The following is a 72089-nucleotide window of genomic DNA, read 5'->3' as shown; positions in this document are numbered from 1 at the left end:
TCCATTGTATCATTTGTAAACAATCAGACATTTCTTCAGTGTTTCCACCAATTCCGTTCTGTACTGCTCACCGCTCCGTACTTTACTTTAGTCACCTATGTAAAGTATGTGCGACCTTTCTCTTTCGTTTGTTTCTTATAGTGTGGATGATAGAAGTAGTTGTTTCAGTCCATACTGTTGTTTTCCTCTCGAGTTTTTTTCTCCTGGTTTTATGTATGCAGTTAATGTAAATATTGTGAGCATTACAGGTCAGACAGCCAATCAGCTTGTTTTCTGTGCAACCCGGGTTGAAAAACCCGGGTTGCACCATTCATAGTGCAGGCAACCCGGGTCCGACCCGGGAATTACCCCTCGATAAGTCCCGGGTTGAAGACCCGGGTTTTTAGACCCGTGATTGTTGACTTGTACCATTCATACTGCACCAAGACCTGGGTCGTTTGAGCTCGCCCCGGTAAAAAACCGGGATTTTGGTGCAGTATGAATGGGGTATTATTGTCTTGTGTGAACCGTGTTAAGGTTGGTAATAGGGTACCCTATGGCAGTTAAGATGTTGGTTGAGGAATATTATAAGCTTGCACCCATAAATTGTAAGCTTGCGAGCAGGGCCTTCTTACCTCTCGGTATGTATGTATTACCCAGTATTATTTTATTACTGTTTGTTCCCAATTTTAAAACGCTACTGAATCTGCTGGTGCTATATAAATAAATGATGATGATGATGGGTTTTCATAAAATGTTTGAAGGTTTGAAGAATAGAGGAAAGTCTTGTTGTGCAAGGGAGGGAATTCCACAAAGTCCTGTAATTGGGAATAGGAGCAGATAATGAGTGTGGATGAGAGACACAGATCGTGTGCAGAACGGAGGTGTCAAGTTGGAAGATATTTTGAGACAAGTGAGGAGATGTATATTGGTGCAGTTTTGTTGATGGCCTTGTATGTTAGTAGAAGGGTTTTATATTGGATTCAGTGAAAAACAGGCAACAAATGTAGAGACTGACAGAGCAGATCAGCAGTGGAAGAGCAATTTGCAAGGAATATCAAATTAGCCTCTGTGTGCAAAAGAGTGTACGGGTGAGAGTCTGTTTGGGGCAAACCAGTAAGGATGGAATTGCAATAGTCAATACGGGACATGATGAGTGCATGAAGTAAAGATTTTGCAGTATCTTGTATGAGATATGTACGGATTCTGGATTAGTTTTTCATGTAACAGGTTGTATATATAGATTGTATGTAAGAAACAAAGGATAGTTCTGAGTCAAGGATCACACCTAGGCAGCGAGCTTAAGGGGTAGGATTTATTGTCATGTCAACAGATATAGAAAAGTCAGGTAGGAATCTCTATTGACTGGTGAGAATATTATTAACTCTGTTTTTGAAAGATTGTGTTTGAGTTGGCCTGAAGACATCCAAGATGAAATGGCAGAGACACAGGCAGTAACGCAGGCCAGCACAGATGGTGAAAGATTTGGAGAGGATAGATAAAATTGGGTTTTGAGATTTGTAACATTATTAATCTCAACCGTGCGTTATATGACATACAGAAGAGATTTTGCTGATACTTGGCCTTAGTAGATCATGCTATGCTGTGTAATTATAACTCCACAATTACATGCTCCACTGTGTCTCACTGCATGCATATCATGTTTATCATTGCTTTCCCAGGCTTCATACTGCAAGACTGAATGTGAAATTAGTTGAAGAAATTCAACAGAGCACATATTGTCTCTGCTTATAGGGGAAAAGCTAAGAAGTTAAAATGAATAAGCAGGACCTAGATGATGTTTTTACTGTTCCCTCCTCACCCCTTTGTCCGCCAAGCTCCAAATCCGGCGCAAAAACTTTTATTTACACTTTTGAAGACCATGAAGTGGGATTACACATGGAGATTTTCTTGCTGAATAACCACTTGCACACCTTTGCAAGTCATATTTTTATTATTTTATGGACACAGCCATGTCCTGATGATGCGATACCACACCTCAATGATATAACACATACCTTGCTGCTAGACAGCACTCTCAAGTTACTGTATTGTGAGAGCATGTTCAGAACAGGAAACCTCTGGGAAAAGAAGAGAAACAATGACAACTGTACTGATTAGTGAGCTTTGGAAGAAGATTAACTAGCACCAACATGTCCTATAACAAAAACAATTGATATATAATATTTACATTGAACTAATACAAAGGGAAAATAAACAACATTTTACAATCCACATGAATATGCACATGTAAGACAACTTATTTAAAAAAGGAAATTGAAATATATGTCAATTGAAATAAAGGTTATGTTATAGTAAGTTATGACAAGTTTTATACTGTTTCAAGATATGTGTCTTTGAGTTCCACCTTCAAAACAGAAATGGCCACACATGTCAGTGCCTGTCTATTTCTATATAAATATCATTTCACAATAAAATATGTCATTGCTTCTATGCTAACATTTATAAAATCTCAGGTTAATTACTTTGCCCCATAAATGAAGCTCTCAATTTTCATATGGTGCTTCCTTCAAACATTGCCTCCTTGTTCCTGTTTCTGAATGACATTTACGATCAGTTATAGGAATTTTCGGATCATTAATTGAAAAACACATTCCCCAGGTAAGTCTAGGAGAGGCTGAATCTGATATTGTGACACATGCTGAAATGCACCGGTGATATTTAATGGAGCATTATTATGACATGTATAGGACAAGGTCTAATTCGTCAAGCTTTAGTTAAACATTTTTATGAAGATTTATGTATGTGTTTTCAGTAGATAATTCTAGAGTCTTTAATAGTTAATTTAAAAATGGAATAACTAAAGATATATGCTTTATGTACAGAAGAGTTTGTGTTTGCCTACATGACTGCTATAATATTTTATGCTATACCTCTTGCCAGGGCCGCCATCAGGGGGGTACATGGAGTACAGCAGTATGCTGACCTGCCCTGGACTTAAACATATTTATTAAGGGAGGGAGGCCTCCACAGTGAAATAAGAGGCTCAATTTCTAGGCAGCAGCTGCTCCTAAGATGTGAGAGTTTTGGATGGTCTCCATTCTGAATGTGGCAACAGGCCCACTTCTAGGCTGAGTACCCACCTCCACTGCCAAGGTGTGCAAGGTGGCACAGCTGCCCCAATTTGCTCTAGTCTAGGTGTGCATCTTCTTCTTCTCAAGAGAGAGGCACCTGGTTCCCGGGCAGAAAGCCGTAACATGGCAAAGACACGCTTGGCTCCCTGTAGTGTTGCTAACGTAAGTAATATTGTCACAATGCCGTCAATGGAGAGGAGACGTAAGGAGCCAGCAAGAAGAGGCAGAGATGAAGAAAGGCAGTGAGGTAAGTAAACTACTGCATGGGGTTAGATAGAATCTGGAGCAGGGGTTGGCTGGAGAGACCCATGGCAGCCCTGCCTTTTGTTATATAACACGATAATATATTTGTTGGTATAGAACAGTGATGGGCAAACTACGGCCTGTGGGCCAGATTTGGCACATTTAGAGGTTCTATTCGGCCCGCCAATATTTTTAAAAATTTCATTAAAATATGCATAAAATTATTAGGGCCGACCCTGTGTGTCAGAACCTTCATTTTTATGTCTTCCCAGCTATTTCCTCCATTACACGTCATCCTACTTCCTAAAAGGACACTTCGTATGTCAAACACCTGCCCGCCCCCTAACGGCTGAAAGTCATGTGAGAAGAGATGGGCTGGGCCATATACTAAGGCGGATTTAGATTGGCTGCTGTGTTTTCAGTTAGTGGCTCACCAGAAAGACGGATCTGCAACAACCTGCTGAAATAAGTGCAGTGTCTGTACGATCGCTGCACTTATAGAGGTAACACTGCTATATAACACCCTCCCGTCTCATTCAAAAAATTTGTATTATATATTTCAATATTTGAGTTTTTTAATAAATTATATTGGCCCGCCTAAAGTTTTTCTTTTTTATTTGGCCCTCTCCTGAAAAAGTTTGCCCATCACTGGTATAGAAGGTATTAAAGTAATTCTATCGTTTTAAAGTAAGCATTGCCCAATCAATTGTATGTGTTTCCAAAGCACTTTGTTATTTATTTTTAGCAGATGTAAATAGTCAACAATTCAATACATTATTATATTATGATAAAGTACAGTACAGCCAATACCAAAAGATAAGTACATACCAATGCTATCGCATGCGCTCGCTGCGTACCCACGGGACCCGGTGGACAGTATATCTGTTAGAATACTGTGTCAGAGTTGACTGAGGGCCAGGGTGTGTGCAGCTATGATTATATACAGTACAGTGTTACACTTGAACAATAGAGATGACGTAGATTGTTTCTATAGGTCCAGACGTTGGGTGGGTCCAGGGTAAACAGATCATAGGTTGATTCAATCTAAGGAATCCAAAGGTGGGGGTCGTCTCTTCATGGGGTCTGCTCCTTTCATAGCCAGCATCATACAAAGGATTATTCCCTAATATCAATAACTAAAGTATGCAATGTGCGATCTCTTCGCCGACTGCACCGGACAGCTGCTGATGAATAGGGCTTTAATATGACACCAGGCGTGGTACCTTTCCTATAACCTGAACCTTGAATATCACTGAAGTGTACATATAATCACTATATATATATATATATATATATATATATATATATACACAATATCAAACAGACAGGGGTGCTTCCATGGTGTATTAACCAAGTAAAATGTTTTATTCAAAACAGTAAAATGCACGTACCAGAATATAAAAGTTTTCAGGCATTGGACATTAAAACGGCAGGCATCAGCTCAGTATAGCTCTTAAATGTATCCACCATCACCTCTACGCGTTTCATCACAAGAGAGCCACCATTAAATTAATAGCCTACCTCCCACCCATGTACTAAGACACCCAACCTCCCTACCCCCATATCACACATTATATTAATACACCCCCCCTTCCCTCACACATTATGGCAGCATACCACCCCCCTTCCCTCATAAAGCATAGCAGCATGTAGCACACAACCCCCTCTATCATAGCAGCATGCAGCACATATCCCCCCCTCTATCATAGAAGCACACACCCCCCTTCTATAATAGCAGCACCCCCCCCCCTCTATCATAGCAGCACACATCCCCCCTCTCCCCCCTCCATCATAGAAGCACACATCCCCCCTCTTCACCCTCTATCATAGCAGCACACATCCCCCTCAATCATAGCAGCACACATCCCCCCCTCCCCACCTCGTTCATAGCAGCACACATCCCCCCCTCTCCCCCTCGATCATAGCAGCACACATCCCCCCTGATGATTTTGCTTGAAGTCCTACCTTCATTCTTGTTCCTTCTTGTCCAGCCATCGCTGCCTGGCTCTGCTCTGCTTCTCTGCTGCCTAGCAACGTCATGACATTGAGACGCTGAGTGGCAGAGGGCAAAGTTCAGAAGGGAGGAGGAGCCGTGTGCCGGCCGCCATTTTGGATTAGCCAGGCGTCCGGCAGTCTGATTCTGAGGTCTGTCAGCTGTCAGTAAAAGAGGCAGGTTGCGGGCAGTTGCTGCTCCCCGGGCCTAGTTACGGCTCTGTGCTGAGGGCGAACCTGTCATTCCCGACACATTTATAATCCCGAGTGGTTGAAAAACTGACAAGCAACAATTGCGACCAATCAACATCCCGGCAGCAGTAAATGATGTCACTGTCAAACGCGACACTATTAATCCTGTTGTTAAGGGGGTAATTGTTGTCGGCATTTTGCTCTTAGATATAATGTACACAACCTGTTGCAGGGTGGTGCAAACAACAAGTCCTTTTGAATATGTGAAGTGGTTGTAAACCAATCCTTACATCAAGGAACACCAAAAGAGTATAAAATACTACATCCGTGATGTGGCAAGTAAAAATAATCATGACATTTCACCATTCAAAGTATCAGACTTTTATTTGTTCTCCCCTCTGTCTTTTGAGTGACAAAAGGCCGGTACCTGCTAAATATCTATCGGTATTTGAGGTGTCATAACTGAGATCACAGACCTAATTTAACAACAAATTCTGTCAAATTCTGCAATTAGTTCTGTTTTGACAGCAGAGAAATGTGAAAGTGATTCTGCATGTGTGCACCATTAGACATGCATAAGGCAGCCCTGATGGGGTTAGGATCGCTGACGAAGCAATATAATTAATCTCACTTATTTCTTCAATTAACCACTCCATGTTCTGTTCCAAGAAACATTCTCCCGCTAAAGAGGAAAGTTACCTGTAAACAGGGATTTCTTTTAGTAACCAGGGGCCTGCTACATGAAAAAACAGTCAGTATTTAACTTATGTGCAAAACAGAATACTAATTTGCACCCCTTGCATTGTAACATGGTTTTTGTCCAGGAGACTGAAATAAGAAGTTTCTGAAGTTAAGATCCTTAATGAATCAGGCCCCAGGTTAGTAAAGGACAACAATTTTCTGTGCAGATATCATTTCAGACAGTCTGAAGTAAAAAAAACAGGGATTATAATTAATATCATACTCCTCTATAATGAGACACATTTCAATAGAAACGATTATAACCTGTTACATTTTTTTTTTTTAAATAAAATTTACTGATCCGTATACAAAGATATTACACATACATATAATCTGATTAGTACATTGCTTTCAAAAAGATAACATTTTATAATTGTAACAAATGATAAATAGAATAATAACATACTTGTGATTTTTAAGCAGCAGTTTCCATATGACAGTCTAAAAAGTTGCCAAATTTTATCTAAAATCTGTTTTGCCTTTTATGTTCTTATTTGAAAATGTAGCTCAATTCAATGCTTTTCTTTACTTCAGACTTGTCCTGGGCCAATTCCTGTCAAAAACTTTTCCCGCAAAGGAATTGTACAACCCATTTACACGCCTATAGCCCTACAGCTATAACTGTAAAACTGGTTCAGGAAACTGAAGTAATGTTAATGCGCTGTAATATGCATGTAAGGTTTACAAGCTCACAAGAGTTTCAATAGGTTTAACACCAGCTGCGGACAAAAAAGCTATCTTACAGGACAGCAACTATAAATGATTGTATCCTGTGAATTCAATGTGCAGCAAAATGGATTTTTTTCTGTGTGGATTGCTTAGAAGCTATATGGGGAAGCCGTACAAATCTGCAACACATAATAGGACAAGCAGTATTTTTATTTATTTTTATTTATTTTTCTACAAATTTTCACTAAAATGTGGATAATTGTTTTGTGAAAATGATTTACTTGTTTGCATTTCTTTAACAAATTTTAGACAATTATAATGATATATCATCCATAGCCTTAGTGCACCTAGTGGCCAATGTATTATGAAACATCACTAAGGGGTATATTTACTAAATTGCAGGTTTGAAAAAGTAGAGATGTTGCCTATAGCAACCAATCAGATTCTAGTTATCATTTATTTAGTACATTCTACAAAATGACAGCTAGAATCTAATTGGTTGCTATAGGCAACATCTACACTTTTTCAAACCCACAGTTTAGTAAATCTAGCCTAAAATGTTTGAGGCATTATGTTTCAATCATGGAGGTTTCCTAGTTTTAAATAGCAATAAAACCTACACAAACTGACAAGGTTCTACAAATAAGTATTCCTCTGTATAATTCACCTTCAACAATGTTTGAGCAATGATAGACCTCCACGGTTTTGTCCATTTTCACTAATAGTTATCCACTCTCCGCAATACAACTCTAGTCTCCACTCCTCTGAAATGGAATTCACAAAAGTTACCTAATTTTGGGCAAGTAAAATGTATTGTTTTCTGTTATTGTATATCTATCTTTAGATAACCCTCAAATATGAATAATGTTGTTGAGTAAACACTGACAATGCAAAATGTGTTGTTGTGTGTAATGAGATTAGATTTATAAAATTATAGGACTTGAAAAATACAAATTGACAAGAGGTTTGTGCTTTCTTTGTCACATGGCTGAAGGTCGTGACCTGGGTGGGCAGAATGGCAGAGTTTAACTGCAGCTTCTCTACTTTTCTTATCAAATGTTTTTCTTGTGGTATAATGACAAAACCAATGATAATAGTACATTTCTGTTAAAATGCTTGTATTTCTTCTCCACAGGTGGGAAGTGTTAGAAGTCGGTGTAAACGAGCTTTATGGCAAATGGCGGACGGAAGGTAGTCAGCAAAATCTTCCTAAAATGTCTTATACGAGCATATTTTTACAAATAATTTATTGCCATTTGTTTCCAAAAAAACACTGTTCATCCAGCGTATGTCAATATGTAGATATATTCGGGAAGTAGAGCATCGGAATGTAAAAGTGCTTGCATTGTGAAATTTCCGCTTTACACATACTTCAAAGTAGTAATAAAAACTCAGGAGGTTTTTTCTATTTTGCATTTTCATGGGTCAGGAAATCTGTCTGAGGGACCTGGCACCTCAGGGTTCAAACAACACAACTGGCCACTGTCAGAGGCTCCAGCTAATCAGGTCTGTCAGCACTCAAACATGTTTCTGCTGATGCCTGGGGTATCTCATTGGCAGTCTCCCCTGTATATCATGCCAGGAAACGGCTGTATGCTAGCTCTCCAGAGCAGTCCCCGTAGACCTGGTCTATGGCTATGCATGTTACAGGATGATGATTCTGTATTTCTGGTAATATTTTCTTTAATGCGCTGGCTTGACATAAGAGAACTAAGGATATCTTGTCACAGGATCTCTTGTCACATCGTTATTGTGCCCACACCATCATGTGATACTGAAGTTTCTAAGATGTAATTACTACTAATATTTAACTGGTGACAAAGGCACTGTCTACAGTTATTTTATTATAAGGCAAACATGAAAAAGATCTGTTCTGTACAAATAGATACACTGACCTATTAAGTGGAAAACATAGGTTTGTCTAAACTGCTTTTCTTTGTTTTGCAGCACTCTATAGTCACGTGACCACACTATGCTCACACAGATAAACATAAAACAGAACATTCTATATACAACCACCACAGCAGCATTGTGGTGTAACCCACGGCAACCAGACAAAGCTAACAAACATGATGCACCACAGCACATAAACTGCTTTTACGGGTGTGTGATGTCACAGGGTTTTGTGTGAAAAAGATATCCACATATCTTTGCCTTCAGTCAGAGGCTTCAGCATTGACACTGCTTCCAAGTAAATTAATACTTCCCGTTCTAATTAACATTGCTTCAGCCCACAAAACACAATCCTCTTTGTGTAATGGCAAACTGTGCATTTAAATTATAATTATGTACCATATAATTTGGGGTTTTAGTTGTATAAAATATTAATTCATTTTATAGGTGATAACAGCGTTACATTTAGCGACTCATAGGACTTGAATAGAAGCTGACAATGGGCATACCCTGCGCATGAATTGGTTGGACTGACGTTTCCCTACTACTTCATCCACAAAAGATTAATTAAAAAAATTAGAAAAGTTGCTGTCTAACACTATAACATATAATATATTTCTTTTTCGCCAAACAATTAATAATGAATTTCCCTATGAAAAAGGTGTAAATTACATCCCCAAATATCTCTTTTCTTCCATTTTCCAAATAAATAAAAAGTCTGAAACTGCAGCTCCATTACTGTACTTATTATCCTGCCGTGCTGGGCTGGTGAAGTTATCAAATACTGTTGCTCTGACTTTAATCAATGGCTAATAGGGAACAGCAAAGCGCAAACTGTGATTGATGACACAATGTGGAGAGAGGCACCAAGGTTACCCACATGATGTGTGGCAGATGTCAAACCAAGGAACATAAAATTAGATTATATATTTAGTTCTAAGCTTTCTTTCTTGTATTGGGAACTGTGTAAATATTACGAACAACTAATTATCTGGTCACAGCAGTTTCAGTCTAAACACTAATTGTAAATGACTTTGCTAAACCACTGGCAAGTGGTCCTAATAACAACCTGACAAAGTGACAGTTTAAATGTACTGTCCATTGATTTGCACACTACCCTAATTTGCAGAGGACTGTGATCAGTGTACAGTGAATTACTGACTGTTAACCTCAAAGACCATTCAAAGAAAAGTCTATAAATGAGCTCCTAGGGGTGCCCTGTTAAACTCGTAATTATCTGTTGATGAGCACCTTAAGATTTGTTGTTTTTGGAGATTTCCATTTGATGGTCTTTAGAGATTTTCTATTAACTACCTGTTATAACATTAGCACACCCCTGATTTACATGAAACTACCATTTAAACCAATATGCAAATACAACGGCTAAGTGTTAGGCTATGTGCACACCGGTGTTCAAATAAAGCAGAACAGAGCAGAAAACGTATTTGTACATGAAGTTCAACTTATTGCTACTGAAATACTCCATGTGAACAGCTGAGGAAAGAGCGGGCTGAATTCACAGAAATGTCCCACGCTGGGAACACAGCTGCAAATGCTAATGTATATGATCACATAGGGATCCTGCTGATCCTTCTCTTCATGCATTCCAGTCACATTTTAAATGTGTGTGGAAAACACCACAAATTGGATGTAAATATATGAGCCATTAAACCAGCCATACAGCATTATATGAACTGTGGCCATACAGTGCCAAGTGAAGCCATTTTGTATCACTATTTATGTATAACAGATCTTTTTCTGTGCTTTTGCCTTTCCTCCCACCACTTTCTGGTTGTGAATCAGTATTTCAGCCTTGCTTGTCATTTGAAAAATACTGATCTCTTGATCACTATGCAGCTCTGTATTTACCATATGTATTAACCTGGCTAAGTGGTTAGTACTTCTGTCTCACAGCATCGGGTTCATGAGTTTGATTCCCGACCATGGCCTCATCTGTCTAGAGTTTGTATGTTCTCCTCATGTTTCTCTATGTTTCCTTCAGGTGCTCCGGTTTCCCCCCACACTTCAAAAACATACTGGTAGGTTAATTGGCTATTGACAAAATTAACACTAGTGTGTGTGTCTGCGTGTGTGGGTGGTAAATTTTCACTGAACAGCCCTGTGGCGCTATTCAAAATAAATGGTGATGATGATAGGTGAAGCTCTGCTGTTTCTCCATGTCAGAGTTACACTGGGAGTGTGGCTATGATGTCACAAGAAGAAAGGATGCCACTCCACCTGCTAAGGTATAGGGTGGGAGCTATAATGCAATAACGGTGGGGACCATGGCCTATGTATGTAGCCCATTTTACACTGGGGCCATGGCCTATGTATGTAGCCCATTTTACACTGGGGCCATTGCCTATGTATGTAGCCCATTTTACACTGGGGCCATCGCCTATGTATGTAGCCCATTTTACACTGGGGCCATGGCCTATGTATGTAGCCCATTTTACACAGGGGCCATATCCCATTTATGTATGTAGCCCATTTTACACTGGGGCTATCGCTTATGTATGTAGCCCATTTTACATTAGGGCTATCGCTTATGTATGTAACCCATTTAACACTGGGGCCATTGCCTATGTATATAGCCCATTTTACACTGGGGCCATCGCCTATGTATGTAGCCCATTTTACACTGGGGCCATCGCCTATGTATGTAGCCCATTTTACACTGGGGCCATCTCCCATGTATGTATGTATGTAGCCCATTTAACACTGGGGCCATTGCCTATGTATATAGCCCATTTTACACTGGGGCCATCGCCTATGTATGTAGCCCATTTTACACTGGGGCTATCGCTTATGTATGTAGCCCATTTTACACTAGGGCTATCGCTTATGTATGTAACCCATTTTATACTGGAGCCATCGCCTATGTATGTAGCCCATTTTATACTGGAGCCATCTCCCATGTATGTATGTATGTAGCCCATTTTATACTGGAGCCATCGCCTATGTATGTAGCCCATTTTACACTGGGGTGATGTGGTGTAGATAGTTTTTCACTACCTCCCTTTGTCTAAGGGCTCTATGTGGTTCTTATGTACAAAAGCATTTGCACATACAAGTTGAATAACACTGGTGTGGTAGCACAGTACATATACAGGTTATTATTTAAACCCCAACATATTATGTATCTTTGTCCTTTGAGGAGATTATAATACAAAAACTTGCATACAATAACATCCAAATCGGTCTATAATTTCAGGGGTGTGTGGAACAAATGATACATAAGGCAGTAGAAAAATAGTTGTTGGTGTGGAGAGTGTTAATGTGTGTTAATAAATGTGGTGTTGAATAAATGGGCACCAGTCACCAGACCAACTGAAACTGGATTCAAACTCCTCCATTCAGTCTTCCAGCACATTAAATAGTTCTAGGAAGCAAGATAATAGAAAATGCTTTACAAGTAGCTGGGCTCTTGCCCATCTACTCTATGCCATCTCAGCAGTCAAATCGGAAGTTTTGGTCTTGACGTACTGTTGGTCCCAAAATGCCCAGCAATACTTGATTTCACAACCCCACACAGTGCTCAATGAAACCTGGAGCCTCCCTTCTGGGTCCCAAGCTGGTTTATCTGCTGAATACAACCCACTACCCCTAGCAGTCAGTGAAAGGAGCACTACACCTAAGTAGACAAGGCCCTACCCTAGGGATCATTGCTTAGGGAGCAGTGTAAGTATTAGTTGATGTAAATATATTTATTGTTTTTCCTCTTAAATGTCTTATTTTTCATCTTGATCTTTAAAGGATAACACCACTTTCTGAATGGAGCTTTAAAAGGCAACCCAAGCCCCTTTCACTCCCCCTTTCCTTAATTGTAGGGACCTCGTCTCTGGGAACTCTATCCTCTATGGGGGTCTACTTTTATGTACTGAGCAGTTTTAAATACAATGAAACCCATATTTACATTTTCCTAAGTTCCAAGAAAAAAATGGCTTGGAATCTGGGTGTAAAATAGGGAAAAATTGCAAAACTAGAAATAAAATGAGGAAAAATCAACACTCAGCAATTTGCAGCTGACCAAAGTGTGTTATTTTGTTAAACAGTTTGTTCCAGTATGAATAACGTCTACACAGTGGACTTTCCACTAAAAACTACATCTGTACTGTAGTTAAAAAACTAATTTATCTTAATTTGAGAAAGTCTATTCAGCCCTTTATACTATGGGTACAGATTTTGTGTGCTTTGCATTACTAAGTCATGAAGTACAGTACTGTACTGTAGGCTTGAAATAATACACAGCAAAAATAACTACCATACAATACTCTGACAATACAAAATTTATATCTATATTATAAAATGTAGCTAAAGTAGCAAAAAAACAGGGAAATTGGCTAAATCATCATCATCATCAACATCATCATCATCATAATTTATTTAGATGGGGCCACCAATTCTGCAGAGCTGTTTAAAGAATATTTGTCATTAATATCAGTCTCTGCCCCATTAGAGCTTACAGACTAACTTCCCTAAAACACACACACACACACACACACACACACACACGTGTTAATTTTGTCAGTAGCCAATTAACCTACTAGTATGTTTTTGGAATGGGGGAAGGAACCAAAGCACCCGGAGGAAACCCACGCAAACACGGGGAGAGCATACAAACTCCAGATAGATAAGGCCCTAGTCTAAATGGAATGTATTAGAGAATTAGGGGCCATGAAAACTGTGTAAATTTAGAAAAGTGTACAACCAGGGAATGTAGCGTTGGGTTTTGACTGTATATGAATATAATATGATTTAATATAGTTTGTAAGAGTTTAATTTCTTGTGTTTTGCAGAAACACATATTTGAATTATTGAATGGTTGGCAAACAGTCAGCCATGTTGTGTCTATCAGAAGATACAATAATTTCTCATTAACGTTGTGGGGCATTGGACAGAGAACATGGCTTATGTCATTAACGATCACATGAAATGTTTCTGGTTTATAACATTCTTAGTGGTAATATATATTCATTGTTTCTATGTTCAAAAGAGTAAGGTCAAGAAGAAAATGATCTTGCCTTTAAACTCATTTTAAAGAAGCAGAAGAAAATATTGGTGTCACAGCCTCACAACCCCTACAAGAAAACATTGTCTGAACTTGTGAATTCCTTGTGCAGCTTCTCCCAGAAGCCACTGCCCATGTTCTTAATAACAGCTGTTCCATGGGCCACACAAACCTCCTGAGGGTACAGCCATCTACAGGCATGCAGACTATGCAGAGCTGAAGTGATGTGATGGGTCTTGGTGTTGTTATATGAAACAAGGAATTTCAAGACTGCTGGAGACAGTGTGACCTAACTAATTCTGACAGGTCAACAGGGGACTCCAGTGTCACAACAAAAAGTGAAATGACAGACATAGGTTATCACTCAATGATTTCACTTCTCTTTAAGATACAGCATTTAGCTTATTTATGCAATTATTATCACAATTAACCTTATAGCATATTGGAATTACACAATACCTTGCAATGTAACTGAATAAATTAGCTGTAAACAACTTTGCCTGTACAGATTACGCTTTTGATATTTAGCATAGTGAGATAAGACCTAAACTGTTATAAATACATCCATCTAGTAGTCTACACACTCATTTAGTTGTGCACGACATGTGGTTGTCTAATCAGATACAGTAAGGACATTTCTAATCAAGGCAACTGACAGTCATGAACTGCGGTTCATGGGATTGGAGATCAGCAGTTACTGAGAGTAATTCAACATCTAAGGTCTAGTCATGTCAACAGGCATAATGAACAATTTTGTCCTCTAAATGTTGGTGACAATAAGCTGGTTGTCTGTAACTTATTTTGATCTGTTAATCAATGGCGTAACTACTGTGGTTGCAGGGGTTGTGGCCATGTAACGGACCTTGAGCTTTAAAGTCAGGTTCATTCCTTTAAACCAGTTTTTTTAACCTGCTCGAGCCTCCTCATGGAGAAGACAAATGGCCCTAATACTTTGGGTCGCAGTGGTACTGATAGAGTGGAACAGTAGGGCTGACCATCTAAGATAAAGTGGTACAGTAGGGCTGACCATCTAAGGGTTGAGTACCGCTGAAAGACTGCAGGGTGGATCACTTGAGTGAAAGTGCCATTGTCTCTCTGGTTGTGTCTGCAGTATATGGGATTACTGCTGCTGTTCGGCTGTAACTAACACTACTGGAAAGTTGCAGTATTAAGTAATTGCACAGAGATTACCAGACAATTAAAAGTGTTACTCTACCACTGAAATTCAAATAACAGTTAAAGGGAAAATGTTAGCTGGCCTACCAGATCAACTGGGTAACCTTAATTCGTGGGAAAACAGAAGGTCTTGGGCAGCATGTTGGTGGTTAGAATTTCTGCTTTTCAGTGCCAGGGTCATGAGTTCAATTCTCAACCAGGGTCTTATCTGTGTGGAGTTTGTATGTTCTTCCCATTCTTACATGGGTTTCCATCCACACTTCTTCCTCTGCCGGGGTCATATCACTCACCCCTCTTCTGTGGGGTAATATAATTCACCCCTCTTCTGCGGCAGTTATATCTACTTTAGACCTGATGCCTGTTGTGACCCTTGGCTTTGTTTCTGACTCTGCTTGTGCACTGATTGCCCCTGACCTCTGCCTGTTTTCTGGTTTACCCCTGCTCACTCTCAGCCCTGACCTTTCGGCCTGTCTCTTACTTCGCTGCCTACTACGGACCCCTGACCTCGGCCTGCCTTCTGACTACTGCTACCATCCGGATTTCCTCCTCCTACCTTTCTGTTGCGGTGTTGTTCATAAACTTGCACTACATTAGCGTTAAGACCTGGGGGCATCCAAGTACCTGCGAGCACGTCAAGCTCTATGGAAAAGGCAGCTGCTATAGGCGATGACTTCTACAGCTAGTTCTGCAAGTTCATGACAAGAGTTGTTAGCCTAACACAGGGGTAATATCACTCACTCCTCCTCTGCGAGGTAATATCACTCACCCATCCTCTGTGGGGGTAATATAACTCACCTCTCCTCTGTGGGGGTAGTATCACTCACCTCTCCTCTGCAGGGTAATATCACTCACCTCTCCTCTGTGGGGGTGACACATTACTTGTTTCCCTCTCCGCCCCTCAAAGTATGCTGCCTCTCCTTTTTATCATATTCAGTCCCTGGGAGGTGTGAATAACAACCATCCCCAACATTAAAAAATATATATTCACACTTAATAAATAGCCGTCCTTCTCTGCAAACTCAGCCCCACGTTCAGTTAACAGCCCCCATTCCTCCCCAGCATGAAATTAAAGGTCCACAATAATTAGATCATCCCACCCTAACTCCACTTCTCCTCCCCTCACATTCACTTCTTCTTCCCTCTGCACTGTATTGCAGATACAGACTTTTTTGTCTGCCTCTCTTGAAGTCTGTAGACCTGGGATGTCAACAGGGCCCGCCTGCAACGATGATCACAGACCCAAATTGCCTCCGAGTATTTAACAGACTTTCTGTGAATGAGAAACAGTTCCTGGACGGGATCATCAATGTGGATGGGCCCCCCAGACAGTCCGGGCCCCTTACAACAGTACCCCCTGTAACTCCCTGATGGCAGCCATGCCAGCCAGGCTTGTCTCTTGCTACTTACATAAATATTGGCCATGTAAAGGTTACAGAAAGCCTGTGTACTATATTAATCCTTTATTTACCCGCCCTGCATTTAAAATGCCAAAATCCAGCCCCTGGTGCCCTTGCACCTGGACGGGAAACACTGTTTCGGGAATCCCAATTTTTCACATTCTTTCTCCCTTCAAAACTATTTTTTAATGGAAACTGCAGGAAACGTATATCGGAAGTCTATGGAAATTATTCCAAAAAATGTTCATTTTCCTCTTTGCTTGTAGAAATGGTTATAAACATTGTCTTCTCTATTGTGAGTTTGGCATGACTGTCTACATTCTGAACTAAATGGCCTATAAATCATTTTTAGATCCGTGTTTTATGTCATTTTTACAAAGGGAATATAATGTGAGGATAAACATCATATAGTAAGAGCAGCCGTAATCAGATGTAGAATGATGGGGCCAAGCAGGAAATGTACCCTCAAAGTTAGGGGCAATCTGCAGCTTTTTCCTATATATTGAAACAATGGAATGACACATCTGTTTATAAGAAACATTAAAGTCCAAAAATAGAAGGACTTCCCATAGGCGGTCACAAGGGCACCATGTCAGATATGTAACCGACTTTATTCAACAACACTTAAAATCTTTAATAAATTAAATGAGATGTCCTCCTGAAGCAATCGTACAGCCAGACACCAACAGGTCATTTTCTGGAAAGATCACATAATCCCGAGGGTGACAAAACTGCAGAGGTAGCAGGCTGCCTTTTTCTTATTTATTTCATATGTATCTGTACTTCTGCTGGGACAGTGAGTGTTTTGGGGCACGCATGTCTGCTAGTAAACAAAATCCATGATAGTGATACTATTAAATTACTGAAAGTATCATCATCATCATTAGCTATTTATATAGCGCCGCTAATTCCGCAGCACTGTACAGAGAACTCACTCACATCCGTCCCTGCCCCAATGGAGCTTACAGTCTAAATTCCTTAACACACACACACATACAGACAGAAACACAGACTAGGGTCAATTTGATAGCAGGCAATTAACAAGGATGTTTTTATTATCTTGATGTTGATTTAATCTTTAGGATTTGAAAGACATAAGCCTAAGGAATCACAGTGAATGTTTGTACAACATAGCCACAGACAAGTTATTTCCCAAGGTAGCACTGTTCAAGGAGGCAGCAGAAAATTATTTATGGTAAACAATAAATCTACCAGTGTGGACTTCTTTTAGGGGTAAAATGTGAACATATAGCTCCTCTAATACATGTAATCATTAGCTAGCAGAGTGCACCCAGCACTTACCTTTCCTGTAGTCTCCATTGTTGTAGTAATAACAAGTAACTTATCAGGTTCCCCTTGAACTGTGATTCCTTAGGCTTATGTCTTTCAAATCCTAAAGATTAAATCAACATCAAGATAATAAAAACATACTTGTTAATTGGCTGCTATCAAATTGACCCTAGTCTGTGTTTCTGTCTGTCTGTGTGTGTGTGTGTGTTAAGGAATTTAGACTGTAAGCTCCAATGGGGCAGGGACGGATGTGAGTGAGTTCTCTGTACAGTGCTGTGGAATTAGTGGCGCTATATAAATAATTGATGATGATGTTAATGATGATGATGATTAAACCTTATTACATTTTTCTTCATGTTTATTTTTACTTTGGAGAACAACTATTTTCTTATATTTTAAAATGAATTTCATTTTATGCCTCTCCCTGTCACAATTTTGCACCCTCAAAACTTTTACACCTCACCCCATGTGAATGACATTTACTGCAAATATAAAATGTATGAAATGTTGATAGTAGGAAGAAAGCCAAACTCATTAAACTTGATCCTGGCATGATTTGACCGTCCAATATAATCATTTTTGTATTGATTATCTGTCACGGGCACTAGGAGTCTTTACCCAGGGATCACCAGATGATGGACTTACCAGAGCAGTATAGGTGGTAATAAGGTACTCTGGTAGCGGGGTGATCACGGAACAGGAGACAGCAGATGGTAGAGAATGCTCGTGGAAAGTCTATGACTAGCAGCACTGGTAATATGTAATAATAGTACACGAGGAACTGAATGGACAAGGGAAACGTGAGGGTAGTCAGTGGTCTGCGGATAGCAAGTTGTACCACTGCTATAGTGAGGAGGAATGCCCAGAAGTAACGAGGAGGTGATGAGAGTCAGCGGTCTGCGTTAGCAAGTTGTACCGCTGTCTAGGTGAAGGAATGGAATCCGGGTGGAGGTATCCGGGAAGTCAGTGGTCTGCGTTAGCAAGTTGTACCACAGCTATGTGAAAGGATACGGAAACAGGTGACTCAGGAAACAGGGAACAGTGGTCTGCCTCTAGCAAGTTGTACCACTGAATATATATGTGAGGAGGAGCACGGGGAGAGAAATGCAATGCAGAGTATACACGGGCACACTGAACTTGATCCCACGATGATATGCACAATATAGTAATGACTGAACAGCACTGCACAATAATACAAAGTCACAAGAACTATCCAGGCAAAAGGTAACACAGTCAAATGATGGCAATAGTCTCAGCGGATAGTAAACTCCAGAGGAGAACAACTCAGTCCAGCAAGATATGCAATACACCAGCACAGTCAATGAGAAGTATGCATACCGTGGTTCAGGAGAGCAGGCTGTCAGACAGAAGTGCAGAGATACCTGGACGGCGGGAGGCCGGCAGGATACGAAGTCCCAGGAGGGTAGAAGCGGTAATCTAGTAGGTGCAGCGCACAGGTAGGTGAACCAGCAGGGATAGAAACAAATACTCAGGAAGCAGTAGTATATAGAACTGGACACATGGAGAACACTGAAGAGTAGAGATGATCTAGACGAGATGAAAGCAGCGGGGCGTTGATCCAATGCAGACAGGCGAGTTGACACAAGCGGAGACACTGTAGAAGCACGGAGAGCGGATCAGCTGGCTGCAGACGCGCGGAGTACTGGAGGGTAGCGATGAGCAGGGAACTGCAGATACACGGAGGCAGCGGATAGGAATCAGCTGGAGCAGTCACGATGAAACACGGGAGAGTTGAGGTGAGCAGGATACTGCAGATACACGGAGGCAGCGGATAGGAATCAGCTGGTGCAGTCACGATGAAACACAGGAGAGTTGAAGTGAACAGGATACTGTAGATACACGAAGGCAGCGGATAAGAATCAGCTGGTGCAGTTACGATGAAACACGGGAGAGTTGAAGTAAGCAGGATACTGTAGATGCACGGAGGCAGCGGATAGGAATCAGCTGGTGCAGTCACGATGAAACACAGGGAAGATGAAGTGGTCTGGAAACCACAAACGAATAACAGGAATCAGCAGGAGCTGAACACACGAGGAAACACAGGAACACCTTCAGAGGCTCATGGGGAATGAGACTCCAAGATCAGGCAACGAGGTATTGACCTCAGATGCTTTAAATAGGGAGTGTTGCCTGATCAGCCAATTAACTAAAAGGAACATGAACTGAAGGTTGAAAAGGGCTGCACATGCGCAGACCCTCAGGATGGTGGACGGCCACGGTTCCTAAACACATGAGAAGTAGCACTCACAGTCCGGTGAGTGACATTATCTTTGCTTCTATGGGGGGTAAAATTATCCAAAATTATCATCAACATCATCAACATTTATTTATATAGTGCCAGCAAATTCTGTAGCGCTTTACAATCGGGAACAAACAGTAGTAAAACCATACTGGGTAATATATACAGACAGGTGAGAGGGCCCTGCTCGCAAGCTTGCAGTCTATAACTGGGTATGTACAGTAACTGTATCACTGAATGTTGGAGAGTGTGTCACCTTCTTCATGAGTACACAGGCACCTGATGAGTATAGGAGCAGGCAGTGGACAATACAGACGATAGTAATTAACACTTATAATATGCCTTTCAGATTGCCGCCCCTGCAAAATCCCACGTATATGAACCCGGGATATTGCCGGGGGACAGAGCCTCCCATCCTAGCAAATTCCCGGGTAGATCGTGTGCAAACTGAACACGGGTCTGCCCGGGTCTCCCTGGCAACATCACAAGAGGAGCTCTGATTGGCTCCTCTTGTGATGTTGATTTTTCTTTACTTTTCAATGGTGTTCGTGAGACCTAGCTTGAAACAACCCGGGTCTCACCATTCACATTGGAGGCTACCCAAGTCGAACCTATGAATAACCCTCCAAGAGATCAAATTTCCGGGTCAGCCTGCCCAGGTAGATGCCCCTGGACCCATTCACACTGAGCCTTGACTCAGGTCATCGGAGCTCACCCCAGCAAAAATCCGGGTCTTTTACACAGTGTGAATGGGGTATAAGATGACCAAAGGCTCTGACCCCCTGCACTGGTGTTATATAAAGCATTGCCCATCGTATTACCACCCAAATAAATAGATTCGGCTGGCCCAGGAAAAGGACTGTGCTGAGAGAACGGGGCCACAGGGGAGCCCTGTGCTGGCCTGATACTGAAGGGCTCCAATGGGTCAGGGACTGATGTAAGCAATTCAATGTTCTATGTACAAGCTGCTTTATATAGTGGCGCTATATAAATTAATGCTAATAAATATATAAATGGAAATTTTTCAAAATGAGTTATATGACACACATAAAAGGTCTTGGAATAGTGGTCTGGATATCACTGCCTGATCCAAAAGAAAGGATATAAATAAAATAATATATTCATAAAGATCAAAAATATAATACAATATATAAATGTATTCAAATTATTAGGTAAGCACAAAATCAAATTCTGCACAACAAGACCAAACATACAAGTTACTATGATGAATCAAATAGGACGTAAAAAAAAAAAAGCTAAAAGCATGAAATAACAACAATATCAAAATTCCTAATAATTGTAGCAATGTTCAATGTTCCACATAATTGTTGTGCATACTGAATGTGATAATGAAAAAAGCAGTTCTGCCTGTGTTTAATAGATAACCATTATCAACCACACAGTCCATAAAAAAAAGTTAATTTTCTTATAGCAAATTGTCCAAATACGAGGCAAATATATTCCCCCAACACATAAGGGTATATTTTATGGAACTTGTACATTTGATTTGTGTTTTATAAAAGTTTATTTTCCAAGAATTATGTTAGGTATTAAAATGTGTTATGCCCTTATAGATCAATGTTATCATTTTATTTTATTTTTCACTTTAATTCCCAATATTTGAAAAGCACTACAAATCCCAGCATGTCATGTTTGCTGAAACTGATTATATTGTACTTGTTTGCATCTTAAGTGCACTTACTCAACACATATTTATTTATACAGCCCAAATAATAAGAAATACATGGTAAGAATTGCGTGGGACATGCAGAGAAGAGGAATGCTATTGTGCAATTGGTCAGTTAATGAAATATGAAAAGTAGGGACATTTTCAGAGGACAAATCCTGGGAAATTAGGGATAGTTTACAGTATGATTTATGTCTTTTCTAATATGCTCTACATAAAATACTGCTGTACTCTGACTTTCCCCACAAGGGAGCCCCAAGATTAAGTTGGAGTGTTGGGTACCATCAGCCAAGAGCAACATGAGGAAGTGTCTACAGATAAGCCTGCTACGTCAAAGTACTTTTTTATGGCATGATTTGCCTCACTGACACAAATAACATCCGTCACAACCGTATCAAAGTCAAATGAGCTGCAACCTGCAAAGTGTATTCTGATTTCTCAGTGTAATGACAAATGTGGGATGCGACAGGCTGTAACAGACTTACTGTTTATTTAACAGTCATGTCTAACATTGTGGAAAACCCAGGGATGTGTCAGTGATAACTAGAAGACGCCACCAGCTTGATATCACCTACTTATTGTGTCATTTAATCTGCCTTTCCTCTCCAAATACTAATGTCCCTAATCCTCCCGCTTGAGAATTCTGCAGACTGATGTGTATCTAGCTAATGCCTTGTTTTTATACCAGTCCAGATACACTTGCTGCATCTCTGGGATTTACTCAGAAGAGACAAGACTTATACAGCAATATCTTCCTTGACTCATCAATCATCTCATCATCTACAGAACACAACTTGTATGAGGGCAAACTGGGCGCCAGGAAGATTGCTTTGGGTAAAGAAAGGAAAAGCAGACAAACACAGCTGCTCCAGGCAATTCATTTTAAAATGGTTTTATTTCTTGACAACTGTTAGTAGGCATTTTGGAAACATTTTGATAAATAGTCACCTTAAATGCTAATGCTACACAAAACTGAAAAGCCAGTAGTGGGTGGAATTCTATAAGTTAAACATCAATGTAGAGTTTTACTTACATGCGGTCCAGCATTCCACTAGATCTTGTCTGCTGCAGTAAACAGGGGACTCACCTAGAACATCTCTTTTTGCAGAGATCATGAACCTCTATGGTAAACACATCCTCCATGCTCATTGAAGAACAGGACAAACTTCAAATCTTAAAATACATCATTGCTATTGTTTAGTAAATAAATATAATCTTTATTATATAAATATAATATAAACAAACATGATAAGCGAGCACCTCCTCTACAGTCTCAATGAGCTAACTATGAGAAGTGCTAACTAGACAATTCCTGAGGAGGAAGAAGAACATTTTGGGGCCAACATGGGGAACAAACTGGGTCATTTTTAGTTTTAGTAAATTTTTGGAACAGTGCTCCAAATTGCAGACAAATTATCTGCCTTCTACATAATACATTTTATTTTCAAGGGGCAGGTAGATATACTCTAGTATTTATTTTCTGGGAGCAGGAGGAAGCTAGATATAATATAACATATATTTAATCTACCGCTATATTTTTATGTGTAAAAACATTTAGGTAACCTTTATTCCAATAGTTGAACTGAAGGCTTATATACGTGTTTCCAGTTCCATCCGTGTGCCGGGTCCAGATGCATGCTCTGATGGCAATAAAATATTGTTATTTATACTAAGGCGGGTGGTAACAAAATACACCTTTTTCAGCTGTGAGAAGTGAATAGTGATGATAATAAATAGGCCCCTTGGTGCTATTTTTATTGCTGTACTGTAGTTTTGCTGATTTATATAATAAAATAAAAGCATTGTACACGCCAACATTCCTAGAGAATAAACACAAATTAAGTTGAATAATCAACTCAAACTACACCATGATCCGCCATTTGGGTGAGGTCACACCCATTTTCTGACAGCCCATGCCCCTTTTGAATGCAGAATGCAGGTATGGTGAGTTGGGGGCATCTTCTGAGCGGGGCATTAGATTGGGGTGGATTGGGACTTTCCATGCCATGTATAAGCACTTTCATTTTGCAGGATGAGATATTTCAATGACACCCAATGAGCAGAGAGGGCGAACATTTACTTTGTTCTTACAAGTACCACCTTCGGAGGCAGCAAAGATTGGGACTATATTTTCACAAAGGTGTCTTTTGTATGCTTTATACATGGAAGTGTTTGCTTCATTTCTTCCAATCACATGGTAAACAAGGTGGTATTGTAGGAGAAAAAAAGTTTAAGTTGATGAAGGGGTTGGTCCTAAAATGGTAGCAGGCTGCACTCTAAAGTGATATTTTATATTCTTTCCATCAGAATAATTTACTCAGGGCAGATACCAAAAATCAGAATGAGCATATGAGTGAGACACATATTTTCCTGTTCGTAAATTAGCCCCTCTACAACTCCCAAGATCCTGCTCCGATATAAAAAATAAGTATTGGAAAACTGATTCGGCTCTATATCGCCACCTGTTGACCACAAATAGTACTTGAGTCACTTTATAATTTTATATACAACCTTCATATTCTAGTAACTTACTAATGTACATTGAGTTTGCCAAGCTCTATTATTAATTTATTTATTATTTATCTATTGATAGGGCTCCACAGATTCCATAGCGCCCGATACCGAAGCAAGTAACATATAGATGAGGTAATACATGTAAGTAGCACAGATGAGTGACGTGATGGGATGTACAAGGGAGTCAGACAGTAGACAGATGTGGGACAATAGGTAAAGAGGACCCTGCCCATGAGAGCTTACATTCTAGAGGGAGAGGAGGGGAGAGACAGTAGGACCATCTGGGTGAAAATGGAGATGGCAGGCGCGATAGAGGAGGTGAGGGATAGGATGGTCAGGAGGTGGTAGGATAGGTGAGTTTGAAAAGGTGAGTTTTCTGTGAGCGTTTGAAGGACTGAAATGTCCAAGGTTAACAACAACATTGGAAGACAGAAAAGAACATATAAGAACAGCAAACAATGGGGATCTGCAAAGCTTCTTCATACTTGTCTACTTTCACAGAATGTCTGCTAGACACCTGAATTGTAGGGAGTCTACTAGACGCCTGGAAGAGCTAATTTACCTTCCAGATCGCACCCACTTTAATATTGAAGTGGGTGGGACTTGATGATACAATTTGTGTCAAAATAGCCCTGCCCCCGATGCACAAAGCCACATACTGAACCCGTGCACAGCAGGGGGTTGGTCCACAGTCATGTCATGAGGTTACCACAACCCCCCACTATCTGCTGACTGACCATCCTGGAGGGGAGGTTTTAAATGTTAACAAGTACATGCTTCTTTCTGTACACAAGAGCGTTTATTTGCCCATTTTGCGCTTTCCAAGGTGAGCATTTACTTGACAGCACTTGGAAACAACCCCTGTAAAATCAATCTGTGCTTACACTTGTGGACTGGTGGATACTGGAAAATGCACAAGGTGGACACAGTAAATATGTCACAGCAAAGTCCAACTGCTTACAAGTATAAGATCACCCATATTAACTACCATTAATTTAAACTTTAGGCTCTTCTAAATTACTGCCCAGTTTAGCCTCATTTATCTCTTAAATTAATCATGAGAGCAAGGAAACCTTTGCAAACGGTTGTGCACACTTCCGCAACGCAGGGAAATCACATTTAGTATATCATCAACATAATGTCATTCCGCAACATCATTGTTGGTGCAATAGCAACACCCCCTCCCCCCCCCCCAATCTATCCAACTCGGCCAGTGCAAATATTTGCAACCCCCATAGAAACTAACAGCTTCTCTGCCAATCCATCTTCATCATCATTATCAGCAGCTATTTATATAGCGCCACTAAGCGCTGTACAGAGAACTCACTCACATCAGTCCCTGCCCCTTTGGAGCTTACAGTCTAAACTCCCTAACATACACACACACACAGTCCAAGAAAAACTAAAGTCAATTTGATAGCAGCCAACTAACCTACCAGTATGTTTTTGGAGTGAGGGAGGAAACTGGAGCACCTGGAGGAAACCCCCCAAACACATGGAGAACATACAAACTCCACACAGATAAGGCCATGGTCGGAAATCAAACTCATGACCCCAGTGCTGTGAGGCAGAAGTGTTAACCACTAAGCCACCGTACTGCCCAAATCCAATCCATACGTTTCCCTTTCAATCCAGGTGAATTTGTACATAGTAGACATTATTTGCTAGTTTAACCAGGACAGTTTCCATGATTTAAGTTGGGACAATGTAACAAAGGAGATCTGGTATAATAACGTACTTTGGCTTTAAGGAATTTCTTTTAACACTCTAGCCAATCAGAATGCTAGAATATCCACTTCAGTGTTCCACATCAACCTCTTTATACCAAATTTATAGTATGTAACAATAGCAACAACATAAAACAGAATAAGTTAATATTACTGAAGGGAATATATTATACATTGCTAATGATCCTTGCTTGAATTCCTCATTACTGCATTACTGAACAACTGAACTAAACACATGTCTCTGTGTATTTTAACCAGTCCAAAGAAAACACAACCTTGCAGCAGATTGAATAACCTATGGCAGTGAGAAATTTCCAGCCTGCTCTGAGATCCAGTGCCATATGGCAGTCTGGACTTTCATTTTCTAAGAGTTTCCTGAACGAAGATGTGTAATTCATCTGTGTTATTACTGGCACATGGAAAGCAAACTATCTCTTGGCGCAGTCGCTTGTATGAATCCGGAAAGATAGAAAGCAAAGTCATATGTGCAGAAAAAGAATTAGCGGACATTATGAGTGTGCCATGAGGGAGAATTCTTACTATGAAGTGTTGGAGTTATACACAGACAGAGTTTCTCGAGTGTGAAAGTTTACTTTTATTGGTGGTGGTGCTAATGCATTTACACGCATTATATATTAATGTATACAAATGGAAAAACTTTCTAATTTTCCCTAACTCTTACACAGGGTTCGGTCAGACCTCTTGGAACCCACCCCAATATGTAGGCTGAGTAATATTCTTGAGACTCTCGTGTTTTTTTTTTTTTTTTTTTTACCATAAATGAGGCTAAGCCAAGCAGAGTTTTGTAGAAAGGTAGAAAATTTAATTTAATGAACGGTAAGGATCTAAAGTGGTAGGAGCCTAAACTTTTGATGTGACATTTACACTTTTGCAAAGTGTATTTGTTTACTGCCTTTCCACATTTGTTGTTTGCAGAGGTGTCTCCCGAAAGTGAAGAGTAGGTGTGCTCAGGACAGACCATCTGGATGCATTGGTGCAAAACCAAGACATTTGTGCTATACATCTAGTTAGCATCATAAATGAGGTCTGTTGTGTATAGGGTACTTGGGGCTGCACCATACAACTGTTATTTCCTGGGGTTGGGTACAAAACCCCAACAACCAGGATTCCTACAAAAAAAAACCCTGATTAGTACAAAAGTGACTGGAATATAATACAGACTTACCTAAAAACCGAAGGTGCACATTTCTGATGAGAGCGGCACGCTCACATTAACTAATTCCGAGTATACAGCTGTCCGGCACTTGACTTTGACGTAAGTTAACGGAGCGACATAGATAAATGTGAATTTAAGGCGGCAATGTCAGGACCCTGCAGGTTAAGTGTTTAATGAAACACTTAACCTTACTAATACAGTTAGCCCTTAGATCAGGGTTTCCCAAACCCAGTCCTCAGGGCTCCCCAACAGTGCAGGTTTTCCATATCTCCTTGCTGGAGCACAGGTGTATTCATTACTGACTGACACATTGTAACAGATCCACAGGTGGTCCTAATTATATCACATGTGATCCAGAAAACCTGCACTGTTGGGGAGCCCTGAGGACTGGGTTTGGGAAACCCTGCCTTAGAACATTGCCGTTTACTCTTCGCCTCTGGTATAACTTGAGAAATGTAAGCAATTAAAACATTTCATATGTAAGCTATGAAAGAGAGTTTGCATTATTGTGATTGTGGCAGAGAGAACTGACTTTGCGGTTATTTTCCTTTCTCATAGTAAGTGATATTACTAGCCTAGTTAGTAGCCTGATGAGAGGCAGGGGGCTCTGGTAAACCTCCTGTGTGATCCTCAGCAGGATCTTTCTCAGTCAGGGCTGATAGCTATGAAGGCAGGTGATGAAGGTTTGGGTTCAGAGAGAATACATTTCCCAGCAAGTGATTAAACAAAGCTTGGTGCAGCTGGACTTGGCGACAGTCAAACCGTCAAGTCCAGGGGGTGAAAAATTACAGGGTATGGGACAATTTGTACTAAGAAAAAACAAAGAAGAGGAAGAAAAAGCCTCTGGTGATGCCCTCAAGAGAAACATTTCCTTCTTCAAAGCAGCAGGATTAGCAAACATAATATTAAGCAAAAAAAATGGTCAGGCTTCAAATGTATAAATAGTATGTAGATTATACTGCAAGATGAAGTGAAAAGTGGATGTTGCAAAAACTGCCAATAAACAGATGACATAATACACTTCTAACCACTTCAAATACGCCAGACAGCAAGCAGATCATTATCAGCCGGACACTACAGGTTAATACAGTGTCTGAAGTAGCTCAGCTTTGGCATCACAAACTAGAGAATGTACTGGCAGCAAACGCTCTTCTGTCTGCTTGATCAAATGTATGAGCCATCCTCTATTAACTTCAAAAACATCAGTCTCAACATCACTGGGTTAGATTTAGTTGCTTGAAACAGTGACTCAACTAAAGGCCCTTATGCCCCAATGTAAAATATATGCCAGTGCCCTCCTCACTAAAAGCCCCCCTACTCAGGGCCTCCAAGAGGAACTTTGGGGCCCCAGAACAGCAACTTCTTGTGCCCTTTCCATAGGGGCGTGGTCACACCTGGTTGGTGACTCCTCCTACTACACTGGCAGGCCGGGGCTCCCAGGCAGGCCCAGGTATAGGTACTTAGTACCTGGCCCCTCCCCTCTCTGCGCTCTTGCCCTCACCACACACAATATATTCATAACTCATTGTCAGGTTAGCGCTGCCCACACACACTGTGATACCTGCAGCAATATCAGGGAATTGGCCCGATATCACTGTATGTGGTCCCATATATGGAATTTATTCTGCTGCTACAGTGATACCCTGGAGCTATCTATAGGTTCTCAGTTGTTTTCATTGTGTGTTGACAGACGGAAAAAAATCTAGATATTTTATTATACAGATCTTTTTACAAATAATCTTTGAATTAGATGATTTGTACAAACAAAATGATATAAATGTGATATAGTGAGCGAGGGTAGAAAAGACTAGCTAGATTACGATTGCTCAATCTGCCCATGCACATAGTGATACAATTGTTTTCAAATACTGAGCATTAAAAATTTCCAAAAACGGATGATACTATTTCTGAGCAACGTTTTCTATTTACAGTAGATCGTTCAATTAAGATTTTCAGGTGCCACACACATAGCAATGATTGTGAGATCTGATGGAATGTGATCACTTTGTCAGATAACTATTGTTGTGTTTAGCCCTGTCTTAGCTTCAGTCCAACTCCTATTGGTGAATGTCTCAAACCTTTCACTCTTTCGCTTGACAAGTAGCAGAAAGAACACTGTACACTGGGTAGTATCTTGTTTAACTCTTGTAATCAGTATTATCTACTAGTACCACAATTATGACTACACCAACTGCCATTGTCTAATAAACAAACCAAAATGAATTAAATGAATTTAAGGGTTTGCGAAGACAAGAAGACTCAGGCACTCTCAAAACAAAATGATGAACTGTATTAATCTATTTTGAAAGGAGCCAACAAACAGCACAGGAATGTATTAAAAAAAACCCAACAGAAACATCAGAAATCGAGAGTTCTAATATGTGACAGGAGTACAGCAAATATTAAGGGATTTTTTTTAAAGATAATGTAAGATATATATATATATATATATATATATATATATATATATATATATATATATATCTACATTGGTTATTATAATACATAAAATTTGTAAATTGTACCCTGAAGAGGAGCAGACTGCATCATTATGTGATGAGGTGGTAGATGTAAGTGTTTGTAAAGATTTATTCACAGACGTTTAACCCTTGACAACGTCTAGACATATCTCCCAACACTCCTGATTTTCACAGGACAATTCCAGGTTTAGGGGAGAATTCAATTGGACACATTACTGTAAAAAGTAACGCAGCCCGTGCACTATTACCGATATTACGGTAGCAGTGTGCATAATTACCATTAATGCAGTAATTTCAATGCTGGGATTTTGCTTGTGGCTCCCTGAACTCTGTGTTAAAATTACCGTATTTACAGTAAAACACTTAGCGCTGCGCTATTCTGGGGGGAATTGAATTCCCCCTTTATGTCAAAAGAGAGTGACCTGTTGGGAAAGTTTGTGATCTAGCACAAAACAGAGGTGGTATTGGTGCGGGTAGATCGAGGGGTGTGGTTTCATCTGCCCTAATGTTCCAAAGTGGGACTTTGAGGTATGCCTTTGTTTTTAATACTGGACAAGTTCACAGTACCACAGCTATTGTTCTTTACAGTATCTGCTCATTTTCAGCGGGTTGTATGACTTAATGTCTACCATTTTGGAAAGTATAATATATAAGAAAATATCATATTTGTTGACATGACTGTCATTTTCTAAAGTAATATTATAATCAGTGACATGATTAAAGGCCCCTGTAACTGGTGCAGACTCCACTCCTACCACCACTATTTCTGTGGCTACGCCGGTGCATGTCCTGTTGTTGCATTGGAAGGTAAAGCAGTGACAGGAAAAAATGCTTCGGCCTTTAAGCAAATATTGAAGCTGCCACTAAAGTTATTAACAGAAAATAATGTCATGCTGGTTCAGGCTCCATACTAACCTTACCCGTTCACACCACCCAAAAAAGTTACATAGAGAATTGTTGTCCAGCACAGCTTTTTGGGTAGACAGAATCCATAAAGATGCCTACACACAGACCACACGTGGCAGGCTGCACTGCACAGATCCATCTGTGCAGTGATCAGGGTGAACCATTGGATGATGGTGCACCCCAGCAGTGCAGTCAACCAATGACCAGTAACACATAGCAATCTGTGGCCACTCAGCTTTTCCAGCAGGATAGATAAAATGTGACCAGGGTAGCTGGTAAGTATGGCCCCACTAACCATACCAATACCAGGGCAATCTGATACCAGGGCAATCTGATCCAAAGCGACTAAAGTCCTCAAACCTGTTTATATGTGGCTACCTTTAGAATGCTTAGAAATGACATGGATACTTTGCATATTTGCCAGCTTTCCAAAGGCTACAGGTTTATTTGTTTTATTAAATAACCTAAACATTGGACGAGGTTGCAATGTAATCTCTCAGGTGATTTACAGGATAGATTATCTTAAAGTGAAAAGGGAAAGCCTTAGGCAAAAGATGTTTCCAGGACAAAGTGGTGTCTGTCTCCTATATTGTCTCCCGCTGTTGTCTTGAAGTATTCAGACTATCTATTTGTCTGTTTATTTGCCTCTGTCTGTTATGCTCTCAGCCCTGGAGTCCTCTGTTTAGCCAGCACTACTCTTGATCTGCCTCTGGTTCTCTGGTTTAACCCCTGGCTTCACTTGTCATATGTCGTATTATGGCAGGGGGACTCCACACTGCAGGTTTCCCTGCTATAGTGTCTCCAGCCCCAGCTGGCAAAGTCTAGTGCTGGTAATTGTGCAATCCGGGGGACTCCATGCTTTTTGTCCCCCTGATTTTGTTACTACCAGCCTAGGCTGTCAGCACTAGGATTGAATAAGCTCTGTGGGAGGGGGGCACATTGTTTTGATTTTTTTTTAATTTATGTATTGATTAATCTGCCTTACTGGGTCACTGCGACTGACAGACTTAAGTATATTAGTCTCAAGGGCCCGTAAGGTAGATATGAGGTCTGTCTGTGCAATTTGCATAGTATTCTGAGTCCTATGTAAATTGCAGGATGTAATTTACACTTACGATTTAAGTGTAAATTGCATCCAACTCTGCATCAGGCCCATAGACTTTAGCACAGTTAATGACAATGTATTGCAAGTCATCTAATTGGGGGAGGGGTTGGAGGATATGAACATCAGTGGACTTCTCAATATCTCTGAGACATTGGAATCCCAGGCTTGGGCAACCTACAGCTATCTGGATGGCAGCACACTAAGCCACATGTTTCCTACCTGCGTGATTTTTAATAAATTGATGCTTTAAAATGTGTAAGTATATTATTCTCTTTGTTAAGGAGGATATATAAGTATTGTGTTTTTGCTAAGTGGGTAAGTCTCTTATGAGTGATGGGTAGCTGACAGGGGTGGGTTGGGCTGGCAGAATCAAGTCTGTTTTGGGCCGGTGTTGTTGTCTTTATTGATATGTGGCTGGCCCCTCCTCCTGGACAGCCATCTTATATTTCTGGCTGCAGATCCTCCCTCCCTCCCTGCAGCCCATCTGTAATTGAGCAGATATCACTTGTAACGCGCACCACGTGACAGGTGCTGTCCCATGTGTGAAGAGGAACATCCAGCGCGGCGGTGCGGCTGGAATAAGGTAAGTGCCGGCGGGGACTGGGAGGTGGTGTGTTAGTGTATAGTGTATAGTGTGTCTGACTGTCAGTCAGTCAGCGTATAGTGTATGTGTGTGTCAGCGTATAGTGTGTGTGTCAGTTACATTGTGTGTCAGTACATATTGTGTGTGAGGGGGCCACTATATGTTCTGTGTGTGTGAGGGGGCCACTACATGTTCTGTGTGTGTGAGGGGGCCACTACATGTCCTGTGTGTGAGGGGACCACTACATGGTGTATGTGTCTGTGAACCACTACATGGTGTGTGTGTGTGTGGGGGGGGGGCACTACATGGTGTGTGTGTGTGTGTGAGGGGGCCACTATATGTTCTGTGTGTGTGAGGGGACCACTACATGTTCTGCGTGTGTGAGGGGACCACTACATGGTGCGTGTGTGTGTGTGGGGGGGGGGGGGGACTACATGGTGTGTGTGTGTGTGTGCGGACCATTATATTAATATAATGTCTGAGAGAAGGGTTATCTTAACATAATGTGGGAGGTAGGCTATTAATTTAATGGTGGAGTGCAGGTTGAGGGCTAATTATGGGTGCTATTTTATTTGTAAGTGGTGGGGCAATTTAATTTAATAGTGGGGCCTATGAAGTTAAGATGGGTTGGTTTGAGACCTATTAATTGAATGTGGACTGTTTGGGGGAAATTAAGTCTATTTATTAAATGTGATTATGAATTATTTAATGCCTGGGATGGTTGTGGGAAATGGTTATATTTATTAAGTGTAAATGCTATTTAATTTATTGCTGGGGCTGTTTGGAGAGAGGGAAATAGGTTTGTTTATTAAATGGGAATACTATTTAATGTTGGGGGGAAATAGGTCTATTTATTAAATGTGTATGCTATTAATTTAATGTCAGGGCTAGTTGGAGGGAAGTAAAGCTATTTATCAAATGTGAATGCTATTATTTTAATTTTGGACTGAAGGGGGGCTTTGTTATAAAATGTGAGTGTTATATTGATTTAACAGAGAGGCTAGTTGGAGTTTTCTAAATTTCATGTACCCTTTTTTCCAAAAAGGGCATCCAACATTCCAGGATCCAGACAAGCTGCAACTGAGCTAAAGAAACCAGCAGCCACAGGTGGTGAAAGTAACAACAGGTAGGAGAGAGCAGGACAGTCTGCCAACAGTCCTGAATCTGTTGGAGCAGTCCCGAATTTGGGTGACTGTCTCACTTAGTCAGGATTTGGTCTGACTGCAAGGACAGTTGGGAGGTATGTCCCGCTTTACCGTGTTCATGAAGGCAGAACTGCGTGCACTTAACAATAGTGCATACAGTATTGCCTGTGTATTGTATAAAGTTTTTCTAAAATAATAACAATGTTACACCATAGGTGTCCCCCCTGTCTAAAGTACCCTGGGCCCCCCAGACCCTTAATCCAGCTCTGGGCCAGGGTGTCAGATTGACATCTAGTGCTCTGCTCCTCCTACCAGTAGCACCACTCATATTATTTGTTTTAGGTTAACCTTAAAACAAATAATAACCCTATTTGTATATAGTCCAATGCAAAAACAAGCCCTTTTGCTGGCAAAAACATCAGGTTTTTAAAGCAAAAGGCCTTTTTGCATTTTGATAAATCAGCCCCTGTGTTCAGTACTGTAATAGAACATTATATAATATATTGCTATAATATGATTTATACCCCATTATAATCAGCAAGGTATGTAAAAAAAAAGCCCAAAAATACCAAAAGTGCTGTAGCGAGAAGGAACTAATAAAATAAAATGCAATATAAAGTGAGGTTTGTTTTTTGTTACATTTTTTGTTTTCATTATTTAAGATTAATTATTTATAATAATAAAGTATCGCTGCGTTAAGCAACACTAACATTGCCTCTTTTTATATTGATAAACATATATTGTACCGAAGACCACTCTTTAAGGATGGGCCGCTGCTTATGGGCCAGTGCTATGTGCTCTGCCAGCCAGCCCCTGGTAGCTGACGATCTAACAGCAATTGAAACCTAGGAGCAGGGGATCGGATTGCATCCGACACAGCTATGCTAGCTGCAGGAAAACGATCTGCAAATGCCAAACCATTTCAGTCTGAAACAGAGTACGTTCAGGATTTACTTGAAGCTCTAAATAAACACAGCGCTATGCAAAAACTCATTCATAAACAAAGCACATCCGTAATAAACCCCACAGGTGGCCTTTTAATAAGGAATCTGCAATTTATAACCCAAATGCACATAAGAAGGAAGAATCATCAGGAAAAAACACAAATATCAAGCAGTCCACATAAACAGAAACACCGAAAACATATTAACTCCATTAATATTTAACTGTGCTAGTGCAAATGTGCACTGGTTGCAGAAGTGTAGAATTACACACAGAGGATGGTACAATGTGTGCGTTCTAACAGTTGGATGGCTGAGGTCATTGGCACACACCCAATCTCCACCTATCCATTCAGAACACAGTCTGCAAGGAGGTATACTCTGTGTGACTTTAAGGGGCTGTATCCTAAGGCTGACTTGGGGCTTGGCTTACTGTTATTACGTCCTGTGCTTCCCCTCTGCCAATGAGCAGTCATTAAGACTGGAGTCCAAACAATTTTACTACAGAGCTGCAGACTCAGTCATAAGAAGAAGGTGCCCAGGAAATTTAAAGGATTTTCCAGAGCAGGTTTCCATAACTGTAAGTATATGATTCACCCCTGATGGGATTTTCATCACTTGACTTCTCTAAATGACCCATCTCTCTCTGTATGATATCTAGATGCATTTTTCTATGGTCCATGGCTGTGTATTTTGGATACTTCTGGAGCATCCATAGACTGGTCAAAATAACACAGCTTTCAAAAAATGACATAATAATAATACTACTAATAATAGAAATAGAAGTGAACATTTATTTATTCAGGAAAGGTTTATTAAGCTACAATTGCATCTTTTCTTGTGTGTGCATTCCAATAGATCCATTTGTTATGGTAATATAAATGTTAATTTTACAGCATTTTAAAAAATCTTTTATTGTGCTAATTTGATGCGCATGTTGTATTCATGTTATTTGATTTTGTTTTAAAGGCAGGAGTGTTTATTCAGATGTTTTCTATGCATAAAAGATTTTTTCCCCCTTAATGCTTTATATGGAGAACATAGGAGTATTGTCACTTAGCAGGCAGATTTTGAGAAGTGAGATTACTGTATTGTTATTGCTGTTCCTTCTATTAATTGGGATTGCATCCACTTTCTGCCATTATTAAATCTCATTTCCCTCTCTCCACTTTCACATTCTGAATTGTTTCCTTAGTTAATTTCACATACTATTCCGAACAGATGTCAGTTTGGTTGTCCAATAGATGGAACGACTTTGAATATGTCACCCTCTGCTGGTGTGCCTGTCTCGTAGTATATGAATCTCAACAATACTAATTCTGTAAATATACAGCACGGGTGCCAACTTGGCTAGTCTTCAATAATATTAATAATATTCTGGGTCTGCTTTTGCCACTTATTTTCTAACTTTGGTAACCTGGAATGATTTATTTGGATTTGACTAATATTACTAGTTCGGCCAAGGTGATTGCACTTAGAGAGTAAGTGGGAAAAGCAGAAGCAAAGTTTTATTACATTGTGAAAAGGAGTCAACTAGTGACTTGTCAAAAGTTATGTCCTCTGAAAAGAGATGGCATAATAAAATATGTCAAATGGCTGCAATTGGCACCTAAATTCTCAAATCAACTCCAAGAAATTGTTAATGAAAAGTAAAGAGTAATCTGTAAATCCAGGATGCACAATTTTGGTCATTAAAATATTCTAACAGGGTAATGGCAAAAGCAGCAACCAACAATTGTTTTCAGCTCTGATTGTTTAGCATGCATTGCTTATAGAGTGGCGAGGTACTGAAATTATTGTGAATATTTTAAATGTTTTCTACATTTTACAAATATTAACATACAAGTATTTGTCTGCAAAATGAACATGTCTCATATAAAAAGAATGGGCTGTATCTTATGGGAGCTATAACATCAAAGAACTACCAAGATATCAGACTGGGAAGGGTTAAATGTTCCAGCTTAATATCCAGATAGCAAGAAATGTGCATTGCAGCTTTACGTGATATTATATAGATCCCTGGTTTTGGGCACATCATGCAAGTGATAATAGGATACACATGACAGAATTCCATATCCTTGTTGCAGGCTATGCTGGAATGATGGGTAATTATAGGGGAGGAATCTCTGACCTTGATGTGTCAGTCACCCCACTTAAAATTCCACAGAAATAGCTCTGTTGTGCTGGTTATACATTGCCCTGCTTTATCTTGCTTCATTTCCTCTTTGTGTGCATAGGTCAACGTGCCATTATAGATTGTCCAGCCTTACTTATTATGCAGCGCTTACCAGGGGATGGTGAGAAAGGTTTGCATGCAAGACTAACATGTACTAATGTCGCCTTTGGAAGCTGCCCTATAAGGATGCATTCTAAAGCTGGATGTAGGTGTGGATTGCAGTATTAGAGTTACGTACCACAGTGTATATGTAGTCAGTATATTTGTGCAAGATACATTTTATATAGGTGTCCCTGATCGGTTCATCTGACAATATACTGTTATGGGATTATGATGTGGTGTTTAATGGTGCAAACATTTGTTTGCTAAGATGTGTATAATAAACCATAATATGCAGACTGTTAAAGATTAAAAGAGCAGCTACAGGTTACCCTGAAGGTAGAGAAGATAAACCTGCTCTTTCATTTATACAGCTGTTGTGGTTTCTGCATAGATCATTAGTAAACGTGTGGGTGGAAGGGTATATGATTATACTACTCATTTTTGGCTCCCTTCATTTCCGATAGTGATGGTTAGATTGCTGTAGCCTTATGGTATTTTCCTTACATTTACTAGAAATGGACTTTCTGTCAGTTGTTACGTCTGTGCACAGACAAGTTAATAGAACAACTCTACAGCTTAACTGCTCTTAATGAATAGCAACGTGCCAGTAGCGCAAACACTCTATACTCCACAGTCAGATATTGGCTTTCATTAGTGTAAACTGCACTAAATTGATTAAAGTAAATATTGGATTCATTGTTATGAGTTTCAGCACTTATTATGTCATGTTTATTAGGAAGGTGTCTAGTTTTAAAGCAAAGACAAGTCTTAAACCCCAGGTGTAATATTAATTGGACAAATCCATGCCAGACACATCATCTAGTTGAGCCCATGTATGGTAGGGGCATGTAGATGCTTCATTTCATTTTAACAAGTTCTCTTAGTCTTCAGTAGACCCTGGGGTGTGTTGGGATCGCAGCCAACTGTCTTCATTGTCTATTATATCTTCAATATCCGACTTACTGTCATTGCAGGCATTAGTGCTAATTTTCTGCACATACACTGGACTTTGTGACAACGTTTTTCCATGTTGTCAGATTAATTTTCAATGTGCTTTGTCTGTCCAGTGGAACCACTGCTAAGTTGGGATCTTAAAGTTAATGGGGCAGAGTGTTGTGTACTCATAAATCAGTGTCAGAGCATTGGAACAGATGTACTCTCTTCGCCTGTAAATGGCTCCTTGGAGGATTTGATTGCCGTCTGCTTCTTGTCAGGAATGCTATATACAAGATGAGAACATGCTGGAGAAAGGGCGGGACACCCTTCCAGGTTATGACCTTCTCTAGTAAAAAAGAAAAAAATATGATTTTTTAGGGAAAATTAGTAGAAATGATTTCATAGCAGTTAACTTAGTTGAACTCGGCTGAGTATGTGTTAAGACAGGGGTCCTGGAGGGCTATTAACAGGATGTTCATGTTTAAACACAGGTGTATCACTAGCAGCTGAGGAATTTAGATTGACCGTCTGAGGTGAAGCAAGGATATAACAATTATAGGCCAGCTATCACCCTTGAGGACTACAACGTGCATTGTGCGTAAGGATTTTCAGTGGTTATTGTAATTGTCAGTCTAATATAACACCTTTCACATCGGAAATATTCTTACATAGTACCTACTATTTCTTACCAGCTAAATTATGTCAGTTTTTGTCCTTTAACAGTTAAAGTACCTTTAATAATATAATTTACTATTTTACTCAGCCACACAATTCTACATTTAGTACTGCTGCTAGGTTAATATTTTGGGCAGTATTGTGCATGCATTTTTTCACCTGGGACCTCAAGTGTCATTGGGCTATTATTCTTGGCCCTAAAAAAAGTATCTTACCAATATACCCAAAATTTGGGCACTCTCAATTTAGGGCACACTTAGTTTGGTGGTTACCCTTTGAGTTACGCTGTTGTTTCTGTCAGCAGTTGGATTTATTGAGAATCCTTTTTTTTTGTATATAGTGGCAACATTTTCAATAGCTATGTATGTATTCAAGCACATCGGAGGATTCTCTAATAGAGATAACTACCTAGACACACACAGTCTGAGGAAATCCGCAAGAACAGAGAGAGAACATACAAATTTGACACAGCTATCACCCTTAAACAGGGTCAAACCCAGCGTCCCAACGTGGCTGCAATGCTAATCAATGCAATGTTGTGCCAGGGTCTTTATGTACATATATAACATATTTTATTTACTGGGAACCCATAGTAAATCAACTGTTGGTCTTCATTTGACAGACAAGTGAAGAGACCAGGTGTTCTCAATAAACAATAGCACTAGTTGCTTCATTTTAATTATTGTGTTTTACAGGAGGCTCTGGAAATTAATAGGTTGTCAAGATTAGTAGCCAGCACATTTATTTGCCTTGATTCTTTGGGGAGTCCTTTAATGATCTAATCTTTAAGGAATGTAAATAAAGTCATAGCCACTGGGCTTGTTCTTTTATGTACAATGTATCCTAGCATCAGTTGGGAATTTGCTTCCAGACATGAAGCTGGGTCTTTGAATTCATAAAGTGGAGTTTGTATTATTTCAACAGCTTGGACCAACTAAGCAGCTATTTCTGGTCACTTAGTACTATTTGCTGGAGAGCAATCAATTATCTTTTTGCATATAAGTCACTACTTATTATTAGATATTATGTTCTTCTCTTTTTAGGAATCACAATATTTTAAACTAATTTTACTATTAGGTGACTACATGACTTGTTTATTTCCACAAGGTTAATGTTTTGTACATAGGTCACCACATATATGTAAATACAGAGTGCCAAACATTCTGGACAGGGCTCTGCTCCATTGAATTTCCACTGTAAAGCAACATAAGCCATGTATATTCAATTGAAATATATAGTCAATGCAATAAATACGAGGTATTAAAAACATTGTTTGACAGAAAAGCCCTGTTACCTACTGAGGAGAACTGGTGATGGCTGTAGGCGGTATTATGTCTGCTCATTGATGCAATTAAAGCTCTGAATAGCCAGTGCATAAAGCATTGATTGAATAGGAGTGGCTTGTTTGGACATTGTCCCGAGGGAATAGTAAAATCTTTCACCTTAAACCTTGTTTATTGTTTTACTGAGTCTGTCTCTATAGTAATATACATGCTGAAAAGAAATCACCCATCCAGCTCTGATGAGCCTCAATAAGGGGAAAAAAAATGTTCCTGTAGGTAGGATTCTGTTTTCGCACTGGCTGTCTCAGGCTATAAATATCCAGAGGATGTAACGAGGGGCAGCCAAGGGCCTGATTAAGGGTTCCGGACGCAATAGGCTAATACGCTCGTAGCGCCCCCTTCACCTTCCACGCCAGACAAATACGTGGCAGGTAAAAAACAAACTCCTATCCTTAATTTAAAATGGCTTCTTTCACCTCCTACCAATGTTTACATTTGCAAATTTTTGAAAATCAGCTTCACTTGTCTTTTTAAAAGGTTGACGGCAATCTTTGTCACTCATTTAATCTTCATTAAAATGAGAACTGTGCAGCAGAACAGAGCAGAACAGAACAAGCGAGCGCTACTGAGGGTGAAGATGCGAGAGGGGTTGTCCTGCCTGCGCCTGTCACCATCCTTGTCCCTCCTACTCACTTATCCTGCCCAAAGAATACTCATTGTCTTCAGCCTTTACCAAGGGAATACGATTAAAACCTTGCAACATTTTTTTTTTATGGTCTCACTTCTGCCTCACAGCACTGGGGTCATGAGTTCAATTCCTGACCATGGCCTTATCTGTGTGGAGGGTGTATGTTCTTCCCATGTTTACGTGGGTTTCCTCCGGGTGCTCCGGTTTCCTCTCACACTCCAAAAACATACTGGTAGGTTAATTGGCAGCTAACAAATTGACCCGTGTCTGTCTTTCTCTGTGTCTGTTTGTGTCTGTGTGTTAGGGAATTTAGACTGTAAGCCCCAATGGGGCAGGGACTGATGTGAGTGAGTTTTCTGTACAGCGCTGCGGAATTATTGGCGCTATATAAATAAATGGTGATGATGATGTTTTAATTTTTACCCTGGAGAAGAACTGTTCTCTTATATTTTAAAATTAATCTCAGTTTATACAATTCCCTGTCACAATTTTGAACCCCCCCAAAAATCTTGCGTCCCCCCTCAAATTGGATAATCAGGCCCTGGGGAAGCCATGTAAATGCCACATCACTGATTTCACTTCTACTATATAGGAGTTGCTTACTTGCATATTGTCTCTAGGGAGCAGTTTATTACTCTCTCTTCATTGCTTTACTGACATGGTTGAGGTAGGACCCAAGTAACAACGACATTCCAGAGCCTGGGCTAATTAATTATGCTTTTTGGTTAACATGTGGGAAATGGCATTCTCTGTGTAATTAGTACAATTTAGGATAGGTGTCTTGGTAAATATGACTTCAGTAATCACTTGAAGGATAGGAAACTGGTTGAAAGTTTGCTAGTCGGCAGCACCTAATCGTACGGGTGAGAAGTACCTCTATGATAGTCTTTTAAACTATGCACGAGAAGTAATGAAAGAAGAGGAAGCATCGTGAGTAGCACAAGAAAGGACACGTTGTAGGATAATCTGAGATAATGATACACACATGCAGAATATGTGCAAATTCTCACTCCCTGTCTCTTGTTGTTTTGCAGAGTTCATTTGGAGTGAAGCCCCACTGGCACACAATGCAGACGGGAATAGCTGTGGTCCTCCTTCTGGTCGGCACATGTCACTGCCTCCCTTTCTATAACGGGTTCTACTATGATCACATCCTGAATAACAACTCTGCCAATGGGAACGGAGAAGGTAGGAATATCAGGAGAAAAGCCATGTTGCTTGTAATCATCTTCTGTTGCACTGAAAAAGAGCTATTCTTGTAACCAACAGGGGGCTTGAAAGTACAGATCTTGTTTTCAGAGTAGATCTATATTTATATAGAAGTGAGTTGCTGGTGATTTGTTTGCACTCTATTATAAATCTGACAGGTAATGCTGAAACTATGAAATTAAGCAGGTAAGCTACAACATAGTTATAGAATAGAAAAAGAAAACAGCGCTGTCCTTATTGATCCTATATTAATATATATAAATGGTGCTGCCTATGGGGATAAGATAGTATCCCTATCTCAAGTATAAGTTATGTATATTGCCCCTTGGCGCTCCACAGCTCAACATATATCACAATTCAGTTTAAATTAATTAATTCCATTTATTTTCATTATAAAAACAGTAGTTCTGGCCAGAACATGTTATTCTGTTTGTTATAAAACATGATCTGTATTACTTCAGATGTAGCTACATCTCCCCTTAATATGTCTTAAGTAAGTCAGTTGCGGTCAGCTTTATAGATGATTAGGTAATAATTCCTAATTTGATATAAATTTCACTAATAGTCCAAAGATGTTCCAATCTTATATATATAAGCCTAGTGGCGTGTGTTAGTCTGTGTGTGTGTGTGGAAAAAAAACAAAACCAAGCTGCAGCGCCACCTGCTGGGCGGAGTTATACACTGACCTACTAAATTCTTAGTGTGTGTGTGTGTGTGGAAAAAAAACTCAGAAAGGGCTGAAATTTGGTATACTAATATGTTTTTAATTTGTTAATTTAATTTGTTAATTGTTAAAAGTGTTTATAAAGATTTTAAAAATATATATATATATTTCTTGAAGGAGAAGTGACAGTTGGGAGTGGTTGGTGGTTGCCGGGGGTGACAGTGGGGAGTGGTTTGTGGTTGCCGGGGGTGACAGAGCGAGAGGAGTGTAATACTCAGGACCGCTGAGAGAGATCCCTGTGTCTGGATAGACATCTGGATAGATGTGGCAATAAAGATGAAGGATGAGGTGATGGAGAAAAATGATGAGGTGGTGACATGTGGACAAAACCACGTTAAAAAAGGGCGCTTGCGTCGGGAAGTAACGCTCTTCCCTTGAGGAGGCCTGGCCTAGCCCCAAATGCATGACAAAAACCTTTTTAACACCTTAAGTAGCTTTATTTGACTAGAATGCATGAGTATCATGCACGGGTTAACTTGTATTATATATTACTAGTATGACCATCGATTCTTACACATGTTCTATATGAGTTTGACTTACTCATTTTGTAGATCAATGTCGTGTATCACTTCCCTATTGGGCTTTTTCTATTATCTCCCCTTCTTTGCCCTTCTGGGCTGATTATAGATGTCCTGGAATCTTCAGAAAAACGAAATACTGGGCTTACTCAACAAAGCCTCACTGTTGAGTATTGTTGCCGACTTATATTGGATAGTAATAGCTATGAATGTATACGTTGCCGCGGATAAGTAAAGAGAAGTTGGAATTTCTTGATATAGAGATCCTTATTGAGAACAACAGAGTAAGTACAAAGACATTTATGAAGGAGGTGGATGTGAGCAACTATATACTAGCTACTAGCAATCATGAGCCACGATGGCTTAAAGGTATACCAAAAGGTCAATTTAAAAGGATACAACGAAATTGCTCCAACATCACATACTTTGAAATACAGGCAGATAACTTAAGAAAGAAGTTCATAGAGAAGGGGTATGATCCGCTGATGATAGACGAAGCCATAAGAGAGGCCAGGGAAGTGGATAGGGAACAGCTCCTTACAACCAAACAAAAACGGGAAGACAAGATAAAGAAAGATGAAAATGTGAGATTTATCACACAATACAGTACACACATTTAAAGAAATCAGTAATATTGTGTCAAAATACTGGCCCATCCAGAAGGATGTGAAACTTACAGGGATCATATCTACACAACCCAAAATTACATTTAGAAGATCAAGGAATATAAAAACCTCTTTAGTTCAAAGTGCCAAACCAATGTGAGAACAGATGCCCGTCAATACTTGGTTGAACAATAATGTGGGGGGCTTTTATTTCTGTAACAAATGTTACGCATGCAGAACAACCAATGTTCAGACTACCAAACCTGTAACTGGGTTTACATTAAAACAAAAATGAGAGAGAATTTAAAATAAGAGAAAAGGTAACCTGTGAAACTACAGGAGTGGTATATCTCCTGCAGTGTCCATGGAAGAAACAATAAGTAGGAAGGACATCAAGGAGTCTAAAAATCAGATTAGCAGAACACCGCAGAAATATTACAAATAAATTCGAGAAACATAGCCTTTCAGAACATTGTGCACTGAGCCATAATGGTGATCCATCATTACTGAAGGTTCTAGGAATTAAAAAAAGTAAAACATGATTGGAGAGGTGGGAATATTTTTGCTAAAATCTCCAAGGAAGAGGCAAGGTGGATTTTTAATTTGGGAACCCTAATACCTTATGGCCTCAATTCAGACTTTGATTTTGGAACTTTTCTTGCAAATTGAATAAGAATTTTTAACTCACTAGTATATAGAAGAAATTAACATTAGACATATCAGTTTTATCTATTGCATATCTCTGTATGTCTTATTAATATGATCAGATGATTTGTTCTATAACACAAAGCTTTTTGCTGTATTGTACTTCAATGTCAAAAGCACATGACTGATTGACTCCTGGTTTAGCCAATGAATGAAATGCCCTGAGGTTACCTCCCATTTTGAGGCAGGAACCAATAAAAATCGATGGAAGGGGATTTAAACTTGTATGTCATCGGGAGTTCCACACTTGAGAATTTTTTTCCCTGAAGAAGCCTATTTGACTAGGTGAAATGTGCTGGAAATAATTATATTACCCACATTTGGATCCAATACTTTATCGGCACTGCAACAAGCTGCCGGTGTTTACTGTTTATTCCGTCACTGGCCGGGAATGTATAGCAATTGGAATCGATCAAACAAACTGCGCATTAGCGGCCCCATCTGAACAACTCCGGATATTGCAGAGAATTTTCGATCACCTGCTATTTGCACCCTCCAGTATTATGGGGAGGTAGAGGGGCAATTAAGAAAAGAACAGAGGCAGCATCCGCAGCAACATATACATTCATAGCTATTACTATCCGATATAAGTCGGCAACAATACTCAACAGTGATATATATATGTAATATATATTATTGGAACATCTTTGGACTATTAGGAATTATTACCTAATCATCTATAAAGCTGACCGGAACTGACTTACTTAAGACATATTAAGGGGAGATGAAGCTACATCTGAAGTAATACAGATCATGTTTTATGACAAACAGAATAACATGTTCTGGACAGAACTACTGTTTATATAATGAAAATAAATGAAATTAATTAATTTAAACTGAATTGTGATATATGTTGAGCTGTGGAGCACCAAGGGCCAATATACATAAACTATAACATAGTTATAAATATAATTTCAAATAACCTTTGATGACCATGAGGGTAGTGTTTTTTCTTCTACCCAGCAGAATGACTTTCATGAGACCCTTTGAACTACACTACAGTCTATTAAACTGGATACAAATGGACCGATCTGAAAACATTGAGTGTCAGGTTCACTGTCCAATTTGGATATACATGTGGGTAGTTAAATTAGTTGATACTGGTGCTTTGAAGAAGCAGAGTGATCACTTTTACAGTAGTTACGTGAACTGAGTTTTATTTGTTCTGGCTGGTTGAATTCACCGACATTATGGGGAAAATTCAATTACCGGCGTTGTGGCGCAAGGACATCGCGCCACGCACATTACCGGCAATTATGGTAGAAATCTCCGCTCATTTTTCCTTCCATCTCTACAGGGTGCGAGGAAATGTGGGCAGAGATCCCTGTCAAACCTCTGCTGTGAGGAGTCTCGCGGACGTTCTGGAGACACTTCGTGGCTAATGGAATCTCCCCCTATGTCTTATCATGTGGCAGGAGTGGCAGGGGCAAACGCAGGATTTGCAGAGGGGGTTTCCACACCACGCCGCCAGTGGGTGTGACCAGCAAGCGTGGGGGCTGGGCTATAATTTTAGACAGTGCTTGGCTGCTCTCCAACTCTCCCTATCCCCATAATATACATGGGCAATGCTGCGTGCACTACTGTTCGGTGCATGCAGCTCTCTCTTCTCAAGCAGAGCCATGTGAAGTGGAGGCAAGATCAATTATACAGTGCCCCAGGCTTGGAGGGGGGGGGGGGTTTCCAGGCACTAGGTAACCCCCCTTCGGTTTGCCTATGAGTGGGGAAGTACAGTGAAGGGAGGGAGGACATATATGTATCTATTATATACTGAGGGAGCTAGTTGTCTATAACAACCAGCAAGAAGCTGTTATGAGGCACAGTAAGCGACCTCTCTGGATCTGTCATTTGAAAATGGAATGAGGTAGCTTGGAGGAGGGTGCATTGGAAACAATAATAGTTTAAACATATAGTAAATGTACTACATAAAAACTACATAAAAATGTAGACTTAGAGCTAGATTTACTAAGCTGTGGGTTTGAAAAATGGGGATGTTGCCTTTAGCAACCAATCAGATTCTAGCTTTCATTTATTTTGTACATTCTACAAAATGACAGCTAGAATCTGATTGGTTGCTATAGACAACATCCCCACCTTTTCAAACCCGCAGCTTAGTAAATCTAGCCCTTAGAGTTTACATAACATGAAGTATGGACACTAATAATTTATATATATATATATATATATATATATATATATATATAATGTTACTAATAATGTGAGTATACTTGTTTGACTACGTTTATCTGGGAGTCTGTTTATTAAAAATTGGTGATAGGGATGATTTTTTTTATTGGCGCTCACTACAGTGATCTAATAATTTACTAATAAAATATTGCCATGGCAGCTGAGTGACACTCGTCTATACTGGCCGGGAGTGTTAATAGTAAAGTCACTGCTTCGCAGGGCCAGGGTCCAGGGAAAACGCATGTATGACCTGACTAGCTGGCTCACGCATGGCGATGGCAGAAGAAGGATTGCTGCTGTACATATACCATTGTGATCCATGTTACATATGAGAAAGCCAGCAAATCGTATCCACAGTGGGGGACACGATCCAGCTTTGGAAGTACTATCACCTGTGTTAACCAGTGAAAAAGAGTTTAAAAAACAGAAGCCCCATCTCCGGTGAAAAAGCATAGGATAATATGCAGGATTATTTTTCTGTATATTTGTAATTATTGTCATGACCATAAGATAGTTTGAGCTGGGCCATCTTTACCTTGTTTTATGTCCTTGTATGTAATTAGTTTGAATGCTCAGCTCTGCCTAGCATGGTGGCACTTTATAAATACAGGATGAAGATGATAATTATGAGTGAAATCTGTTTTACTGCATGCTAGGATTATGTTCCAAGAAAGAGTGTCCCTAGTGGCCAGATTATGGTCAAACATAAACGTGTCAACAAACCATTTTAGGCAATCTAAAAAGTAAAGTCTCTCCCTCTTCCTCTCCCCTCTTCCTTTTCCTCTCCCCTTTTCTCTCTCTCCCCTATTTAACAATCTTTTTCTAGTGCAGTATTTTAATTTTTATTTATAAAGGTTGGTTGTTATAGGCAACATCATCTTTTTACTTCCACTTTTCATAAATATTCCCATTTGCGTCATGTTGCCTAAAGTAGACATAAATTTGCCAGATGCTCAATGTCTTTGTGTGCACTGCTTAAAATATGTCTTGTGTACTAAGTGCAAACTCACTTCTTAGCACGTTATACAGATGATCTACTGTTTGTTGACCCTCGGATTCCTAATACTCATCCAAGGTGAAAATTGAGGGGAAGTCTATAAATCAAGTGTCAGCTATCTAACATATGTAATAAATATATATATACATGTAAATGTATAAGTAAGAAATTATTAATCTAATGCTTGTTTTGTGTGCACAGCTACATTTAAGTTGAAATGTTTGACCATGAACATGCAAATAGCACAGAAATTCCAGCATTTATAAGAAGGACCCTCATGCTTGAAAGGAATGTCTTTTGCTTTGTCCCATCATTTTCTTTTCCAAATCATTTGAATATCAGGCTCTCTCACACATGTGCTTTTTTGCACACTTGGGGGCATATTCAATTGTCCCAAAGTTTGAGCGCTCAAAAAATATTACCGTTAATACGGTAATCTCTCGCTGGATTTCAGCTCGCAGCTCCCTGAAATCCAGCGAGTAAATTACTGTATTAACGTTTTTTCCGCGCACGATTACCGTAATATCGGTAATCGTGCGCAGTCCGCGGGATTTTCGGCAATTCCGCGGACAATTGAATATGCCCCTTGGACTGTGTCAGACAGAAAGATTTTTCAAAGTTTATAAGCCTCGACTGCACAATACGTCAATTGTACAGCCGATTCCTTGCTTGCAACTAGGGATGCTCACTGACCCCCCGTGTTTTGGTTTTGGTTTTGGATCTGTATTAAGTTTGTGTTTTGGTTTTGGTAAAACTGTCCTCATGTGTTTTGGTTTTATATCTGTATTTTTTTAAACACTGCTAAACATTGTTAAAAAATGCTAAAAGGCTCTTTTTTTGTTTCTACATTATTATTAACCTCAATAACATTATTTTTGAGTAATTTCCAGTAAATTTTTGTCAAGTGGCAAGAACACTGCTACCCCTATTTCTGTGTGAGCAATGGCATTGGAGACTGGAGAGTGACAAGAACACTGTTACCCCTCCTATTTCTGTGTGAGCAATGGCACTGAGAAATGTCACTGGAGAATGCAGAGTGACAAAAACACTGCTACCCCTGTTTTCGTGTGAGCAATGGCGCTGGATCTCCTGGGGAGGGAGGTACTTATGGAATCCAAAACCCGCAAGATCCAATGACGCAACAATGATGTTTTGCCCCATTTAGATCTGTGGAAGCGGGAAAGTACAGAGTCAGCTCGGCTTGGTACTCGGATTAGCGATGTTCGGGGGGGGGGGGGGGTTGGTTTTCATAAGTTTTTGTGAAGGTCTGATGCACTAAATAACTCAAAGTTTACAAATATGACAAACAAAATAAAGACCATGTGCAATGATTATAAATGAGGATGGCAACTTTTCGGTGCTCTGGTCATAAATGATTCCTAATATGAAAATGTCTGAAAAATCAATCTCGGCACAATATTGAAGATAGAGTCAAATATCCTCAAACCCAAACCACTGATGGTGCATGTTTTTTAGTTTCTGTTGCTAATGGATTGTCGTATTTCTAATGGCTGTCAGCAAATTTACTGAGCAAACTATTGGTGACATTCATGGTCAGACAGCGAAATCCCAAATCCTACTTCAATGTGGAATTTTTATTATTCTGGGCCTTCTGTAATGGTAAATAGATTTCATCGATGTGCATGTAAAAGCAATAAAAGCTATAGGGTTAAAAACCAGGGGGACACATTTGGCATAGGGCAGGGGCCATGTGATGCCACTCTGGGCTCCCGGGCCCCGAGGAGTTTCATGTGATCATATTAGCAAACAGTGGGGGCAATGATGTTTCATGACATTGGTACCATGACCTAAGGCGTCATACCCATTGGTGTCAGATTTGTGCATTGTAATGATAGTAAAAAGGATGAAAATCGGTCTACAAATGGAACCCACTGGTTTCTGTAACCTCACGGTTACTGGGGATACTATTATCGTTTGCCAGTGTTGTTGTTTTTGGAACGCAGCCTGTTCTATTTTATACATTGAACACATAGAAACTAATTTTCTATAAAAATGGTTAAGAGAAAGGTTGTGAAGCTGATCTATGACAGTCAAACACAATTAAATTCATCATACGGTTTCACTGGCAAAACTCCTTTGACTACTCAGACTAATGCACAGTGCTCTAACCATTTTTTTCTATAGCAACTTAGTTAAAATGCTTAACATGTTTGATTATTCCAACACCAGTATAGCTATATTCAACAGAAATGTACTATTTTATAAGGGTCACGTAACTTTATAATAAATACAACTGGTGAGCTTTCCTGTGGGCTGGGCTTGGGTATTGTGGGCACCATTGACAAGGACTCATTAACAACAGAGTGTTATAGAGAAAAGGTTGTTTCCCTGTTTTGACTTCAGCCGTCTGCATTAATGCCTCTAAGTCAAGGTCTGCCAAGGTATACAGGTTTGCATTGGGTGATGGAATCGGGATGTTCAATATGCAAAATGATAGATGTGTCATAGGGCTAAACCCATAACAAAGCTTTTGTGCATGCACCTAAGATATTTAAATGAGCTACAAGAGTTGGAGACTGAGCAAATGTGATAACGTCAAATTATTCCAGCACAGTGGCCTAGTGGTTAGCACGTCTGCCTCACAGCACTGGGGTCATGAGTTCGATTCCCAACCATGGCCTTATCTGTGTGGAGTTTGTATGTTCTCCCTGTGTTTGCGTGGGTTTCCTCCGGGTGCTCCGGTTTCCTCCCACACTCCAAAAACATACTGGTAGGTTAATTGGCTGCAATCAAAAATTGACCCTAGTGTCTCCCTCTCTGTCTGTCTGTCTTTGTGTGAGTGTGTCTATATTAAGGAATTTAGACTGTAAGCTCCAATGGGGCAGGGACTGATGTGAATGAGTTCTCTGTACAGCGCTGCGGAATTAGTGGCGCTATATAAATAAATGATGATGATGATGATATAATGTCCATTTAGAGTTACCGCTAATCACTATTTTCATTGACCTGCAGTATATTGTGCAAATAATCCAATTTATTTAATATTACAAACTCCAGAAATTTGACGGTTGAAATTAAGTTGTTCCATTGTCCTTTTACTTTCCTGAGAGTCAAAGGCGGCAATTAATGGAAAGATACCAGAAAAAATCCAAGTGGAACTTTTGTCAGTGCTTTTAGTTGGCTGTGCATGTATTCACCTTACACACAGGGGATCTGCAGCGCACAAGATGTGGTGGACATAACCAGCTGGGCAAGTGCACTGGAAAGTAATTCTATTTTTACGTCTGTGCGGGGTTGAAACGCAGGTGCAATGCACTGTTCTAGTGTAAATCATCCACGTTTTTTTTAAAAAAGTGTACCTAAGGTAGAGGGACACTTACATGTAGCTTAAGTGTGTATAGAGGTATGGGGAGAGGGGGGTAGGCCAAATAGTCACATGAATTATTTATTTAACTTAGATATTCACCTCTTTGTTCCACTTTATTTTCCAGCCAGGACTCTTCTCTGCACCGACTGCCTTGGTAGTGCAGGGAGTGGTGGGGTTGAAAAGACGACCTGAGTGCACTGAGATCAGATGGGCACAGCAAGCTGCAATGCTGAATCCCGATACTGCCACATGATATGTGCGCTGTCTGGAGAATGATGTGGTAACGAGCCTGGAAGGGATCCAGACCCCACTGCCAGACTCTGCTGTGCCTAGCTCCACTTCCCCTTTCCTGTCCAGGTTTCTGAGTAGGAGAAGCTTGTACACAGGGTGGCCAGAAAGTGCTTAGTGCACAAAGAAGATTCAATCATACAGAAATTACTTTATTTTATATGGTCATTTTCACCCATGAGGCTCAAAGGTACATAGGGGTCTATTTACATAAGAGTGATCAGCCATAACCCAGAAACAGTCTTTATCTTTGGAGAATGGTCAAGTCACCAATCTGCACAATATATCAAGGGGTTAAGGTAGTAGAAATAAAAGATTTCTCCTGCATTGACCTACTTCTGGTTGGTTACTGCAGTCCCCATTGAACTCTATGGGGATGGAGGAGGATGGAGGAAGATGGAGTTAGCTTACCTGTTCCTACAGTGTCTGGTGAAGCTGGAAAGGCTGCTCTTGGTCCCTGTACAGGTCAGATCACTATGCGCATGTGCGGACATGAGCCACACATGCGCATTCGCTGACAAGGATAGGCTGCTGGTGAACAGTAACAATACTTAGTTGAATAGGGTAGTCTTCATCTGGCTCTCAGAGCAGCCACGGCACAGTAAATAGCAGCAGTACTACATTGTGTTTAACTGCGATTTGCAGCAGTACATGATTGTTACCACTAATGAATAGTAAAAATAGACCCTTTAATATCAGATATAGGATATTGAAGCCATCTTTTGTGCATCACATTTAGTAGAAAGTTTTAAACGCTGACACATGTATTTGAAGTTCTCTATAGTAACTTCACCAGCAAAGTCATCTTTAGATTAATGTAATTTATTTCCTATCTTTCTGTTGCTAGACATAATACTTGCAATTTAAAGTGATTAATGGCTCAACATTTTTATTTAAATGGTAATCAGTGTATATGTTGGTTTTAGAAAGGACAATTAGAATTCGCCAAAGAGATCTATAACTGTATAAGTTGCACAGAGCATGCAATATACACTGATACAGACACATGAAATACAGTACATGCAGTGAATTACCGATGGGCTTGTGTATGTAAAATTATAAATTGGCTCCATCTAGTGGTTACATTCAAAACTGCTGTAACAGTACAACAGCCTGAGTGGTACAGATAAAGGAAGGCATTTCATCTGTCTTCTCAGATTAAGTGGTACATTTTGTGCCACAAATTCTAATAATAGCAGTATAAATTTTACATTATTAACTGATTTTATTTATATGTTTAATTAAAGCATGTTTAATTGGTAACCAAATGTCAAATGCTTCCGTTTGCTTATAAGATGGGGCCCATCTAATCATGTTACTAAACTTATTCAGTGAAATTATTTTGCCCCATTATCACATTTAGTATTTGTGTATAAAGAGTATTCAAATATTGATTAAAAAGTTCATTTTTTTCTTTGTAATAAATCTGCAAGCATTGCAACATATCATTAGATACATGGACCATTGGGGTATAGTAATCATAGGACATTGGTGTACAGTAATCATAGAACATTGTGGTATAGTAATCATAGAACATTGTGGTATAGTAATCATAGAACATTGTGGTATAGTAATCATAGAACATTGTGGTATAGTAATCATAGAACATTGTGGTTTAGTAATCATAGAACATTGTGATATAGTAATCATAGAACATTGGGGTATAGTAATGATAGAACATTGTGGTATAGTAATTATAGAACATTGTGGTATAGTAATCATAGAACATTGGTGTACAGTAATCATAGAACATTGTGGTATAGTAATCATAGAACATTGGTGTACAGTAATCATAGAACATTTTGGTATAGTAATCATAGAACATGGTGGTATAGTAACCATAGAACATTGTGGTATAGTAATCATAGAACATTGGGGTATAGTAATGATAGAACATTGTGGTATAGTAATTATAGAACATTATGGTATAGTAATCATAGAACATTGGGGTATAGTAATCATAGAACATTGTGGTATAGTAATAATAGATCATAGTGGTATAGTAATCATAGAACATTGGGGTATAGTAATCATAGAACATTGGTGTATAGTAATCATAGAAAGTTACAGTTATAATTTTAATTATACAAGGTCTTTGTATTTCAGTGATTCAGTTTAACGGTGTGAAGCTTCTTGTTACTACACCAGAGGACTCCCTTTTCGGCTACCGTGGTGGTAACATCACTCTACCGTGCTCATTCCACTATGAGCCAAAGTTACAGTCACCAAGAAGATTTCGTGTCAAGTGGTCCAAACTACACAAAGATAACACCAGGGAGAGGGATGTGCTAGTGGCTATTGGTTTAAGGCACCGTAGTTTTGGAGAATACAAAGGTCGAGTTCACTTGCACCAAAATGCCCCAAATGAGGTGTCCCTTGTCATTACCGACTTACGTCTGGAGGATTATGGAAAGTACAAGTGTGAAATCATTGATGGGCTTGAAGATGAAAGTAGCATAGTGGACTTGGAACTAAGAGGTAAGTAATGAAAGCCCCTCTGTGTAATGATTCTCTGCATAAGATGTTCTGTAGCTGAGCTGGAGTAGAAGCTATTGACTTACAGTACACCTCAGCAATTTACTGCCAGAAATACCTAAATGCTTAAAAGTCTGTTTAATAAGGGTAGAATGAAAAAAAAAGTGCAAATGATTGGAATATAACTGAAACCATGAGTGCTTAGTTATACAAAGTGTGATTTAGTCTGTTCTCTGTCTGCTGTGTGTTCACTACACTAGTCTTCCTCCACAGCCACAACATTAAAACCACTGACAAGTGAAGTGAGTAACATTGCTTATCTTGTTATAATGGCACCTGGTAAGGGGTGTGATATATTGGGCAGCAAGTGAACAGTCAGTTCTTGAGGTTCTCGTGTTGTTGAAACAGGAAAAGTGGGCAAGTGTAAGGATCTGAGCGACTTTGACAAGAGCCAAATTCTGATGGCTAGACAACCGGGTCAGAGCATCTCCAAAACAGCAGGTCTTGTGGGGTGTTCCCGGTATGTATTGGTTAGTACCAACCACAAGTGGTCCAAAATAGGTGAACCGCCCAAGGCTCATCCAATCTCACAGTAGAGCTACTGTAGCACAAATTGCTGAAAAAGTTAATGCTGGCTATGATAGAAAGGTTTACATCAAGACCAGAGTTGAAGGAGAAGTCACTTCGGTCCATTAATTATTACATGTATTTAATTACAATTAAAAATAATTTTATTATTTACTATTATTTTTTTTTTACCCAAATAGTTACTTAACCAGGTTACATAAATGTGAATGAATCCATGTGATGAAAAATAAACACACATTTATTAAACAACATATAAATATACATATAATATGACAATCTGAATATCAGTGCACTGATAATAACACATTCGCTCCAAAGATTTGAAGTAAAAAAAATCTCGTAATATAAATTCAACTTTATTATTATTGGTATTATTTATTATTATTGGTATTGCCTGCTGTCTCAGCGCTGATTTTTTTATTACTTAATTGCTTTTAGAACTCACAGGTTCACATCAGCTGTGTGGCAGCAGACTCATACCAATACCAATCAGTTTCATTAAGACTTTAGTGATACAGCGTCGAGTTGTTCTTTTTGAAGTTTTGTACATAAATGTGAAATATATATTAAAAATAAGAAAAAAAGTGATAATGACAGAAAATGGGAACTAATAAAATTGTCAGACCCTTAGGTGGAGCAGGTATTTGATGTTTGGAAATTCGAAGTATTTCACTGTTGTGATGTATATTCGAATTTCCCAATCACTAAAGACTGGACATTAATCCAAATTATGTCTCTTAAATTATTTTATTCCTATTTTCACTTCTTTTTATTTTCTGTTGTTGTCCTACACTTATGAATAGTGTAGTTCAGGGACAATGATCATTCACAAAGTATCAAAGAAATACTGTAACATGGTTATGAATTGTTATAGATATTAGAAGAGGTGAGTCCTAATCTGGAGCGGGCCTGAAACCACTTTTTATAATAGAAATGTGTCAGAACACACAGTGCATTGCAGCTTGCTGTGTATGGGGCTGTGTAGCTTCAGACCGGTTAGAGTGCCCATGCTAACCCCTGTCCAACTTCAATAACACCTACAATTGACATGTAAGGACCAGAACTGGATAATGGAGTAATGGAAGAAGGTTTGCCTGATGAATCACGTTTTCTTTTATATCATGTGGATGGCTCCAAGATGTATTATGGGAAGAAGGTAAGCCGGAGGAGGCAGTGTGATGCCCTATGTAATGTTCTGCTGGAAAACCTTAGGTCCTGGCATTCATGTGGATGTCACTTTGACACCTACCACCAGCTAAACATTGTTGCACACCAAGTACATGCCTACATGGCAACAGCACTGATGGCAGTGACCTCTTTCATGCGTCCTGCCACACTGCAAAAATTGTTCAGGAATGGTTTGAGGAACATGACAAAGAGTTCAAGGTGTTGACTTGGCCTCCAAACTCCTAGATCTCCATCTGATCGAACATCTGTGGGATGTGCGGAAAAACAGATCTGAGCCATGGAGGTCCCACCTCGCAACTTACAAGACTTAAAGGATCTGTTGCTAATGTCTTGGTGCCAGATACCACAGGACACCTTCAGAGGTCTTGTGGAGTCCCCACCTTGTGGGTCAGAGCTGTTTTGGTGGCACGTGGAGGACATACACAATGATAGCAGGTGGTTTTAATATTGTGGCTGATCGGTGTATAACCTTCATCATTTGATTTTAGTAAACCCTTTATTTGTAGTTTTCCTAAAAGCAGCCACTAGATGTCACTGTTTACAAAATATTTGAAAGTATATGCATTGAGGCAAAAGCGAGAATATTATCCGTTTAAACGTAAATGTATTAGTATATAGGACCAAGGTTACAGACATGTAGACTAAACATACAGAAGCACAATGGGGTTCTGCCTGGAAAAGCTTTAAAATTTCTTTTTCTGTAGGACTGTGAGGAGCGGAAAACAAAAAAACAATGTGCAATTTCTAATAATAGCCTTCTACTAAGGTAAATGTCTTCTCTGCTAGCACAATATAGCACAGACCATTTATACATTCAATATTACCCTCATTATAATGTAAATAGAATAAATTGTTACTGTGATGGAACAAGAGATTCTAAATTGCTACAGATATCACATTTTTCTGCCTGATGCTACTCCTGTGCAAGAATGTATTGTTTATCCTCAAATCTGAGGGGGCTGCACTATAATGGACTATAATATATAATAATATAATATGGGACACAAACTGGTTGTACCTTCTGCACATCTCAACCCATTTACAAAGCTCTCTCTGTGATGTTCCCACAAACATTATGGCGTATGTATATAGTTTAAATAAGGTATATATACACTGGCACACACCGGCATCATTCTTTATTGATATTCAATATTCAGAATAATAACATTTCTGCACCATGTTGGTGTGCTCCAGTGCTCTGGATAACCATTCTACATTGGAGCAGAGTAAATCCACTTTACGTTTACTAAGGAATGCCTTCATTATTGTATGTCTGTTACGGCAGAGTCACCGCACCTGGTGATGTGAAAATTTTGGGGCTCATTTACTGGTTCGTTGTGCAATTTGTTCTAACTCATAGCAACACACCAAACTACAGCTAATTTTGCAAGCGCTGTGTAGGAAATGTTGTAAACCGTGAGAGTAAACAAAGCTGACATCCGATTGGTTGGGCTATATCATATTTACGCACATTGCTTTTTGATCTTAAAGAAGCCCCATTTGTGTTGTTAACATTTTCACAGAGTGTTACATCTTATTTAGAATTATCCTCAATGAGCATTAGAGTTTACAAGATGTTTTTTTTAAACTGCAAGACTTTTAAAAGATAAGTCCACTTTTTATTTGGCACAGCACAATTCAGATCTGCTGACGTCAGCATGATGATGCAGCAGTGAGGACAGTTTTGTACCTGTAACAACAACAAACCAATTGCATGTGGCTGTGCTGTCTTAAGCTGGGTACACACTACAGAAATTTCAACCAACTTTTTATGCCGAGCAATTTAACATGCGATCGATGGTCCGATCGCTCGGTCCATGGACTGCATACACACTAGCCTTGTTTAGGACGATAAAGGGAAGAGTGGAGGTCCCTTTAGCGACTTTTTACAGCCATGTTGTCGTGAGCAATGACTGTAATTTCGTACTCACTGTTGTGGATTGGTCGGAAGTTTATACACACTACACAGCGGAAATGAGATTGGAACGAAAATATTAAACGGTACGACCAACCAAATGAGGCGACAATTGTCATTTTGGGCAGACTTTCGACCATCGTGTCACTGCACACAATGACCCGACTTTTGAACGAGCGGTCGTATGTCGGCTGATTGAGGCGATTATTGGACGAAAACCTCGTAGTGTGTACCCAGCTTTACATTTGGCTGCTTAGGAGCTCACTGCTGGTTATGCTAATCCTTGCCAGAATATGATTTCTGTTTACATTGTAGTGCTTTGCCTATATTATTATTGAATGAAATAGTAATGCAGTGCTCCTGTGTGCAGGTGTTGTCTATCCATATCAGCTTCATCATGGAAGATACCAGCTCAATTTCCACAATGCAAAGAAAGCTTGTGAGAATCAAGACTCCATGATGGCTTCGTTTGAGCAGCTGTTTAAAGCCTGGGAAGAGGGTCTGGATTGGTGCAATGCTGGTTGGTTAATGGATGGTACTGTCCAATACCCCATTACTTTACCCAGAGAACCCTGCGGTGGGAAGGAGATGGCACCTGGCGTTAGGAACTATGGAGAACGTCACAAATACTTGCACAGATATGATGTTTTCTGCTTTTCTTCTGCACTGAAAGGTGAGGTTCAGGAGCCAAAGCTATCCAGGAGTTTTATATTGTGTATATCTGATTATCTTCCCTTAATAGAATAGGTCACTATGAAGTACATTTATGGAAACTGGTGGTCATTTTGCTTTCAATGTCTTGTGCCTAAGGTCCGTGTATCATGGGACCAAAACTTGCCTTGGTATTTGCTTGTTTTTTTCTATTTATTTGCATTTGTACATATATATAAATGCTGTTGCGTGAAGTTAATATTAAAGGGGTTGTACACTGTAATCTTGTGTGAGCTGCAGCTTTCAGCATTTAGGATTAGAGCCATCCACTCAATTTAATCAATCAGGATGAGTATGAGGAAATGAATGTGGCACCGGATTGGATGGCTATGGCTCCTTCCCGATAAGGTGCCACATTCACTTTTCTAGTTATTGTTCTGCCCAATTAAATTGCATAGACAGTTACAGTCCCAAATAGTCTAAGCTACACTCCTGGGTCCCGACTCAATGGCATGATTCAGCAGCTCTCTTCAGGTAATGTTACCCTCCTCAGAGGAGACACCTACACCCAATTACTAGAAAGGGGCCTGGATATAGGTCACAAAAACATAACTGTCCACAAACAACAGCGCCCTCACCTGTCTCAAGAAGAGAGCAGTGGAAGGAAAATGAGATGTATTGTTTAATACCCAATGGAATTAAAAAAATCTGAAACTTTGAAAGAATTTGCAAACGTTGAATATGGTGTTGTCAGTGAGTGCTTTCTTTTATATTGTAACCATTTAGCTGTAATTGGCTCTCATTAGTAAGTGTAGAAAGAACATTTTAATGATTAGTTCACTTAACATAATAAGTCAGTTTATTAAACTGTGACATATATCATCAGCTATTAATATAGCGGCTCTATGGGTCCAATCCATAGTGTTCAGTTTCCTGAAATTTCAATCAAAATATTTAAGTAAAACAAAGAAGCCAATTTAGAATGGTTTATAGACATAATAGTATTATATACTGTTATGAAACCTTGTCTGATCATGATATTTAATTCAATTCTAGAGTTCTATTGTGACAGGATGGACCGCCTATGCCACCCTGTCTGTTGTTGCTGGGAACCGGCTGGGTTTAGTTTGCCACTGTCCCCTTTCGTTATTCTGAATATGCCCCTACTGCTGCAAGTTGGAGGAGCCTGCTACCACCACTGGACCCCTTTATGGCACACAGAACCACGTTTCTTCTGGGTAATTGTTGCTGCTAGTGTACACTTGGGCTGGTACCCCTGACCGCTTACAATGGATCAGGGTGCTGTGGATGGATCCCCCCTGGCCTATCACACTGGCTAAAGCTGCTGGGTAGCGGCAGAGCGGTGGTACTGGAGACCTGGGTCCAAACCTCAGAAACAGCTGGAAAACGGATTAGATTTAGGGTATAATCTGCAGGTGACATGATTACAGCAATATTGAAGAAGATGTCAAGCAGGGTCTTGAAGCAAAGAGTGATGTTTATTTCGCTCATGTGGCCTGACAAGGACAGTTCCACTGATTAAAGGCATCAGTGGTCAGATGGAACATCAGAATGGTACATTTCAGTTTACAAGGCTCCCTTTTTATACTATTTTCGACACAGCCTTACAGGCTATTTTTAGAATCAGGATGTAACCTGTTTATCAAAACATAGATTTGCATGCATTTCAAAGCTAGCAAATTTATGCTTATCTGTGATATCTGAAAACCTTGCTGTGATATCCTGCATCTTAATTTGGACACAGTGGACATCTGACAGCAAGTCTAATTACATCTTCCTATGACCCTCACATATCAAAAGGTCTAATTAGCATGAGATTAGCATGCGTCCTTTGTTCTAACAGTTGCAGAATACACATTTCCTCCAGGGAAAAGAATTCGCCAAGAAAAGTTGTAAACCCCAAACAAGACATTTCCTTACACCAAGATATACAAAAGGCTTTCTAAGCAAAGGCTTATTGTAACAGATATATACACCAGAAATAAGGCAATTCCTCTAGAAAGGTTAAAACAGAAAAAAACGAATTTTCTCCCCCTGGTCTCAGAAATGAAAGATTTCCCTTACCAAAATATACACAATATCAAAAATAAATGCATGTGCAATTATATATATTATAATTATATAAATAAGCGCCCTGCGCTATTTCCTTTAAATAAATTTATACCAGAAGTTATTTATAAGTGATCTAGTCACATCTATGTTTATATTTTATTATGTTTAGCTCTGTGGTTACATCTGGTTTACAGAATTTGCATATTTCTAGAGAAATTAACAAAAACCATATATTGAAAACAAGATCTCGTCTTGCTGAACATGAAAAGGATACCTCATACCTGGTTGGCAGCTATGTCACTTGTGTAATATGAATGAATTTGAAAGTGTCCCGTGGCATTTGAAAATTTGTGTATTGCAACGACTAATGTACCAGCGGCTCTAAACTTAAGAGGGTATTATCAGTAATTTGGGATTTCTGCGTCTTGTATATAGGCACTAGGCCTGCAACATCTACTTTTGTAAGGTCCCTGTGACTTGTAATGTCCTTATTTCGTTAATACATACGGTATTCAATCTTCATTTCCCGCTTGTCTGGGATGTCCACATAGTATTTCCCTTAGAGGAGTATTTTTGATAGGCAGTGACCTGATCATGTCTGTGAGGGCAGGTCTGCATGTGACAGAGGCAATGACATGATGAGGGGAAAGGGGGCATGCAGGAAGCTACAGACCGAGAGATAGATGGTCTTCCATCAGCACAGAGCAGTTGATGTGAAGTTTCTGTTAAACCCCTATATAAAATATATTTATTCATCCAACTTGTATATTACAGAGTTGCCTACTCTCCCGGACATTCCGGAAGTCTCCCGAATTTCTGTGAGTCCTCCTGGACTCCTGGGAGAGCAGGCAATTCTCCCTGATCCTGGCAGGCTGTGTAAACTAAACGGAGGGAGCGGTGCTTAGTGACGTCATTAACACACATCGTGGCCCTGCCCCCTGTTTTTATTGGTCCGGAATAGTGATATCCATTTTGGGGGTGGGGCTAATGACGCAATTCTTCGAGACCTCCCGGGAATCATCTTGCCCATGTTGGCAAGTATGGTATATTAGAGTGGGGGGGTGCAGTTTTCCCATTATATATTTTGCTAAATATTTCACACTTATAAAGAAGAGTCTCGAAACTGGATTTAGTTGGACCCAATTCCTCATAACTCAAATCCATCCTTCAAATACTTTCCGACAACAGCCCAGATGCTCTTTATTTGCATCTTTTCTTAGAGTGAGAACTATGACAAACACCAACTAATATTAATAAATGCTTAGAAATAATCTTCTGTGTGCATGATTTATATATACATTATAGCAAAATAAAATACTCTTTATAATTAGGGTAAATGCAGCTACTATACTGACACTGAGAAATTGTTTATTGTGTGCATTGCTTAACTTGTTTCATTTCTTGCCCCACAGGTAAAGTATACTACCTCGAGCACCCTGACAAGCTGACCTTTGCAGAGGCCAGAGACGCCTGCCTACAGGATGGTGCTCAAATTGCCAAGGTCGGTCAGCTCTATGCTGCATGGAAATTCCTAGACTTGGACCGCTGTGATGCCGGATGGCTAGACGATGGCAGCGTCAGATATCCAATTGCTTTCCCGCGTCCCAACTGTGGACCGCCGGAGCCTGGTGTAAGGAGCTTTGGGTTCCCAGTAAAACACACACAATTTGGAGTCTATTGCTATACGATGAGTTAAATAGTATACTGCCCCCACCAGGACACTGTGAACATTTACTTTGTTCAGAATATTCTCCTGTTCCCTCAGAACAAAGGTAGTCGTGTGGACAAAGGATGGGGAATCTCTGCTAGACAAATGTGTCTCGCCACAAAGGACTGTAACAGAAAATAATAGCAAATATAAGCCACAAGGCTACTATTAACTAAACCGGTGATGCCATATTGTCCATATATTGTATTTGTGTCAAATTTAAGACTATAATTTACCAAACTGATATCTTTGATACTGTTTAAAATAAGGTGAGAGTAATACACACCATGAGTGTAAAAGCTCAGCTGTTCTCAAAGGGTCAGTACATAAGGCTAAAAATATCGCAGACGTACATACAGCAGAGCTTGAAGCATCAATGTGCATCATTGTCTGTTGACTCATATATTTATGATGGCTCTAATATTGCGGCACAGAAGAATCACTGACTGCTGTAAGCTGCAGTGAGCTATATAAAATGCACAGTAGTGTTCTGTGGAGAACTGTAGTTTGTTACTGCAGTAATATAATCCACCAGCAGAGGGAGCATTGTGAAACCTGAGGAAATCATGACTGCTGAGCAATTGCTAGGCAGACCACACAAGATTTGAACTGTCATTCGGATTGCTGTAAATTTATTTAAAAATATTCCGACATTTAATACTTTTATGAAGAATAATATAGAATAAATCCTGGAAATACAGACATATCTAGTGCTGATTAGTGTATTTTTGTGCAGGCATTAAAAATATAAGGGTGAACTGATACGTATTAATGTTATCCTACTCATTTCCACATTTGAGGGAGTGTATCATTAATAAACCTTAATAGTTAATAGATGATACTGTATTGTAAATATGTGTCATTGTTAATCTAGATATTGTAGACACGCCAACTTGAACCTTGACCCTTTAATGAAACGTAGCGTGCAAGATCTTTTAGTAAAAAAGTATATACTTTTCTAATCGGAAGTGAAAATTTAATACTGGTGGTATAAAAAATGTAAGTAAATTGAATTAATTCGTTTTACAATGGAGACAGGTGAAATGACGGTATGGCATTCCACCGTATACCAGCAGCGGCAAACGCATGATTTGTAGAGAGGGGTTTCCATGCCACACTGCCAGTGGGCATGACCAACATGCATGGGGGCGTGACTATAATATTAGACAGTGCTTGGTTGCTCTCCAACTCTTCTGTTAGGTGCACGCACTTCTCCCATTTTGAGCAGAGCTGTGTGTAGCGGGACATACCTCCCAACTGTCCCTACAGTCAGGACAAAGTCCTGACTGAGTGTGTCAGAACAGTTGGCAGACTGTCCTGCTCTCTCCTACCTGTTCATGCTGCTTTCACTAAATATTGCTGGTGCTCGAGTCCTAAGCTCAGTTCCTGCTTGTCTGGATCCTGGAATGTTGGGGTCCTGTTTGGAAAAATGACAGGTATATGATCTAGAAGTCCCAGCAATGAGTGAACACAGTAGGACTCCCTCCGCCAAAGCAGCCCGATATTAAATAAAAAAACACGACGTTTAATAACTAGGCCTCCCAGCAACCAACCCGGACAGTAAATTAATTTCATTCACCTTTAATAAAGAGATCCATTTCCCCCCAAACAACCCCAACATTAAATTAATAGTATTTACATTTAATAAATAAACCTATTTCCTCCCAAACATTAAATAATTAGCACTCACTTTTAAGAAATAGCTCTCTTTCTTCCCAAACCCAGCAACACATTCAATTAATACCACCCAAACCACCCCAGTATTAAATGAATAGTCCCATCATCCCACCCTTAATAGGTCCGCAATAAATCCACTATTAAATTAAATATCCCCAACCTTCACACCACCAATAAATTAAAAGCTCCCACTCTCAACCTACTATAAAATGAATAAATCACAAACCACCCACATCACATAATATCCCCCCCCTACACTTACATTAAAATCCATTTTCCTCCATCCCCCACACTTATATTAAAAGCCCTTCCAATCCTATGTTTACAAAGGAGCTTTTGTACTTTTACATTAAATCCCCCCACTTACATTAAAAGCACACAAGAATCCCCTCCACACACACATTTACACACTCGATCATTTACCCTCTTCATCTTAGGCTGTGTCTTGTGTCCTCCTGCTGCACACATGAGACATGCAGGCAGTGGGAGAAATGGATGGGGACAGACAGCGGGGGAGAGAGGGATGAGGACATACAGCGGGGGAGACAGGGGCAGTGACACCCAGCAGGGGAGAGAGGGGCAGGGACTCCCAGCAGGGGAGAGAGGGATGAGGACACACAGCGGGGGAGACAGAGGCAGGGACACCCAGCAGGGGAGAGAGGGGCAGGGACTCCCAGCAGGGGAGAGAGGAGTGGGGACACCCAGCAGGAGAATTGAGGGGAGAGAGGGGCGGGGACACACAGCGGGGGAGAGAGGGATGGGGACACACAGCGGGGGAGAGAGGGGCGGGACACAGCAGGGGAGAGAGGGGGGTGGATACACACAGCAGGGAAGAGAGGGGCAGGGACACAAAGCAGGGGAGAGAGGGGCGGGGACACACAGCAGGGGAATTGAGGGGAGAGAGGGGCGGGGACACACAGCGGGGGAGAGATGACTGTGCAGACAGAAACCATCTGCACACATGCTGCAAAGTGGCTGGTCCCGGGGGCATATATATATATATATATATATATATATATATATATATATATGTAAGTATATACATTTGTTAAGCCAGCTATATAGAATTACATAGCTAACATACCAGCCCATTGCCAAAGTATACAGCCCTATATCAGTACAACCCCAAGATCAAGGCCTTCTCTTGTGTGTATACTGCTCCATGCTATAATATACATGCACATGCCACAGCATATAACCCAGTTACAATACACGCAGCATGCCCACTTAGTAATTTCCTTTACAGCAGTGGTGTCTTTCAGGATAGGAAGCAACCTTGGTGCTCGTTATTGGTCTCAGACATAAGGTTGTTCTTCCTAGTGAACTGGTATTTACTAATGGATGTGCAGCTGAAGCCTGTCTGTATTTCTTTTCCACTAAGAGGGTTTTCCACGTGACAAATGTCCTTCAACAGGCAGCTCTACACAGTCCTAAACCTTATGCCACAGAATGGGACCGTGTTATTTGGCATGTCTGGTATTGTGACCTTAGTGAAGCTTCTAGAACTGTTTTATATTCTTACATTCTGTGAACGGCTGATAAGAAGGTTTTATGCATAGAAACACCAAATACAAGGTTTAATATAAATCATACATTATAAGCACTTTGAGTCATTTTTAAACAGGTTACGGATGCTTACTTTCCTTCAGTTCAAAGTGCTCTCAAGAGTTTTATTTTGTTATACAGAACAAAAGTTCTGCGCATTATGAGATATTGTATGACCTTTATCAACAAAACTTTTTAAAAATCCGCCTTCCGTGTCCCACATTTGGTAGTCATGGCTACATTACATTCATAGAAGTGGAAACAAGTATAAAACAATGTACTGACAGCATAAAGCCTGACTTCTGCCACTAAAGACAAATAGAGTTTTTATCGATGTAAGTTGATTTAGTCACTGTTATAGTCATTCAGTATAGTCACTATGACTGGCAAATAGTGGCAGCACAGACTTACTATCCAGGTCCATTTTTTTCTTATTTTATGCAGTGTAATTTCAGACATTTCCAGCATAACTCTTATGGGTATATTCACTGTGGGTTTGAAAAGTGTAGATGTTGCCTATAGCAACCAATCAGATTCTAGCTGTCATTTATTTAGTGCATTCTGCAAAATGACAGCTAGAAACTGATTGGTTACTACAGGCAACATCTCCACTTTTTCAAACCCGCAGCTTAGTAAATCTAGCCCTTAGAGTTTACATAACATGAAGTATGGACACTAACAAATATTAACAGTTTAGTAAAAATACCGCTTTGTGTAGGCAACCTCCTGGTGTTGACTTGTGCTTCTTAAAACATGCTGGGACCAGTGGTTCCACACCAGCTGGAGATAGACAGGTCGATTAATCCTGCTATGTTCATGTCTATATATCTACAAAATGTGCGTGCGGGTCAAAAACATTTTTAAAAAAGATGATGTCATTTAACAGAGTCTATGGAGTTTGTTAGGGGTGGTGGGGGCCACAGAAAAGCACGTGGAGGGCCACGAATACATCTTGATCTCTACGAGTTTTCTTTGCATAACTCATTTATTGGCTGTTTGAATATAAGCTCCAAAAATAACTTGCTTAGAAGCAACTAAATTCAGTGCAATGCCCATGCCAGCATAATCATTGAAGTTACATTATTATTCTTTATTACTCCATTTTATTTTTATTTCCAACTATAAACTAACTCATGCAAAAATCAGATACAAAGTGGCATAACTTTATTTATAACAGCAGAGGTTTCCTATACCATAGGCACCATATACCTTACACATAAAGCTCTAGCTGCCAGTCATTGTGCCATCACACCCACTATTTGAGAACAAATGCACAGGAGGTCCAGGCTGACAATGGTTCCTTAATAGACTTTTCACCGTGATTGCAGGTCACAGGTTACAGTGTTGCTCTCGAAGTAGGAAATTGATTTTGCCATCAGACATACAGAGTTATTTTGTCAAGGGATCAAAACCTACTTGATGCAAAATCAATGAATGTGCATTTCATCTCTGCCACTCTTTCCTTTTAATGAATCCTGAGAAATCAAAGATTTGGGGCGGTGAGAGCAGCGCTATCGATCAGATCATTGTGCAGTTTTCATCACTCCACTCATCAAGGAAGAGCTGAAAATGTACTTGTATGATTATCGCTGGCAGATATTTTCACATTGAGCCAGAGAGAGAGAAAAAACCCCTTTAATAATATTGAGATGTTATAGACCTTTCAACAGCCCTGCACGTGGGTATAGAGATGAGCTCATGGTACCTGTATGTAGCTTTAAGAAACAACATTATAGGCAAAAAGTTGATTAGCAATGTATTCTTACTAGTTTTTAAATAATCATATTAAAGTAAAACCTTAAACCTTAAGGTTAAATGAAATAGAATGAAATCCTCCACGCTGCCCTAGTATTCAAATCATCTTAAAATTGTGCTTGAAGCGTATTCATAATACAACAAGGAGCGTGGATCAAAACATTTAGCTGGTCAAATCCACTGTGGCATATAAACCAGGGTTTCCATACTTTGAGAATGCTCATTAAATGCTTTAAAATAATGCCCATGTACGTAGCTATAAAAAAAGCTGATTTATTTAAATGTTGTTTTTCAACCAATGCAAAAAAATTAAAAGTGATTACAGGTCATGTAATTATCAAGTGAGTAATATAACATTGAAAAATGAAATGATACTTGTATTTGACGCTGAAGCTAGATCACTATGTGCCAATATCTAGTGATGTAACAAATATAACTTCCACTGCACTCTCTGGCAGATTAAGTGTTAAGCTGTGTGTTGATGTAGCTACACCCAGTTAACAGTAAGTAGTGGAGACACTCAATGCGTTTCCTAGTGCACCGTGTCCACACTGCAGCATCTATTCAAAGTGGGCGTCCATGTGGCAGGCAGAAAAGAGGTCTCCTTCATGAACAGCTCTCCTTCTGTGCTCCCAGCATGGCAGCAGTCCAAATTTCTCAATGAGCTTCCCAGTTTGTGTAGAAACCGCGAGGTCTCCAGGTGGCCAACGGCAAATAGATAAACAGAACAAATCTGCACTGGGCCACTTAGCAAGAAAGGCGCTCTACTGTGTGTGCCTGGCCTGGCTTGTACATCATAGTGTCCCATCCATACAAGAGTGGGCAGTTAATGCTTTCTTTATGAATTTACCCTTGTTATAAAGATCTATTCAGTCACATTTACAGCTAATATGTGATTTCATACTGATTATATACTGTAGGTTATTCTAAATGGCCATCGACATTTTATTTCTTTAGGGCTCATTCGCACATAAGCAAGGGAAATATGTATAAAAACACATGAATCTATGACGGTTCAGTTTTTAACGCTTTATCAAATCACTTTTTATGCTTTGAGGTATTACTAATGCAAACTACTGTACTGGTAACACACATTGACTCGTAAGAAATTGGTTGTGCCCTGTTGTACAAGTGCGGTGTTAACGTTTTTAGATCACAAAGGAAACCAATCATTCTGGTTTTTAGTCATTAGAGGCTGAAAAGTGCAGATAGATGTGAACGAGTTCTAAAAGTTTCTAACAAAATTAAATGATTAAAGTGAGTTTCATGTACGTCCGTGCAATAGGGATGTGTGAATTTGAGGTATCAATTGCAAGTTCAACCTACCCCTAGTAGGGCTGTCTTCTGCTGCTAATTGGCCGCGTTAATGTCAAAAGTAACGCTGCTTGCGCACTATTACCGTTATTACGGTAATAGTGCGCGTATTTACCGTTATTACGGTAATAGTGCGCGTATTTACCTTTATTATGGTACCTTTAACGCCGCATTTCTGCTCGCAGCTCAGGGTTAGAATTACTGTAATAACGGTAATACTTTTAAAGCCGCTTTACTTTTGCGAGTAACGTGGCTAATTGAATATGCCCCTTAGTGGTAGAAGAATACGTGATAGTTAGTCCTAGATATAAATAATGTAGCTTGCCATGGGTTTCCTTCCATCTTTCTCCAAGCACTAGCATAGATATCCTCTGAATGTAGACCTAGCTCTGAGTAGAGGCTCCCTGCTGTCCATACTCGCAGTCTAGATGCATTAATAATAAAAAATGCTATTGCTTTATTTAATGCAATTACAGTATTCAGCTGTTTACTTTCCTCCATATCCCAATGCCAAAACTCATGTACAAAACTGATCATTAAGACTGCACAGGCCTGAGTCATTAAGGAGAGCAAAGCAAAAAGAAAGGAGTATTTTCTACTACACAAACCATGTTACAATGCAAGGGGTGCAAATGAGTTTATTATTTTGCACACAAGAAAAATACTGGATGTTTTTTCATGTAGCACACAAATACTTGATAGCTTTATTTTTACACTGAAATGTAAAGTTGGTCTAGGACATGCCTTACCCCAACTATAAATCTGTCCCCACATTTTACATTTACGTCCCCCTTCAATGCAACATGGTTTTGCCCATGTGCAAAGTTACTGCTTTGCCCTCCTTAATGACTCTGGCTCCATGTGTCTAATAAGGACAATATATTTAATTTATCTTTTCATCTTGTGGTTACTTTATTGGCTTTTCCTGCAGCTTTTACTACATACATGATTATTTCTTTATGGCTTCTTTTGTGCTAGTTTTTAGCCATGTATTTAGGTCTCAAGGCAGAGTTGTATATTTTATCTCCCTCTGCTGTACTCTTTGTTTTGGATACAATTGTACTAGGAGAACAGCTTTGTGTCACCTCCCTGGGAAACAAAATGACAAAGATGTGTATGATGTTATAAATACACAAAGTGCATGCAACAGGATTCATATAATTTGCACAATGACATGTACAGGACAGTTAATAAAGTGAAATGAATTTGGAACCCTGTTTGAACTAAGGTAAAATGCTGCACACCATACAAATAGTTAAAAATAGAAAATAGCAGTGTATAGAAAAACAGAAAAGTACAAATCAGTAAAAAACAAAAAATAATTTGCTCATCGCTATTTCCAATATAATGCTTTTCTTGTTTTTAAGTTAGTCATTAAAACGTGTCACATTTATATTATGTGTATTGTTTTACCACATAGAGATATCCACTACCTCATTGTTAAAGATAAAATGACAAAGCTTTGCTCTGCAAAGATATGATAATGGTAATGTCTGCCCCAAAAAAACACCTCAATACAGTTAGACATTATACTCGATAACCCTAATTTTGACACGTTCACTTTTTACATCACACACTTTTTGAATTCAGAGTTGTTGCCGACAAATTAATTTATATTCTATACAGAAATCTTTCTTGTTCTCCAAGAGACATTGTTACAACTCATTTTGTATCTGTGCCTTTTCAATAGTCTGCCCTTAATGTTTTGTTTTGTTTTTTTCATTTGAAGTCAATTTATCAGAGAGATTACTTCTTTAAAGTGACTATATTATATTATATTTTTAACAAAGGGTGCTATTATGTTTTATATGTAAATATGCTCTTTTATGTAATGAATATTCTCTGTCGTTTTTATTACAGGTTTTTATGCAATGTAATGTACACTATAAAAAAATTTTTTAATCTGTATTAAATAAACATTTTTTCTGGAATTAACTTTCTTATGGTATTTTATTTTGTAATAACTTGTGTTTTTTTTTAAAGTACAAAAGTGAAAATAGTGTAATATTTCTTTTACGGAAACTATACCGCTCTATATAAATTATGTGATTTATTTGGTTTGTGACATAGATGTGGATATTTTAAAAAATGTTAAGATTTAGTTTCATGCTCAGCAGGTACAGTACTGTCTAGGTTTATCAAGGTATATGAAATTTCCCAGCATGGTATGTTTTCTAACTTTGGCTGCAACATAATGACTTTGCTTTTAAAATATAAATACATGTACACATCATGCGTGCATAGTGATTTATGTTTAATTACATTTAAGGGAAGGATAGTTTTAACTATTTCAAATATATAAGTAAATACATCTTCCAAATTGTGTTATATCTGGGTGGGTGAGAGGTTACTCCCCCCTCCCAGGTCATTTGTGCTGTGTCGCCAAATCCTTCTGTCTTATCACAGAACTCCATGGTCTTAACCCACTTCACTTCCCAGCTGTATAAAAATAATAGGGAGCATAATATAGTGAATGTGTATGCGCTAGCCAGACAATGACAGTAGTCAGTCATGTAAATAAGTGTTCCAATAGATGAAGGACTTTTAAATATCTTAAGTCACAGCAATATTTTGTGATGTCCATCACTATGTCAAGTGGAGGTAAACTCCTAAATTTGCTAATTATTCTCCTCCACTTCTCTTGTAGGCCCTCATCAGAGTCATTCGTTCTTGGACTAATAACTGATGTTGATACCTGACTCTTATATCTGACTTTCTTATTCATTGTTCTCACTTGTCAGCTTCAACCTAATAGTTGCCCTGCAAATTGACACCTGGTGGTGACACCTGAATCTGTCAATCATCAATTTTAAGATTCAAATGACTGCCTGTCAATCAACATTGACACTTCTCTTATATTTTGTTGTTTTCTATATAAATAGATGATGATGATGAACCAAGCGAGGGCTTGGTGCTTGCTCTGCATGCTGGATATATCTTTTATTATCTATTTAGCCAGACCAGGACTGAGGTGCTATACATGGTGGAGGATAGAGGTGTCCGTGTTTGGCTCTCCTCTCATCCAGCAGGTTGAACTGTGCTGCTGTGTCTAGTGAAGGAGGTGCTACTGCTCCATGATTTGCAGAGGTCTTTGTGTGGTCTTTGTAGAGCGCTGGTGCCACCCTCAGTTGAAGTCCTCGACGTTCTGCAGATAGCTCCTTCCACATGGAGCAGCGCTGATAGAAGTTGCTGTGAAGAAGACCAGGGCCCTCCTCCACTAGACACTGGGGGAAATGGGGAACTGTGTGAGACTGCTGTCATTAGATGGTGAGGAGAGGAGAGTAGAGGGCATATGTGACAAGGGGAGAGATGGTTACGGACATAATATGACCCCGGATCAAGAGGGAGGTGTGTGCGACAGGAACACACGAGTCTCAATTACATGTCAAATGTAAATTATTTGGCAATAAATTATGCTGCACGGCATTTAAAATATGTTTGACATGTAGACGAGACTTGTCTGTGGGGTAAAGGCCCTTTGATCATCTCAATCCACCCCTGAGGACATTATCTAGCACCTGAAAAGCATTCTGTGCAACATTTTAAAGTCACTAAATATGCTGATTAGACTATACATACGGCTCACTGCAGTGACCAAGCACTGAATATACTGTATGCTGCGTCAAACAATTGTAAGAACAGCATTGCAGTGGTACAAGTACCTGTCGCAATCTTTGTTAAATAGGCTTCACCGGTGGCAACGTTTAATATAAAGGGAGAAGCCCTATCTCTGGTGAAAACACCCACTTTCACCGGGGATAGGGTTTTTGTTTTCTTAATAAATAGAGCCCTATATGAACTTAATATGATACACAGTCCAGCAACTTGGTGGTCTTCTCCCAAATTTCAGAAAATTAGCGACAGGCACGGATTATGCAACAGTGGAATATCTGTATTTCCTTCATAAAGAGACAAACTGACAAAATGTTACTTTGCTGAGCACTCTGGCTGAAAATTTGAATGGAAAATATAAGCTCTGTCCATATGACATGGGATGGGATAGAGATTCACCCAAGTCCTACACTAAACCTCTACCCCAATGTGTTTAGGTCACAAAACTGGAGCAAAACCATAAGCTCACATTTTACGAAAACCCTCACTCCCAACTCTAACGACGGTGTTTAAGATTTGATTTTATTTAACTACTGAATCCATGGAGTGGGGGCTGTAAGACAGCTGGAACGTAGCAAATGTCATAACTGCCCCTATAAGACCTAAAAGCAATCTGTTATGGGGATCATGCTCAATGTTCAGGGGAACCAAGTGGCAGAAATAAGTATAGATACCGAGACCCATATAATATAGAGAGAATCTAAAAACTTCTCTGGAATCGGTCAGTCTTTAACTGGCATGAAAGTCTCCAGGGATAAATCTTCAAAACACAGGACTGTAGCCAGAAATAAGAAACTCTTTGCACATAAACATTATGGTTGCTGAGCTATATGAGGTTTATACTACTAGTAGAGAACTTCATAAAAGGGTTAATATTTAGCATATTGTTTTGTTTTGAATTGTGTGTACACTTAAACTTAGTTGCAGATGCAAACAAAACATTATGTCCATGACGTTCAAGGAAGAA

The 72089-nt window shown here is 39.6% G+C and overlaps 1 protein-coding gene across 1 annotated transcript; it reads left to right on the top strand.

The window, feature by feature from the left end:
* Positions 1-34574: 34574 nt before the first annotated feature.
* HAPLN3 (hyaluronan and proteoglycan link protein 3) lies at positions 34575-62058 on the top strand. Its single transcript, XM_075207763.1, has 5 exons — positions 34575-34783; positions 41098-41251; positions 52728-53099; positions 57158-57460; positions 60924-62058. Exons 2-5 carry the CDS (start codon positions 41131-41133, stop codon positions 61205-61207), a joined length of 1080 nt encoding a protein of 359 aa, XP_075063864.1. The 5' UTR covers positions 34575-34783; positions 41098-41130; the 3' UTR covers positions 61208-62058.
* Positions 62059-72089: the final 10031 nt, after the last annotated feature.

This window comes from Mixophyes fleayi, chromosome 4, assembly GCF_038048845.1.
Source record: "Mixophyes fleayi isolate aMixFle1 chromosome 4, aMixFle1.hap1, whole genome shotgun sequence".
Taxonomy (NCBI): Eukaryota; Metazoa; Chordata; class Amphibia; order Anura; family Limnodynastidae; genus Mixophyes; species Mixophyes fleayi.
Note: the sequence above shows the minus strand (reverse complement) of the source record. Positions and strands in the feature narration are given on the sequence as shown.

Excerpts from the sequence above, each read along its gene's own strand:
- HAPLN3 (XM_075207763.1), top strand. The coding sequence starts at position 41,131 with ATGCAGACGGGAATAGCTGTGGTCCTCCTTCTGGTCGGCACATGTCAC. Across the intron at positions 53,100-57,157 it reads AGTGGACTTGGAACTAAGAG|GTGTTGTCTATCCATATCAG; the intron begins GTAAGTAATGAA and ends TCCTGTGTGCAG. Across the intron at positions 57,461-60,923 it reads CTTTTCTTCTGCACTGAAAG|GTAAAGTATACTACCTCGAG; the intron begins GTGAGGTTCAGG and ends CTTGCCCCACAG.